Source organism: Lactuca virosa, chromosome 4 (genome assembly GCF_052849685.1).
Source record: "Lactuca virosa cultivar CGN04683 chromosome 4, Lactuca_virosa_CGN04683_v6, whole genome shotgun sequence".
NCBI classification, from domain to species: Eukaryota; Viridiplantae; Streptophyta; class Magnoliopsida; order Asterales; family Asteraceae; genus Lactuca; species Lactuca virosa.
In genome coordinates, this window is record NC_136429.1 from 39,658,481 (window position 1) to 39,730,569 (window position 72,089).

Below are 72,089 nucleotides of genomic sequence, written 5' to 3' on the forward strand. Positions count from 1 at the left end.
ATATGGTTATCAACCATTAACAGGTCCGTCTACTTCAAAAACCAAAAAATATAATAAAAAGTCTTCAAAATATTTCAAGAAAAAGAAATATAATAAAACAGAAAATTATAAGAATTATAAGAAAAATAAATTTTCAACATCAAAAAACCCTTATAAACAATCTAATAAAAAATCTAAAAGAAAATCAAAAGACATTATTATTTGCCATAAATGTGGTCGTAATGGTCATAATGCTAATAATTGTTATGCAAAAACAAAAATTAATGAATTAAATATTTCGGAAGAATTAAAAGAACAAATTAGAAAAATTATGTTAAATTCTGATTCCAATTCTGATTCTAGTTTTTCCGATTTTCAAGAAAATGATTTAAACATTTTAGAGCAAAATAGTTCAAGTTCGGAAGATTCTGATACATGCGAATGTGTTGGAAAATGTAATTGTAATTATTCAATTAATGTCCTTACAAACAATGACAAAGATCTTTTAAAAAATTTAGATTCCATTAAAGATAAAAATATCCAAGAACTGTTAATAAAACAAATGCTTAATAAGAATGAAAATTCTGTTTCAGATAATACAAAAATTTTTAATTTAAAGGACATATATGAACGATTTTCTGAAACAAAACCCATTTCCATGCAAGAACTTCAAGAAGAATTAAAATCAGTTAAACAAGACAAAAAAGAAATTATGTTTAAATTTTGTGAACCTCCGTCTTATTCAACTATTAATATTCTTAATTATAAAACAAAACAAGCAAATTACCTTATCAATGAAATTAATGATTTTCGTATACATAATCAATTACAAGATAAGTATATTCAAGACAAAATTATAGCTTTAAAACAAAAGTTTGAAAATAATGTTTGCTCAAATATTCCAAACGCCTTTTGGAACAGAAAACAACATATTGTCAAATTACCTTATATTAAAACTTTTAATGAAAAAGATATTCCTTCAAAATCAAGAGCTATTCATATGAATAATGAATTAGAATCTCATTGTAAAAAAGAAATTCAAGATTTATTGGACAAAAAATTAATTAGACCTTCTAAATCTCCTTGGTCTTGTTCAGCTTTCTATGTTATGAATGCTGCTGAATTAGAAAGAGGATCACCAAGATTAGTTATCAATTATAAACCTTTAAATAAAGTTTTAGATTGGATTAGATATCCTATTCCTAATAAAAGAGATTTATTGAAAAAACTTTATGATTCAAAAATATTTTCAAAATTCGATATGAAATCTGGTTTTTGGCAAATTCAAATTCATGAAGAAGATAAATACAAAACAGGTTTTAATGTTCCTTTTGGACATTATGAGTGGAACGTTATGCCCTTTGGTTTAAAGAATGCTCCTTCTGAATTTCAAAACGTTATGAATGATATTATCATTCCTATAAATAGTTTTTCAATTGTTTATATTGATGATGTTCTTATTTTTTCAAAATCTATTGATCAACATTTCAAACATTTAAATCAGTTTTATAATTTAATTTATAAAAATGGCTTAGCTGTTTCAGCTAAGAAAATGCATTTATTTCAAAATGAAATTAGATTTTTAGGACATAACATTGTTAATAATACTATTAAACCTATTATAAGAAGTTTAGAATTTTCTAATAAATTTCCTGATGAAATTATAGATAAAAAACAACTTCAACGGTTTCTAGGATGTTTAAATTATATTCATGATTTTTTCAAAGATTTAGGAACTCTTTGCAAACCTCTTTATAATAGATTAAAAAATAATCTAGAACCTTGGACTCAAGAACATACTAATATTGTTAAACTTATAAAACAAAAAATTCCTTCTTTACCTTGTTTAAATTTACCACATCCTCATGCTAATATCATAGTCGAAACTGATGCTAGTGATATTGGATTTGGAGGTATTTTAAAACAAAAATTATCAAATTCCTCTGAAGAACAATTGGTTCGTTTTTATTCAGGTGCTTGGAATAATACTCAAAAGAATTATTCAACTGTTAAAAAGGAGATTTTAAGTATTGTTTTATGTATTACTAAATTTGAAGATGATTTATTTATGAAAAAGTTTTTATTAAGAATTGATTGTCAATCTGCAAAATCAATTTTAGAAAAGGATGTTAAAAATATTATTTCTAAACAAATTTTTGCTAGATGGCAAGCATTGTTGGGCAATTTTGATTTCGATATTGAATTTATAAAAGGAGAAAGCAATTCATTACCAGATTTTCTTTCTCGTGAATTTTTGCAGGGAAAATGAGTTCATTGTCTTCCTCCAAGATTGAAGACAAGAAACCAGTTAATCAAAAGCTTGTTCCTTTCTCAAGTCAAAATCGTTTTTCCCCATTAACTCCAATTGCAAAAAATTCTCAACTTTATTCAAACATGCTACAATCAAAACTAGCTACTCCAAATATTTCTCCAGTTCAATCAATTAGCCCTTTTTCAAAACCTATTCCTTCTGAAACACAAATTTCAACAAATCCTAAACCTACAAATAAAGCCCCTTATGTTCTCAATCCAAATCTCTTGAAAATCCAAATACTTGAAGATTCTCAAATTCTTAAGCTTAATCAAGGTTTTCATGTTCTTACTGAACACCTCTTTGGTCGAGGAAAAACCTTTCATGAAAACTCTTACAAATCTCGAGAATATTATCAAACCATTCTACAAGAATCTGGATCTGTTCAGATTGATCACCGTTCTAATAATAAGGAAGGATCTATTGATTTTAGCAAAGCCCGAATTCTTAAAATCATTTCTCCAGAAAATTGGTCATCCAATCTTTCCTTCGAAAAACCCCTTTATCAATTCCCTGCTTATCTAAGATATTCATATTATGATTACCAAGAAGCTTGGACTAAAGCATTTTTTCTTCGAAACTATTCTCATTCATGGTTCATTTTCTTTGATAAAAATTTCAACTGTGAATACCCCAGATGGTTTGTCAATTGGTATCGTTATATGGGACTTGTTCCTATTTGTTTACCCACTGAAATTCTCAAAGGATTTTCTAAATTCAAAGAACTATTTATTCAACAAATCCCAGAATTTGAATATTTGTTACAGTTCACCATGTTATTCAAAGTTCCATGGATCATGTCCTGGACATTCTCTTATCAAGAAGCAACAGACTTAAATCCCCCTTGGCTCAATAGACAATTTCGTCTAAAATGGTGGGATAAAGTCACAATTTCTCAAGCAAACGAGCAGGCTGTTTTCAATCATTATCAATCAATGTATAATCAAAAGCCAGAAATTGAAGCGAATCTTATCAAGAGTCTATCTTCTCCAGATGCTAATCTTATTAGCAAAATTCGTGCCGCTGCAAATTCTTCCCCTGAAGATCTACAACAAATTACTTCAAGAAATTCGCAATTCTCCAACTAATTCAGAAAATTCTCCCACATCTGTCAAAAATAATTTTCAAGATGCTCAAGATCCTTTTGATGATCCATTTGCAGATTAATTAAATTTTTAATTTTGGTGTTATACCTTCAATGTAAGGTATTCTTTCATTTCGTATTTCACCCTCCACCCTTGGTATCATACCTTTTTAGGTATTTTGCAAAAGTGTTTGTTATTCAAGGGGGGGTAGTACTACGTGTTATCAAATTGTGTTAGTATTTATTCAACTGTTATCAAATTTATACACTGTGTGAGTACATCAATTATCAAAAATATTATCAAATCCTCTGCAGAGATAAGATGTTAAATTATTACAAGAAAACAAACAACTTTTACAAAGATGAAAGAAGATGCTCCATTATCGCAAAAGAAGATTTCCATTATCAAAAAATGACAAAATATGATGCCAATTTGTCAAAAGCTTTACAGTTTTGTCTGCCACATCTACACTCCGACAAAGGCAAGTTGATTCAATAATTCTCAAGATTGATCCGGTAATCCTTCGGTTTCCCGTTTCAAGATATTTCAAGACTCCAAGACTCCTATATATTGAGGAGATATGTTTTAATTAGAATTATCTCTAGGTTCTCTAAAAATTTCTCTCTAATGTTTAGTTCATGTCTAAGAAAAGTGTTCTCCTATCTACTTCTAGATGTTCAAAATCTTTAGATTTTCAAATCATACTTGCTCCAGACGGATGCTCTGATTGTAATTTAAAAGAAGGTAATATATAAAGAATTTTATTCAATTGTTGTATTATCTTTATGGCAATCTCATTTCGAGTTATTCTAACTATTAATTCTACAAAGTTTGAAATTTTTGTTAAAATAATACTCGCATTTAATAATAATCAAGTTAATCAAATTCATGCTTGAAATATTTAAATAACTTTTGTTCTTTTATTATTCATCATGTCTGATTCAAAGATACAAGCTAATCGTCATTATTATTGTAATCAATTAAAAGCTTTACAAGTTCTAATCAGTAATCATAAGTTTATAAGCAAAGATAGAAAACAGTTTTATAAACTAATGTATGATTTTTATCATCAAAAAATATCTGAAACTACTTGTTAATTTGTTCCGCAATTAATGAAACTACTTGTTAATTTGTTCCGCAATAAATGGTATCAGAGCCAGTTCTATTTTTGATAGTTATGTATGATATTTCTGTTTGTTATTTGGTTAATTTTTGTTTGAAGAATTTTAAGAAAATTATGAGTTTTGTTAAGAATGATACAGAGACCAGACCAGTGATTGGTTGGATTAGCGTAAGACGTGCAAGTATGGTAAGTCGCGGAGCCGGACCACAATCATCGTTGGGCCGATGCCCTCTCTGTTCATCCTAAATAGAACAAGTAAGTTTTCTTATAAAATCTTTAAACTAAAATTAATCAAATATGAGTAGATTTTCACGCATATTATCTAAAAAATATGATACTGGTAAAAATATCATGAATAAAGAACAAGATTATGATGATAACCATATAAACTCTATTGAAGAAACTATTGATAATATAGAACAAAATTTAAATGATTGGACTATACCTAAAACAAATATAAATACAATTTATAGAATAGGGACTTTTGATTATTTTCAAAGTTACTCAATTAAAATGACTGAACAAACCCTATCCATTGGTCAAGACCAACAAAATATAAATTTGTTATCATCAAGATCTATTTTTGAACATAGACAAAAATATAAATTTCTTCATTTAGGTCTTGTTCAAATTGCTATCAAACCTCTTTTTAGAATTGGTGTTGATGCTCCTGTTCTCTTAATATTAAGAGATAAAAGACATACAGATTTTCAAAATTCTATTTTAGCTATGGCTGAAACAAATATCGCAAATGGACCAATTTATTTTAATTGTTATCCAAATTTTTCTGTAGGATTATTTGACAAAAATATTTTAGACACTTTGGTTTTAACTGTTGAAACAAAGAATTTAGAATTTAAAAATAACTCTAAACCTTTAGCAATCATTTATCGTGTTTGTTATAAAACCATGACAACTACTTTAGAACCAAAAACCCGTTTGTCAAGTCCAAGAAATGAAACAATTATTTACGAAGCAAATACTAATCATACAAAAGTTCATATGCCTAAACGACTTAAATGGTCAGAAATTACTCAATCATGTAATTGGAATTTACAAAATGTTATTGAACCAAAATCTTTAGATTCTTCAAAACAAATTTCAAATATAATTGAGCATAATGATGGCTCAGTTGATATAAATTTTTCTTCTATAAATTTTTCATCATCTAGATTTTCTACTAATTCTATTCCTGAAATTGGTACTTCTAAATCTTCGTTTTCAAAATCAAAGTCTTTAAATTTAAAAACTGTTGACTATTCTAGTTCTATTCCTAAACCTCTTTATCAAGAAGATCAAACTAGTGATACAAGTTTACCAAGTCCTACTAAATCTGATTTTATTAATGAACTTCAAAATTATAGACAACAATTATGAGTAATAAAGTTCAAATAAATTGTAATTCTTTAAACAGAAATAGAGTTGCTGCTATTAAAAGATTAAGAAATTCAATAAAAATATTTAAAAAACTCTTACAAGAAAAGGTATTAGAATTAAAAAATATAAATTTAATAATTAATGATAAGGAACTATTAGAATTAGAACAAGAAATTAATAACATAAAAGCAGTATTAAAAACCTTTAATATACATCTTGATAATTATTTAACAAATTTATCTAAATATACGTGTTAATGAGTTCTAAAAGACAGATTAGTTGTTGTAATAATAATACTTTTTGGAATAATTTATTAAAGACTAGATGGCAAATTATTGCAAGCGTTTCTAAAGAAATAAATAGAATTAAACAACTTAAAGAAGACGAAGAAATTAAATTATCTAATATTGAAAAGGACACGTATAATTATAATATTCAAAAGGAAATAATATATTATTTATCAAAAATGATTAAAAATAAATATATTGTTATTAGTGCTCAACTTAGTATTATTAAAAATATATCTTTCAGAATAAATCAATCAACTTGTTAAAATGAATATTAATATAGATATTTCTAAAATACCTTCATATGTTAATTTTGATTATTTAAAAGAAGAAGAATATTATAAAGATTATAATAATACAAAAAGAATTTGGCATGAAGAAAACTTTTCATATTATATAAGATTTTTACATTTTGGTCTTTGGGAAGATTATGTTTTATCAAATCAAATTCACTCTCCGTTTTTTCAATGGTTCGAATTGATTTATGTTCCTAAACATAATATAGATTATCCTTTTAAAATGCAAACTGTTTTTCCTGTTTCTTCAAAAACATACAAGGATGTTATTACTAATCAAGAAATTATTTCTGAATATCCGCCAAAAAAGGAAATCATTATTGATAATAATTTTATTGCAACTCCTTTAGTTAAAGTTCCGAGTCAGATAACAAATGAAAAATATTTTCAAAATATTATTTATCAAAATAATTATTCGAATGAAACTCTTTTAACTATTTCAGATCAACTAAATAGGATTGAAGAAAATACTATAAATTTACAGTTATCAAAAGAAAATAAAATTGAAACAAAAAAATTTTATAATAATATAGCAAGCTCTAGTAATGTCAGCTTTATTCCTCATCAAATAAATGGAAATTTTAATCTTGGAAATAAAGATTTAATTGATGAATTAGAAAAAAGACTTACTAATTTTCGTATTTCAAAAAACGTATCTATAAATATGTTAAAAACAAATAATGACTCTTTTGACGAATCTGACGAAAGTAATAATGAAAGTGAATTAAATTTAGACAATCTTACTCAACAATTCATAAATGATAATGATGATATAAATCAGCTTACAAATAATTTTTCAAGATTAAATAAGATTAATTCTTTTGGTAATAATCCAAAACCAACTATTAAAAATTATTGGAATAGACCTTCTCTTCCTGATGTTCAAATTGAAGAAAGAGCTTTTCAATATGATCGTTCAGCTTACGATGGTACCTCTGTTTACGAATGGAATATCGATGGTAACTCTAAACATCAAATTCTTAATATTGTTCAAGAAATGACCATGGCAGCTAATGCTTACAAGTCTCACAATAATACTCAACTTCAAATTGTTAATATTATTATTTCTGGGTTTACTGGTACTCTTAAAGGTTGGTGGGATTTCTATATTACACCAGAAGAAAAGAATTTTATAATGACTGCCAAGAAAACCGTTATAAAACAAGAAAATAATTTACCTATTCAAACTCAAGAAGATGATATGGTTAATACTTTAATTTTTGCTATAATCAAAAACTTTGTAGGAGATCCTACTACTTTTCAAGAAAGAACTTCTGAAATTCTAATGAACTTACATTGTAGAAAATTAACTGATTTCAGATGGTACAAAGATAATTATCTCGTTAAAGTTTTTTCAAGACCTGATTGTAAAGAATCTTATTGGAAAGAACGTTTTATTGCTGGACTTCCAAAACTTTTTGCCGAAAGAATTAGACAAAAATTAAGAGAAAATTTTAATAATACAATTCCTTATTAAAACCTAACTTATGGAGATTTAATTAATTATATTAATAAAGAAGGATTAGCTATTTGTGCTGACCTTAGATTTAAAGAAAAACTTAAAAAGGATAGAATTAATAGTAAAAATGAATTAGGAAATTTTTGTCAACAATATGGTTATCAACCATTAACAGGTCCGTCTACTTCAAAAACCAAAAAATATAATAAAAAGTCTTCAAAATATTTCAAGAAAAAGAAATATAATAAAACAGAAAATTATAAGAATTATAAGAAAAATAAATTTTCAACATCAAAAAACCCTTATAAACAATCTAATAAAAAATCTAAAAGAAAATCAAAAGACATTATTATTTGCCATAAATGTGGTCGTAATGGTCATAATGCTAATAATTGTTATGCAAAAACAAAAATTAATGAATTAAATATTTCGGAAGAATTAAAAGAACAAATTAGAAAAATTATGTTAAATTCTGATTCCAATTCTGATTCTAGTTTTTCCGATTTTCAAGAAAATGATTTAAACATTTTAGAGCAAAATAGTTCAAGTTCGGAAGATTCTGATACATGCGAATGTGTTGGAAAATGTAATTGTAATTATTCAATTAATGTCCTTACAAACAATGACAAAGATCTTTTAAAAAATTTAGATTCCATTAAAGATAAAAATATCCAAGAACTGTTAATAAAACAAATGCTTAATAAGAATGAAAATTATGTTTCAGATAATACAAAAATTTTTAATTTAAAGGACATATATGAACGATTTTCTGAAACAAAACCCATTTCCATGCAAGAACTTCAAGAAGAATTAAAATCAGTTAAACAAGACATAAAAGAAATTAAAGGCAAAATTATAACTCTTGAAAAAGGAAAAAATATTATTAATTCACAAAATAATGATAATAAAGATGAAAAGGTTATCGAAAGAATTATAAATGATCAAATTTCTCAAAAATGGAATACTCAAATAACTTTAGTAAAAGATAATTTTAAAATGGATATTACTGCTCTAATTGATAGTGGTGCTGATATGAACTGTATACAAGAAGGTATATTTCCCACTCAATTTTATGAAAAAACTTCTTCTAGGCTTACTGGAGCTGAAGGAACCAGTTTAAAAATAAATTATAAAGTTTCCGATGTTCATATTTGTAACAATCAAGATTATTGTTATAAAACTCATTTAATTTTAGTAAAAAATCTTACTTCTCCTTTAATTTTAGGAACACCTTTTATTACTAAATTATATCCTTTTATGGTTCAAGATGATTGAATTATTACTAAAGTTTTTGGAAAAGAAATTATGTTTAAATTTTGTGAACCTCCGTCTTATTCAACTATTAATATTCTTAATTATAAAACAAAACAAGCAAATTACCTTATCAATGAAATTAATGATTTTCGTATACATAATCAATTACAAGATAAGTATATTCAAGACAAAATTATAGCTTTAAAACAAAAGTTTGAAAATAATGTTTGCTCAAATATTCCAAACGCCTTTTGGAACAGAAAACAACATATTGTCAAATTACCTTATATTAAAACTTTTAATGAAAAAGATATTCCTTCAAAATCAAGAGCTATTCATATGAATAATGAATTAGAATCTCATTGTAAAAAAGAAATTCAAGATTTATTGGACAAAAAATTAATTAGACCTTCTAAATCTCCTTGGTCTTGTTCAGCTTTCTATGTTATGAATGCTGCTGAATTAGAAAGAGGATCACCAAGATTAGTTATCAATTATAAACCTTTAAATAAAGTTTTAGATTGGATTAGATATCCTATTCCTAATAAAAGAGATTTATTGAAAAAACTTTATGATTCAAAAATATTTTCAAAATTCGATATGAAATCTGGTTTTTGGCAAATTCAAATTCATGAAGAAGATAAATACAAAACAGGTTTTAATGTTCCTTTTGGACATTATGAGTGGAACGTTATGCCCTTTGGTTTAAAGAATGCTCCTTCTGAATTTCAAAACGTTATGAATGATATTATCATTCCTATAAATAGTTTTTCAATTGTTTATATTGATGATGTTCTTATTTTTTCAAAATCTATTGATCAACATTTCAAACATTTAAATCAGTTTTATAATTTAATTTATAAAAATGGCTTAGCTGTTTCAGCTAAGAAAATGCATTTATTTCAAAATGAAATTAGATTTTTAGGACATAACATTGTTAATAATACTATTAAACCTATTATAAGAAGTTTAGAATTTTCTAATAAATTTCCTGATGAAATTATAGATAAAAAACAACTTCAACGGTTTCTAGGATGTTTAAATTATATTCATGATTTTTTCAAAGATTTAGGAACTCTTTGCAAACCTCTTTATAATAGATTAAAAAATAATCCAGAACCTTGGACTCAAGAACATACTAATATTGTTAAACTTATAAAACAAAAAATTCCTTCTTTACCTTGTTTAAATTTACCACATCCTCATGCTAATATCATAGTCGAAACTGATGCTAGTGATATTGGATTTGGAGGTATTTTAAAACAAAAATTATCAAATTCCTCTGAAGAACAATTGGTTCGTTTTTATTCAGGTGCTTGGAATAATACTCAAAAGAATTATTCAACTGTTAAAAAGGAGATTTTAAGTATTGTTTTATGTATTACTAAATTTGAAGATGATTTATTTATGAAAAAGTTTTTATTAAGAATTGATTGTCAATCTGCAAAATCAATTTTAGAAAAGGATGTTAAAAATATTATTTCTAAACAAATTTTTGCTAGATGGCAAGCATTGTTGGGCAATTTTGATTTCGATATTGAATTTATAAAAGGAGAAAGCAATTCATTACCAGATTTTCTTTCTCGTGAATTTTTACAGGGAAAATGAGTTCATCGTCTTCCTCCAAGATTGAAGACAAGAAACCAGTTAATCAAAAGCTTGTTCCTTTCTCAAGTCAAAATCGTTTTTCCCCATTAACTCCAATTGCAAAAAATTCTCAACTTTATTCAAACATGCTACAATCAAAACTAGCTACTCCAAACATTTCTCCAGTTCAATCAATTAGCCCTTTTTCAAAACCTATTCCTTCTGAAACACAAATTTCAACAAATCCTAAACCTACAAATAAAGCCCCTTATGTTCTCAATCCAAATCTCTTGAAAATCCAAATACTTGAAGATTCTCAAATTCTTAAGCTTAATCAAGGTTTTCATGTTCTTACTGAACACCTCTTTGGTCGAGGAAAAACCTTTCATGAAAACTCTTACAAATCTCGAGAATATTATCAAACCATTCTACAAGAATCTGGATCTGTTCAGATTGATCACCGTTCTAATAATAAGGAAGGATCTATTGATTTTAGCAAAGCCCGAATTCTTAAAATCATTTCTCCAGAAAATTGGTCATCCAATCTTTCCTTCGAAAAACCCCTTTATCAATTCCCTGCTTATCCAAGATATTCATATTATGATTACCAAGAAGCTTGGACTAAAGCATTTTTTCTTCGAAACTATTCTCATTCATGGTTCATTTTCTTTGATAAAAATTTCAACTGTGAATACCCCAGATGGTTTGTCAATTGGTATCGTTATATGGGACTTGTTCCTATTTGTTTACCCACTGAAATTCTCAAAGGATTTTCTAAATTCAAAGAACTATTTATTCAACAAATCCCAGAATTTGAATATTTGTTACAGTTCACCATGTTATTCAAAGTTCCATGGATCATGTCCTGGACATTCTCTTATCAAGAAGCAACAGACTTAAATCCCCCTTGGCTCAATAGACAATTTCGTCTAAAATGGTGGGATAAAGTCACAATTTCTCAAGCAAACGAGCAGGCTGTTTTCAATCATTATCAATCAATGTATAATCAAAAGCCAGAAATTGAAGCGAATCTTATCAAGAGTCTATCTTCTCCAGATGCTAATCTTATTAGCAAAATTCGTGCCGCTGCAAATTCTTCCCCTGAAGATCTACAACAATTACTTCAAGAAATTCGCAATTCTCCAACTAATTCAGAAGATTCTCCCACATCTGTCAAAAATAATTTTCAAGATGCTCAAGATCCTTTTGATGATCCATTTGCAGATTAATTAAATTTTTAATTTTGGTGTTATACCTTCAATGTAAGGTATTCTTTCATTTCGTATTTCACCCTCCACCCTTGGTGTCATACCTTTTTAGGTATTTTGCAAAAGTGTTTGTTATTCAAGGGGGGGTAGTACTACGTGTTATCAAATTGTGTTAGTATTTATTCAACTGTTATCAAATTTATACACTGTGTGAGTACATCAATTATCAAAAATATTATCAAATCCTCTGCAGAGATAAGATGTTAAATTATTACAAGAAAACAAACAACTTTTACAAAGATGAAAGAAGATGCTCCATTATCGCAAAAGAAGATTTCCATTATCAAAAAATGACAAAATATGATGCCAATTTGTCAAAAGCTTTACAGTTTTGTCTGCCACATCTACACTCCGACAAAGGCAAGTTGATTCAATAATTCTCAAGATTGATCCGGTAATCCTTCGGTTTCCCGTTTCAAGATATTTCAAGACTCCAAGACTCCTATATATTGAGGAGATATGTTTTAATTAGAATTATCTCTAGGTTCTCTAAAAATTTCTCTCTAATGTTTAGTTCATGTCTAAGAAAAGTGTTCTCCTATCTACTTCTAGATGTTCAAAATCTTTAGATTTTCAAATCATACTTGCTCCAGACGGATGCTCTGATTGTAATTTAAAAGAAGGTAATATATAAAGAATTTTATTCAATTGTTGTATTATCTTTATGGCAATCTCATTTCGAGTTATTCTAACTATTAATTCTACAAAGTTTGAAATTTTTGTTAAAATAATACTCGCATTTAATAATAATCAAGTTAATCAAATTCATGCTTGAAATATTTAAATAACTTTTGTTCTTTTATTATTCATCATGTCTGATTCAAAGATACAAGCTAATCGTCATTATTATTGTAATCAATTAAAAGCTTTACAAGTTCTAATCAGTAATCATAAGTTTATAAGCAAAGATAGAAAACAGTTTTATAAACTAATGTATGATTTTTATCATCAAAAAATATCTGAAACTACTTGTTAATTTGTTCCGCAATTAATGAAACTACTTGTTAATTTGTTCCGCAATAAATGGTATCAGAGCCAGTTCTATTTTTGATAGTTATGTATGATATTTCTGTTTGTTATTTGGTTAATTTTTGTTTGAAGAATTTTAAGAAAATTATGAGTTTTGTTAAGAATGATACAGAGACCAGACCAGTGATTGGTTGGATTAGCGTAAGACGTGCAAGTATGGTAAGTCGCGGAGCCGGACCACAATCATCGTTGGGCCGATGCCCTCTCTGTTCATCCTAAATAGAACAAGTAAGTTTTTTTATAAAATCTTTAAACTAAAATTAATCAAATATGAGTAGATTTTCACGCATATTATCTAAAAAATATGATACTGGTAAAAATATCATGAATAAAGAACAAGATTATGATGATAACCATATAAACTCTATTGAAGAAACTATTGATAATATAGAACAAAATTTAAATGATTGGACTATACCTAAAACAAATATAAATACAATTTATAGAATAGGGACTTTTGATTATTTTCAAAGTTACTCAATTAAAATGACTGAACAAACCCTATCCATTGGTCAAGACCAACAAAATATAAATTTGTTATCATCAAGATCTATTTTTGAACATAGACAAAAATATAAATTTCTTCATTTAGGTCTTGTTCAAATTGCTATCAAACCTCTTTTTAGAATTGGTGTTGATGCTCCTGTTCTCTTAATATTAAGAGATAAAAGACATACAGATTTTCAAAATTCTATTTTAGCTATGGCTGAAACAAATATCGCAAATGGACCAATTTATTTTAATTGTTATCCAAATTTTTCTGTAGGATTATTTGACAAAAATATTTTAGACACTTTGGTTTTAACTGTTGAAACAAAGAATTTAGAATTTAAAAATAACTCTAAACCTTTAGCAATCATTTATCGTGTTTGTTATAAAACCATGACAACTACTTTAGAACCAAAAACCCGTTTGTCAAGTCCAAGAAATGAAACAATTATTTACGAAGCAAATACTAATCATACAAAAGTTCATATGCCTAAACGACTTAAATGGTCAGAAATTACTCAATCATGTAATTGGAATTTACAAAATGTTATTGAACCAAAATCTTTAGATTCTTCAAAACAAATTTCAAATATAATTGAGCATAATGATGGCTCAGTTGATATAAATTTTTCTTCTATAAATTTTTCATCATCTAGATTTTCTACTAATTCTATTCCTGAAATTGGTACTTCTAAATCTTCGTTTTCAAAATCAAAGTCTTTAAATTTAAAAACTGTTGACTATTCTAGTTCTATTCCTAAACCTCTTTATCAAGAAGATCAAACTAGTGATACAAGTTTACCAAGTCCTACTAAATCTGATTTTATTAATGAACTTCAAAATTATAGACAACAATTATGAGTAATAAAGTTCAAATAAATTGTAATTCTTTAAACAGAAATAGAGTTACTGCTATTAAAAGATTAAGAAATTCAATAAAAATATTTAAAAAACTCTTACAAGAAAAGGTATTAGAATTAAAAAATATAAATTTAATAATTAATGATAAGGAACTATTAGAATTAGAACAAGAAATTAATAACATAAAAGCAGTATTAAAAACCTTTAATATACATCTTGATAATTATTTAACAAATTTATCTAAATATACGTGTTAATGAGTTCTAAAAGACAGATTAGTTGTTGTAATAATAATACTTTTTGGAATAATTTATTAAAGACTAGATGGCAAATTATTGCAAGCGTTTCTAAAGAAATAAATAGAATTAAACAACTTAAAGAAGACGAAGAAATTAAATTATCTAATATTGAAAAGGACACGTATAATTATAATATTCAAAAGGAAATAATATATTGTTTATCAAAAATGATTAAAAATAAATATATTGTTATTAGTGCTCAACTTAGTATTATTAAAAATATATCTTTCAGAATAAATCAATCAACTTGTTAAAATGAATATTAATATAGATATTTCTAAAATACCTTCATATGTTAATTTTGATTATTTAAAAGAAGAAGAATATTATAAAGATTATAATAATACAAAAAGAATTTGGCATGAAGAAAACTTTTCATATTATATAAGATTTTTACATTTTGGTCTTTGGGAAGATTATGTTTTATCAAATCAAATTCACTCTCCGTTTTTTCAATGGTTCGAATTGATTTATGTTCCTAAACATAATATAGATTATCCTTTTAAAATGCAAACTGTTTTTCCTGTTTCTTCAAAAACATACAAGGATGTTATTACTAATCAAGAAATTATTTCTGAATATCCGCCAAAAAAGGAAATCATTATTGATAATAATTTTATTGCAACTCCTTTAGTTAAAGTTCCGAGTCAGATAACAAATGAAAAATGTTTTCAAAATATTATTTATCAAAATAATTATTCGAATGAAACTCTTTTAACTATTTCAGATCAACTAAATAGGATTGAAGAAAATACTATAAATTTACAGTTATCAAAAGAAAAAAAAATTGAAACAAAAAAATTTTATAATAATATAGCAAGCTCTAGTAATGTCAGCTTTATTCCTCATCAAATAAATGGAAATTTTAATCTTGGAAATAAAGATTTAATTGATGAATTAGAAAAAAGACTTACTAATTTTCGTATTTCAAAAAACGTATCTATAAATATGTTAAAAACAAATAATGACTCTTTTGACGAATCTGACGAAAGTAATAATGAAAGTGAATTAAATTTAGATAATCTTACTCAACAATTCATAAATGATAATGATGATATAAATCAGCTTACAAATGATTTTTCAAGATTAAATAAGATTAATTCTTTTGGTAATAATCCAAAACCAACTATTAAAAATTATTGGAATAAACCTTCTCTTCCTGATGTTCAAATTGATGAAAGAGCTTTTCAATATGATCGTTCAGCTTACGATGGTACCTCTGTTTACGAATGGAATATCGATGGTAACTCTGAACATCAAATTCTTAATATTGTTCAAGAAATGACCATGGCAGCTAATGCTTACAAGTCTCACAATAATACTCAACTTCAAATTGTTAATATTATTATTTCTGGGTTTACTGGTACTCTTAAAGGTTGGTGGGATTTCTATATTACACCAGAAGAAAAGAATTTTATAATGACTGCCAAGAAAACCGTTATAAAACAAGAAAATAATTTACCTATTCAAACTCAAGAAGATGATATGGTTAATACTTTAATTTTTGCTATAATCAAAAACTTTGTAGGAGATCCTACTACTTTTCAAGAAAGAACTTCTGAAATTCTAATGAACTTACATTGTAGAAAATTAACTGATTTCAGATGGTACAAAGATAATTATCTCGTTAAAGTTTTTTCAAGACCTGATTGTAAAGAATCTTATTGGAAAGAACGTTTTATTGCTGGACTTCCAAAACTTTTTGCCGAAAGAATTAGACAAAAATTAAGAGAAAATTTTAATAATACAATTCCTTATCAAAACCTAACTTATGGAGATTTAATTAATTATATTAATAAAGAAGGATTAGCTATTTGTGCTGACCTTAGATTTAAAGAAAAACTTAAAAAGGATAGAATTAATAGTAAAAATGAATTAGGAAATTTTTGTCAACAATATGGTTATCAACCACTAACAGGTCCGTCTACTTCAAAAACCAAAAAATATAATAAAAAGTCTTCAAAATATTTCAAGAAAAAGAAATATAATAAAACAAAAAATTATAAGAATTATAAGAAAAATAAATTTTCAACATCAAAAAACCCTTATAAACAATCTAATAAAAAATCTAAAAGAAAATCAAAAGACATTATTATTTGCCATAAATGTGGTCGTAATGGTCATAATGCTAATAATTGTTATGCAAAAACAAAAATTAATGAATTAAATATTTCGGAAGAATTAAAAGAACAAATTAGAAAAATTATGTTAAATTCTGATTCCAATTCTGATTCTAGTTTTTCCGATTTTCAAGAAAATGATTTAAACATTTTAGAGCAAAATAGTTCAAGTTCGGAAGATTCTGATACATGCGAATGTGTTGGAAAATGTAATTGTAATTATTCAATTAATGTCCTTACAAACAATGACAAAGATCTTTTAAAAAATTTAGATTCCATTAAAGATAAAAATATCCAAGAACTATTAATAAAACAAATGCTTAATAAGAATGAAAATTATGTTTCAGATAATACAAAAATTTTTAATTTAAAGGACATATATGAACGATTTTCTGAAACAAAACCCATTTCCATGCAAGAACTTCAAGAAGAATTAAAATCAGTTAAACAAGACATAAAAGAAATTAAAGGCAAAATTATAACTCTTGAAAAGGGAAAAAATATTATTAATTCACAAAATAATGATAATAAAGATGAAAAGGTTATCGAAAGAATTATAAATGATCAAATTTCTCAAAAATGGAATACTCAAATAACTTTAGTAAAAGATAATTTTAAAATGGATATTACTGCTCTAATTGATAGTGGTGCTGATATGAACTGTATACAAGAAGGTATATTTCCCACTCAATTTTATGAAAAAACTTCTTCTAGGCTTACTGGAGCTGAAGGAACCAGTTTAAAAATAAATTATAAAGTTTCCGATGTTCATATTTGTAACAATCAAGATTATTGTTATAAAACTCATTTAATTTTAGTAAAAAATCTTACTTCTCCTTTAATTTTAGGAACACCTTTTATTACTAAATTATATCTTTTTATGGTTCAAGATGATGGAATTATTACTAAAGTTTTTGGAAAAGAAATTATGTTTAAATTTTGTGAACCTCCGTCTTATTCAACTATTAATATTCTTAATTATAAAACAAAACAAGCAAATTACCTTATCAATGAAATTAATGATTTTCGTATACATAATCAATTACAAGATAAGTATATTCAAGACAAAATTATAGCTTTAAAACAAAAGTTTGAAAATAATGTTTGCTCAAATATTCCAAACGCCTTTTGGAACAGAAAACAACATATTGTCAAATTACCTTATATTAAAACTTTTAATGAAAAAGATATTCCTTCAAAATCAAGAGCTATTCATATGAATAATGAATTAGAATCTCATTGTAAAAAAGAAATTCAAGATTTATTGGACAAAAAATTAATTAGACCTTCTAAATCTCCTTGGTCTTGTTCAGCTTTCTATGTTATGAATGCTACTGAATTAGAAAGAGGATCACCAAGATTAGTTATCAATTATAAACCTTTAAATAAAGTTTTAGATTGGATTAGATATCCTATTCCTAATAAAAGAGATTTATTGAAAAAACTTTATGATTCAAAAATATTTTCAAAATTCGATATGAAATCTGGTTTTTGGCAAATTCAAATTCATGAAGAAGATAAATACAAAACAGGTTTTAATGTTCCTTTTGGACATTATGAGTGGAACGTTATGCCCTTTGGTTTAAAGAATGCTCCTTCTGAATTTCAAAACGTTATGAATGATATTATCATTCCTATAAATAGTTTTTCAATTGTTTATATTGATGATGTTCTTATTTTTTCAAAATCTATTGATCAACATTTCAAACATTTAAATCAGTTTTATGATTTAATTTATAAAAATGGCTTAGCTGTTTCAGCTAAGAAAATGCATTTATTTCAAAATGAAATTAGATTTTTAGGACATAACATTGTTAATAATACTATTAAACCTATTATAAGAAGTTTAGAATTTTCTAATAAATTTCCTGATGAAATTATAGATAAAAAACAACTTCAACGGTTTCTAGGATGTTTAAATTATATTCATGATTTTTTCAAAGATTTAGGAACTCTTTGCAAACCTCTTTATAATAGATTAAAAAATAATCCAGAACCTTGGACTCAAGAACATACTAATATTGTTAAACTTATAAAACAAAAAATTCCTTCTTTACCTTGTTTAAATTTACCACATCCTCATGCTAATATCATAGTCGAAACTGATGCTAGTGATATTGGATTTGGAGGTATTTTAAAACAAAAATTATCAAATTCCTCTGAAGAACAATTGGTTCGTTTTTATTCAGGTGCTTGGAATAATACTCAAAAGAATTATTCAACTGTTAAAAAGGAGATTTTAAGTATTGTTTTATGTATTACTAAATTTGAAGATGATTTATTTATGAAAAAGTTTTTATTAAGAATTGATTGTCAATCTGCAAAATCAATTTTAGAAAAGGATGTTAAAAATATTATTTCTAAACAAATTTTTGCTAGATGGCAAGCATTGTTGGGCAATTTTGATTTCGATATTGAATTTATAAAAGGAGAAAGCAATTCATTACCAGATTTTCTTTCTCGTGAATTTTTGCAGGGAAAATGAGTTCATCGTCTTCCTCCAAGATTGAAGACAAGAAACCAGTTAATCAAAAGCTTGTTCCTTTCTCAAGTCAAAATCGTTTTTCCCCATTAACTCCAATTGCAAAAAATTCTCAACTTTATTCAAACATGCTACAATCAAAACTAGCTACTCCAAACATTTCTCCAGTTCAATCAATTAGCCCTTTTTCAAAACCTATTCCTTCTGAAACACAAATTTCAACAAATCCTAAACCTACAAATAAAGCCCCTTATGTTCTCAATCCAAATCTCTTGAAAATCCAAATACTTGAAGATTCTCAAATTCTTAAGCTTAATCAAGGTTTTCATGTTCTTACTGAACACCTCTTTGGTCGAGGAAAAACCTTTCATGAAAACTCTTACAAATCTCGAGAATATTATCAAACCATTCTACAAGAATCTGGATCTGTTCAGATTGATCACCGTTCTAATAATAAGGAAGGATCTATTGATTTTAGCAAAGCCCGAATTCTTAAAATCATTTCTCCAGAAAATTGGTCATCCAATCTTTCCTTCGAAAAACCCCTTTATCAATTCCCTGCTTATCCAAGATATTCATATTATGATTACCAAGAAGCTTGGACTAAAGCAGTTTTTCTTCGAAACTATTCTCATTCATGGTTCATTTTCTTTGATAAAAATTTCAACTGTGAATACCCCAGATGGTTTGTCAATTGGTATCGTTATATGGGACTTGTTCCTATTTGTTTACCCACTGAAATTCTCAAAGGATTTTCTAAATTCAAAGAACTATTTATTCAACAAATCCCAGAATTTGAATATTTGTTACAGTTCACCATGTTATTCAAAGTTCCATGGATCATGTCCTGGACATTCTCTTATCAAGAAGCAACAGACTTAAATCCCCCTTGGCTCAATAGACAATTTCGTCTAAAATGGTGGGATAAAGTCACAATTTCTCAAGCAAACGAGCAGGCTGTTTTCAATCATTATCAATCAATGTATAATCAAAAGCCAGAAATTGAAGCGAATCTTATCAAGAGTCTATCTTCTCCAGATGCTAATCTTATTAGCAAAATTCGTGCCGCTGCAAATTCTTCCCCTGAAGATCTACAACAATTACTTCAAGAAATTCGCAATTCTCCAACTAATTCAGAAAATTCTCCCACATCTGTCAAAAATAATTTTCAAGATGCTCAAGATCCTTTTGATGATCCATTTGCAGATTAATTAAATTTTTAATTTTGGTGTTATACCTTCAATGTAAGGTATTCTTTCATTTCGTATTTCACCCTCCACCCTTGGTGTCATACCTTTTTAGGTATTTTGCAAAAGTGTTTGTTATTCAAGGGGGGGTAGTACTACGTGTTATCAAATTGTGTTAGTATTTATTCAACTGTTATCAAATTTATACACTGTGTGAGTACATCAATTATCAAAAATATTATCAAATCCTCTGCAGAGATAAGATGTTAAATTATTACAAGAAAACAAACAACTTTTACAAAGATGAAAGAAGATGCTCCATTATCGCAAAAGAAGATTTCCATTATCAAAAAATGACAAAATATGATGCCAATTTGTCAAAAGCTTTACAGTTTTGTCTGCCACATCTACACTCCGACAAAGGCAAGTTGATTCAATAATTCTCAAGATTGATCCGGTAATCCTTCGGTTTCCCGTTTCAAGATATTTCAAGACTCCAAGACTCCTATATATTGAGGAGATATGTTTTAATTAGAATTATCTCTAGGTTCTCTAAAAATTTCTCTCATTAAATTTCTCTCTAATGTTTAGTTCATGTCTAAGAAAAGTGTTCTCCTATCTACTTCTAGATGTTCAAAATCTTTAGATTTTCAAATCATACTTGCTCCAGACGGATGCTCTGATTGTAATTTAAAAGAAGGTAATATATAAAGAATTTTATTCAATTGTTGTATTATCTTTATGGCAATCTCATTTCGAGTTATTCTAACTATTAATTCTACAAAGTTTGAAATTTTTGTTAAAATAATACTCGCATTTAATAATAATCAAGTTAATCAAATTCATGCTTGAAATATTTAAATAACTTTTGTTCTTTTATTATTCATCATGTCTGATTCAAAGATACAAGCTAATCGTCATTATTATTGTAATCAATTAAAAGCTTTACAAGTTCTAATCAGTAATCATAAGTTTATAAGCAAAGATAGAAAACAGTTTTATACACTAATGTATGATTTTTATCATCAAAAAATATCTGAAACTACTTGTTAATTTGTTCCGCAATTAATGAAACTACTTGTTAATTTGTTCCGCAATAAATGGTATCAGAGCCAGTTCTATTTTTGATAGTTATGTATGATATATATATATATATATATATATATATATATATATATATAACTGCACATTTTATAAAAAAAATGCACTTTTATTTAAAAAAAAATTATAAAACAGCTTTTATTTGTAAAAAACAGTAAATTATAACAAAAATCAGCAAAAAAGAAAAAAATTACCTTTAACTTCATATTCGAAAATCCGAACCCAAAAAAACAAACCGCCAATATGAATGGATCGGAGAGGCTGTTGACACATCGATCAAAAAAATAATAACCTTTTGTTTTCGGTCCAGGAAAAAACATTTTTCCGGGTTCGATCTGGTCCAAACCGATAAAAACAAGCCCAGTTATCTGTATTTCCTGTTAGGTCCCGGTTTTTTTCCAGTCCGGTACGGTTCAACGGGTTATATACTCATCTCTAATATATATTAAGGAGCAGACAGACATCGGCAGTGGCAGAGCTACATGGGACGGTGGGGGTACTACAGAATCCCCCAAAAAATTATTATAATGTCTGAGATAGGAAAACTCTCTCTCTCTCTCTCTATATATATATATATATATATATATATATATATATATATATATATATATATATATAATAATTATTTATAAACATGTTCTATGTTATTGTACCCTAACTAAAGAGATTGTACAATGTTTTTTAATGCCCGAGAGGATAATTATATAAAATATATATTGAAAACCTTTGTATCCCGTATCAAAAATTTTGGCTCCGCCACTGCACACATGAGACCTACAACTGACTCTCAATTTGGGCTCTCAATTAGAATTATATACTATATTTAATTACAATTGAAGGATGAAGAGTATACTTTGCTTCTATATGATTTCTCCACATGTGTTAAAATATTGACAACTTTGGTCCTTTCTCTTTATAGTTGAGATTTTTGCAGATTTAGTCATTTACTTTGTGGGTTTCAAACTTTGGCCATAAGAGCTTTTTATATTGCATTTTTCGTCCTTAGAGGTTTTGAGTTTCAAACTTTGGCAACGAAAATTTTTTATATTTTAGTTTTCATCCTTACACTTTCATATATTGCCATGTTTCGTCCCTACACTTCTATGTTTCATACTTTGGCCACATGACTTTGATATATTTGTAGGTTTGCTCCCTACACTTTCCTAGTTACGCAAATTCTGACCCCTACGAAGTAGGGTAGTAACTTACTAGTTGTAGAACAAAAGTAAATCAATCAAACTCAATTAGAAATAAAGAACAAAATAATTAAAATAGAGTAACATACTCGCATTACATGATATTTATTCTCCTTTTCTATCATAAAAAACTTCCAAAATTTAACAATAAATTAATTTATTATACGGTAAATATCAAATAAAATAATCAAAATTCGTAACCTTATACGGTATGTACCCAAAATCAGCTCCCAAAATGACGATCCAAATTATATAAATTATTATCTCTTGCTACCGAAGTCATTATATGCAATAGTTGAAATGGAGGCCGGGAGTGCACACTAAAGCTAACACTAACAGGAAGAGGTAGCACAAGAGTATACCTCCCCAGATTAAGAAACATACAAATATAGTTATTGGATAAAGTGGCTGAATGTATAATGATGTATGTCCGGATAAAATGTTGTATACAAACAATTTTCACTATATCCATCAATTTTAACAATATTCATCAGGTTTACCATGAGAGCGGTTGGGAAGAAAAAAACAAAGGGAAATAGCTAAACGGTTACTGCCTAAATACATTAAGGGGTTGTTTGATATGCCTCTTACAGGTTGGGTTGGGTTTGACTCGGTCAGATTCAGACTGTTTGATATCACGCTCAGAAGCCTCTGACTCGGTCGACATCTCCAAAATGCCTCTTACTCAGTCAAATTCATGATCATGTCTAACTCGATCAGATTTAGGATGTCTCTGACTCGGTCAGATTCTGTGTCTACTCGGTCATGTGTTGTGTCTACTCGGTCAGACCTTGACTCACCGAGTCATACTCAATCAAAAACCAACAGACAACCCCTAAGCCAGTTTTTTTTAGCACATTGAATCATACTATTTAGATTTAGTCAAAAAGAAACACTCATGTATAGTTTTCCAAAATAAAAGCTTAACCATTAAGCCCGATAACTCAAAAAGAAACCCTTAACTCAAAAAGGAGTGAATATATAAGTTGTAATAGTTAAGTAATAAGTACCTACATTCCCTCAACACCACTGATTCCATTCCAATTCCGATGTCAGCTTTTTGAAGCATTCCGACATCATTAGCTTCATCACTGACGGCTGATGTATGTAGCCTTTCCGATTCCCTCTTTAAAGCATACGCAAGAGATTTTCCATCAATGGTCAAAACATATATCCTCACACTATGAAGCACTCATCTGAGCCATCCCTGCTTATTTCTGCTTTCGAAATCCACAGGGACAAATTCATAATTTGCAATCAATAAACCTTGCGATGAAATCTTTACTTCTTTACTTAAATGTTAAAATGTAAACAATAAATCAACATCAAATTTGATTACCAAAAGTACTGAGGGCCCGTTTGATTTGATGTTGACCGGGTCTGGTCAGAGCGTTTTGTCTGACTCGGTCCGGTCAGCCTGTTTGTTTTGCATCAGATCCAACTATGGGATACCTTGTATTGTTTCTGTGAAGAACTTCATTTTGGTCGATTCTGGAAACAAATAATCAAATCGATTATCTTGATTTTGGAAACTAATTTGAAGATTCAATTGTGTTTCTGTGTCGTTCTGGAAACAAATAATCAAATCGATCAGTTAATGATATTTTTTATTCTGAATAGCTCTAAATGTTTGTAATCAGACGCAAGACGATGTAGTTATGATTTACAATAGTAAATAGAAGCATTAATTGAGTTTAAATTCAACGAAGTTTGGATGGTCAAAATTGGTGTTCCATCATTAACAATGAATCAGAAAGTTACTTATGTACTGATGTTTACGAATTGAAAAAAATGTGATCAAAAGGAAATTCAAAGGCATTCAAAATTGATATGCTTTATTGCTCTCCTTTGGCTTCTCATCAGTTAGTGTCATCTATATCAAAAACAAAAAACAAAAAAACAAAACAAACAGTTAGATATACCAAAAGTTTAGATTCAAACAAATCACAATAATCACTCAATATGGTTAGGATTGTAAATTAGAACTTCCAATTGGTTGTGTTTTATGGTTAAATAATGAGAAATATTCTTAGTGGTTAAACCAAAAAAGGTACCAAATTCCCTTGGTTTTATATAATTTGCCCAAAAGGTTAAAGATTAAAGAGTAAGGACCCAATCTGTAGATTTTGAATAACCATATCACCATATGGACAATTCACCTAGTTTACTACTTTACTCTCGTAGTTATAAAGTCTTCCAAAGTCCTATGGTACTCCCTCAGTCGAAGATTCAAGTCGTGTCTGGGATATAGGTGGAACTAGGAGTAGGTTAGATTTTCCAATAAAAATAAAAAAAGTTATACATTATTTTTTTTTACTGTAGATAGTTTGTTATAGCTAACCCTAACCGGAAATATAATCAAATAATCAAAATCAATGCCATTTGACCTATTTTCGTATGTTATTGGAGATGATAAACCCTAGCGTTGTATGTTGTAGAAGATGAAATTATCGGGTATTTTGGGTATGGAAATGCTAAAGCTACTTTTTCCCTAGAAGCAAACAACCAAAACAAATGGAGAGAAAATGCAATAATTCAAAATTCAATCGTGTTTCCTATCTTTCTTATTTATGAGATTAGAGTCATGTGTTTGGATCCTTCCCGTCTTTCTTCCATAAGCAAATCTGATTCATTCTTTTTTTTTTTTTTTTATTGTCTTTGCAGATTTTTATATGTACCAAAATCAAGGTTGGAGGCTATTGATGCCAATTATACATGAATGCAGACTAGCAAAACAGATTTTTAGAATAGGTAAATTTCATGACACATGTTTAAAGAACCTTAAATTAATAGCAAAAGAGGGGAAAAATTATAGATTAAGAGCCCTGATCCTCAAATCGCAGAAAATTTTCATAAAACCGTAACGAAAATTGTTAATCGCACCCAGGGCCGCTCCAAACATATATGGGGCCCGGGGCAAAAAGAAAAAAAAATTGCCCTTTAAAGACAAATATAATAAAGATTAAAAAAAATATCATTTATTCTTTATTATAGACGTGTTCAATTAGCAATAAAAAGCAATCCAAATTGTTTATCTTCTGAGCTAATTTGAGCTAATTCGAGTTTGAATCAACTTTAGGCTCTAACAATCATTTAGACAATAAATTTTTTTTTATATATACACTATATAGCCCAGAAAATTTGGGCCCCCTACAGACATGGGCCCTAGGCGGTCGCCCGGGTTGCCCACCTTCTGGACCGGCCCTGATCGCACCTCATCTTCACGTAGAGCCATATTAGGTGTCCCTCTCGCAAGAGGGAATCGGTGACCGGTCTCCTGGCAAATCAGTGCGCCTTTCTCGAGGCGACGCTCAAGGAGTGCAATCATGGAATATCTTCAAAAACTCATCGGAATCGAGCACTGACACGTCAGGGCGTTCTTCGGGGAGCTTGGTGTATCCTAACATCTTTAAAGCGTAGACTAGGGCTTCCCAATTAATATTGTAGAACGCTCGGGTCGAATCTTTCTTCCATTACGATGACTTTTTTTACTTAGGATTTTGAGAGGGTAGTTGTTTGTTACTCCCTTCATCTGCGATTTGAGAATGTTGTGGGTTAATAGCATCATCTTCTTGTTCACCTCTACGGTGATGGTGTTTTGATCTTCAATTGTTCGGGGTTTAAATTTTAAAAAAACACCTCAGGTTTGTTTGTATTTACACCCCGTTTGGTTTAAAATTGAGGGGAAGGAATTAAGAATAAAAGTTTTTCTTTTTCTTTTTCCTTTCCATTTTCTTCCTAAAAAACGTAATAACAATAACAGTTTGTAAATGAAACTCAAAAAGACACTTTAATTTCTTTCATTTCCTTCTTCTTCTTAAAAGAAAACTCTAAGAATACAATTTTCCTCTCTTGTGCTTCCCTTTCTTTCCTTAAAAAACTCAAGACATTGTGTAAATGAATAAAAAAAAATCATAGACCAAACTAATCACATACTTATTCGTGTAATGTTCGGGTTCCTGGGTTTTCTTCTTCTTTGTTTTTTCTTTAAATTTTAAAGAATGTGCAGGCATAGGTGGGTTTTTCTAGGTTTTTGGTTGGAATTGTGGTTTTTTTTAGATCATATTGTTTTGATCAGTAAGAAATGTAAGGCTAAGGGGTATGGTCACCACCAACCCACTAGAAAAGTATTGTCAGCTCAGCGTCACGTCAGATCCAGTACATGTTCACTACCAAACCACTAGCCTTTGAAAATGGTTACCACTACACTTTATTTATCGTTTTATTTTTTATTTTTTTGTTGAGTATATTAAATAAAAAACATAATTATTAAACATAAAAAATATTTTATTAACAAAAAGTACATTAAATTAAAAAAAAACATAATTTATAACATTAAATAACATTTATAAATAATGTGGTTACCACTCCTTATTATTTATACTTTTTTTACTTAAATTAAATAAACGAAACATAATTTTTAAAAATAAATAAAAAATTACAAACTGTTTTTAAAATTATATAAATACACATATGTATATACTTAATATTAACAAAACCATTTTAACACACAAAAATATTAGCCCACTAAAAATATGTCTAGCCCATTTGAATTTAATTAACCCCAATATTTGTAATTTAAACCCTATTTCGCCTCTTTTTCTTCTCTTCGGTCGTTGCTTCTTTTCTTCTTCTGTATGGTTTTTGCAGCACCCTTTATTTATGTAATTTTTTTTCCGGCGAGCCTCATTCAAGAATTTTCGGCGCCTTTCTTGGTGAACAACGGTCATTTGACCATTTGGAATAAACGAATCCCATTGGTCGTTTGCAAAGCTATTCTCTCATCGGTTGTCTTTGTCCGTGGAGCCAGTCACGCCACAACACACCCCAGCTTCTTGGTGGCGGTGTTCACGTGTGGACAGAGGTGCCACATCAGCCTTCACGCGTGGTTTCGTCTCCGATACCGGATGGCCTAATTGTTATTATAGTGTTTTATTTTGGTATTAAGTGGAATGTATTTTTGGTTGTTAAAGTATTGATCTTTCCTAGGAATTTTCTAAACTTGTAGTTATTAGTATTACCATAATGTGAGTATTAAGTGGAAAAAAAAAAGGTTTATTTTTCTTTATTTTCTTCTTCTTAAATAAAACTCCAAAACACACTTTAATTTTTTTTCCCTTCCTCTTCTTAAAAAACACTAAAGAATAAAGTTTTTTTTTTCTTTTTTCCCTTCCATTTTCTTCCTTAAAAAACTCAACAACAGTTTGTAAATGAAACTCAAGAAGACACTTTAATTTCTTTCATTTCCTTCCTCTCCATAAAAGAAAACCCAATAACACAATTTTCCTCTCTTGTACTTCCCTTTCTTTCCTTAAAAAACTCAAGACATTGTGTAAATGAATAAAAATCATAGACCAAACTAATCACGTACTTATTTATAGGGTGACAACCGTGTAATGTTCGGGTTCCTGGGTTGTCTTCTTCTTTGTTTTTTTTTTTTTTTAATTTTGAAAAATATGCAGGCGTACGTGGGTTTTTCTAGGTTTTTGGTTGGAATTGTGGTTTTTGTAGACTTTCATATTGTCTTGATCAGTAAGAAATGTAATTATTATTATGGTGCTTTATTTTGGTATTAAGTGGAATGTATTTTTGGTTGTTATGTTAAAGTATTTGATCTTTATTGTATATTGTATATTGTTCCAAACGGCTCTCACTTGTGCTAGGGACAAAGGTCAATTGCACCTACAATGATAAACGTCTAGCAAAACTATGTTTCCCCTAACCAAACACAAATGTTTGTCTCCATAAAGCTTCTATCAACTCTTAATGGTAAATGTCTTGTACTTTTTATATCCCTTTATTCTTATATCGAAACATGGATCGAATCCTTCTCATATAGATTCAATACTGGTTTCTTGATATATGAATATAAATAAGATCATCAATGCTCAAATCTATCTAGTTCGTCAAAGGCCCAATCGACCGATACGATACTCCAAAAATTATAGGAACAAATTTCAATACTGGTTGTATTTGTTCATTACCAAGTTTAATATTGCATCTTATAGTAGTCTTTATGTCTACCTTGTTTAGATTAGTGTTTGACTAGATCAAGACATAATTATACCCTTGCTCAAAAGCCAACATACACCACATGTCTACGGATACTAAAAATCGTCTCGATTTCAAGTTTCACTTAATAACGACACCAATTTATGAATGAACATCCAAAAGGCTGAAATTTTACAACTAAAAATTGTTTTTATTATACAATAAATATCAAATAAAAGAATTACTTTCTATAACCCTGTACATCCACTATCCAAATTTACAATGTACAAACAACAAAATCTAAATCAAAATACATTATGTACCCAAAATCATCTCTCAAGATGTCGATCCAAATTATAAAAGTTATTATCTCTTGCTACCGAACGAGCAGTCAACCCCACAGTCATCCTCGTCCTTATCGACCTTTGTCTAACCATATTACAATACTCAGGATCTTCACCATGACCTTCATGTCTTATCCATTGCACCATTCCATGGTACCCCGGAAAGAACCTCACTTGAATCGCCTTAATACTAAAATACGGTATCAAAGAAGCAATCACTACAAAAAGAGTCACAACCCAATACGAAGGAGAAGGTGCAAGTGTTTCCACAAAGACATCATATGCAGTAGTTGAAATGGAGGCCGGGAGTGCACCATAAGCTAACAGGAAGAGGTACCACAGGAGTACACCTCCCCAAATGAAGATGTGTTGGATTAAGGTGAAGTAACTAACGGCTAGTGCCATCTGGCAGTTGACTACCCATACAATGCATGTGTACAATGTGGCCCCCACAATCTCCATCCCAGCTGTTTTTCCATTTTTGTCGTATGATTCGGGGTTTAAGGCTGTGATGCAGAGGAAAAAGATGATTATGCCACTTATTAGGCCGTTGAGCATCCAGCTGAAGATTCGACGCCATCTGAAGAGTGTGTTTTGTACACCTTCTTGGTATAGCAAAGGGAACTGCAAAAGAATAAATTGATGCTTAATAAAAATATTTAATAAAATCATGCAAAAAGTTAGGACTTAAGGGGGAATTTCCTTAACTTTATGTATTAAGTCGTTCATTTTGTATTAACTCAAAAAGAAACATACAAATGTAGTTTATCGGATAAAGTGGCTGAATTGATAATGATGTCTGTCTGGATAAAGTGTTGTATACCGTATACATACAATATGTTTCTTTTTTAGACCGAATAAACCATTAAACCGTCTTAATGAGACTAAATGACCATTTTACCCTTACAACTATAGTTTATCGGATAAAGTAGCTAAATGGATAATGATGTGGTCTGGATAAAGTGTTGTATACATACAATATGTTTTAGACTGAATAAACCGTTAAACCGTCTGAATGAGACTAAATGACCATTTACCCTTACAAGTATAGTTTATCAGAATATCGGATAAAGTGGCTAAATGGATAATGATGTCCGTCTAGATAAAGTGTTGTATATATACAATATGTTTCTTTTTTAGACTGAATAAACCGTTTAATTTAAATTAAATGACCATTTAACCCTTACATTCTAACAAACAATTTGTTTTAACAATATTCTATCAGTTTTAAAATGAGAGTAGTTGGGAGGAAAAAAGAAAGGCAAATAGCTAAACGGTTAGTGCCTCAATACATTAGGCCATTTTTTTTCTTTTTCTTTTGGTTTAGCCATTAAGTAAAAAAGGAACAAACCCTAATAAGTCTTTGTCTCCATTAATTCCATAAAATTTAAAAAAAATAATAATAAAATAAAATAAAATCAATACCTTGAGACAAAACCGAGAAGAAACATCTTGGTCAAAAACTCCCAATGCAATGACAGGAAGCGATGTGAAGAAGACGTTGTAAAGAGACAAATACCAATCATTATACGCAGGTTGTGCAGAGAATGATGCATAAGCTTCATACAAGAAAATCGTGGTTCCAAATACGATGTTTTTATAGAAAAAATAGCATATCTGCAAAAATTAAACCAAGAAAATCAATCAAATATTCAATATACGACATACCCTTGTGCATCAAATTTGGGGAATTTTTTTTTTACAGAATTCTTACCATTGAAGAAATTCTTCGGTAAGACCAATGTCCATGAACTAATAGCAAACGTTCCAAAAACCGGAATTGAGCAATTGAGATGTCGCTCGACATAACCGCCTGCATTCCCTCAACTCCACTGATTCCGATTCCGATGTCGGCTTCTTGAATCATTCCGACATCGTTAGCTCCATCGCCGATTGCTAATGTCGTCTTTCCGGTTCCCTCTTTAACAAGTCGTGTAACCAATGCCTTTTGTTTTGGTGATGAACGACAACAAATAACAGAAGCACATCCAATTGCAAGTTCTAAAAACTCGTTTTTTGTGTCATCGTTTAAGGCATACGCAAGAGATTTTCCATCAATGATCAAAGCATATGCCTCAGACTTTGAAGCATTCATCTGAGCCTTTCCTTCTGATATCTGTTTCTCAACACTAGCTTTCGAAACCTACAAGGACAAGTTTGTAATTTGCAATCAAGAAACTATCTGGTAAAATCATTAATTCTGTACTTGAATGTTAAATTGTTAACAATGTAAACGAGTAGCAAGCTCATTCACCTTCGCAATGACATTTTTATCCCCGGCTTTTTCTGCTTCTATGATTTCCGGTGACTCCAATGTTATTACTATCTGTTTCATTCCTTGTCTAAGCAAACTACAAGCAAAACTGCAAAAAGAGAAAACAAAATTTGTTATTTAACTTCAAAATTGACAAGATTTATATTCTGATTTTCGATATCTATGTTCAATTGCGTTATGAGTGATGAAAAGTTAAAGTTTTGATGATCAAGAAAACACTAAATCGACATCAAATTTGAATGCTGAAAGTACTAAGTTTGACTTTCGAAAGTTAAGAAACAGAGTATGAATAAAAGTACGAAAAGCTTACCCTATATTAATGGCTGTTTCCATTTTATCACCAGTTAAAACCCATATCTTGATTCCAGCTTGAGCAAGTTTGTCAATGCATTCTGGAACCCCTTTTTGAAGTTTATCCTCAACAGCAGTTGCACCAAGAAGTATTAAATCTTTCTCAATCTCATCTGTCACTTCACTTATCAAATCATCTCTTTCTGCACTAACCGAGTTTTTAGCTTCTGTGAATTTCTCATTGAATTCTTTGTATTCTTTGTCATTAAGTTCACGATATGCAAGTATTAAAGTCCTTAACCCTGCATCTGCATATTCATTCACATGTTCTCTTGTTTTCTCTTCGAATTCTCTCCCGTTTTTTGATAGTCTTTCAAACATCACACTGAAAAAAAAAATATAGAAAATGAATAAGAATAAATGACCATTTTACCCTTACATTCCACAAACAACTTGGATAGTTGTTTACTAACCTGTCAGCACCTTTAGAAAGTAATAATAGCTTTCCTTCATCATCCCTTACAATAACAGACATTCTCTTTCTCGTACTATTAAACTCTAGAACATTCAAAAGTTCATACGATCTGTAAAATAACAAATAATTAAACATAAGTATACTTTAAATTCGATAATAAAAGTTACCCATAATTCAAAAACAAAAAAAGATCAAACCTTTCGACATTTTTCTTCGATTTAGGATCAAACTCCATAAAACAGACACTTGTGTGTGTCCTTTTATAGAATTGAAACCCGAGTTCTCGAGCTGCAATCACAAAAGCTGCTTCATCAGGTGACTCAGCTTCATAAGTCACCTTCCCTGTTTCTTCATCCACATCAGGTATGGCTGTATGACAAATTGCTAATAATCGAAGAAACTTCTGTATCACTTCAGAACGTGGCTCATGAACCCATCTCCCATTTGTAATCCTTTCATCTTCAAAGTTGTATCCTTTCACTGATAAATGAGAAAACGCATCTTTTTCATCTTCAAGAAAACGAAATGGAGACCCTGTTTTTTTAGCCATGGCTCTTTCAACTTCTGTAACTTTACGCCCATAAGCTGTCCCTGCAACTGAGCATTTGATGAACTCCATCGAGTTCATTGTCAAAGTTCCTGTTTTATCTGATAAAATTGTATCAATTTGACCAAGTTCTTCGGTCAAATTTGATGTTCTAGCATGGGCGGGTTTATCAGATTCTTCATCGTACATATCAATGTCATTGTTGATGAAAATCGTCTGCAATACTTTCACCATTTCAATTGAAACATAGAGAGAGATGGGAATTAAGTAGCTGTATAGCATCACTGCTGTGAGGAAGTGATAGATTGCTGCCATGGGAGCTCGTTCAGGATCAAAGAAGATATCAGAATCGTCTGGTCTTAAATACCATCTTTTCATTCGATCACCATCTAAATCGTCTCTAGTTACAATCCCGAAATAGATCGACCCTACAAAAGCCATTAGAAACAAGACGAAGAACAAGAAATAGATGATGTTATCCATTCGTCTCTCGATTCTGCTTCTTTTTGAAGGTGGGTCCGTTGAATTTTGGATGACTTTCGTGTCATGACCAGTGAAGATCACGGCGCCATAGATGTAATCTGTGTTTCGAAGCTTGGAATCTCGTAAAAGAAGCTGTTGAGGTGAAAGTGGATATCGTTGTTCTTGAAACATCATTGTTCCAACGAACGTGTATAAACTTGCGTTTGGATCTTCGCATCTTACTGTAGCTTTGAAGTTGTTAAACTTTGAATCTTCGTTGATTGAAGAAGTTACGTCTAATGATTGTTTTAACTTCAAATTCGTTTCGCCATCTAGATTCATCGTTTCAACGTAACAGATTGCGTCATCGTAGCTTGATGAAAGCAAAAGAAGATCTGCAGGGAAGAATTCGTCTTTTTCTACTTTCACTATATCACCCACTCTTAGTTTCTTCCATTGGCTCGATTCGAAAACTCCACCACCACGATGAACTTTAACTTTTCGATTATTTACTTCATGATCCTGAAAAAAAAGGTTTGAAATTTCCAAATTAAATGAGGTTTAACTTTCTATATCATGAAATTAATCATCAAATATCTAAATTTCAAACTTATGGACATACCTGCTGTTGTCTTTGCCAATCTTCGATCCCTTCTTTCACCATTGTAGCACCAATAACGATAATAAGAGGAAGAACAGCACTAACAGGTGAATAAGGAGCTAATGGTGTAAAAGCTAAGATCCCAGTAACAAGAAAGTAGAAATTAGCGACTCTTCTAAACTGTTCAAACAATGATTTTGGGAGAAATGTTACTGGTGTGTACTTTGTTAACCTCACATAATTATCGGCGTAATTTTGAATCACGCCCTCTGATCCACCATTTTCATTGCAATAGATAACCCTTGAAAACCCAGGCCCTCCAATCTGTGAATGATCCTCTTCGAATGCACCTCTCCTAAATGAGTACATCTTGCTAAGATGCACCTTCTTTTTCCTCCCATGAGCCATGTTTACTGAAAATTCTTTCAGTAGAACTTGTTCTTACAAATACCCAGATGAAGAATCAATCGGAAACAACAAAAGAATGGTATTTTTTACACCTTCGGATTGAAGGGGCTCAAGCAAGAATTCGGCACCCAATAAAACCAAGAAAATATTAGATGAAGACGAACCCGTAAACCCCAGAAAACGAGCTGTGTACACCCGCGAATTGTAATGAAAGTAAATTAAAGGGGACCCGAAATTAAAGCTATGATGTTTATGGAGAAAGAATGAAAGAATGAAATGTTTGGAAACTGTAAACTAGATACCAAGGATATAAATGGGGCATAAAGAAGAAGAAGATAAGAAAACGTGAGTCAATTAGGACTTTTATGACAGACTAGAAGGTTTGAATGAGACTGTTTTGACTTCAAAATTAGGCTCAATAAACGCGCATGTCTGCCGTAAGGAAATTACAGAACTTTCAACAATCACCAACCAAAAACGAAAAAAAAATCAACAAAAAACATTTAAGGTCTTCGTATATCATACAAAGTCAGAAACTATAATTAACCATCTAGAAAACTTATTTTTCTTAACCATCACAAACTATAATTGGAGAGGTTGGAATCTCGGTCCATTTCTTTGTTTGTAACTTTTTTCTCTTGTTCTTTTCTCCTTTTCTGTTTTGTTTTGTACTTCCTCCATGCATCGTCTTGATGTGAGGCGTTATTTTTTATTATATATTTGCCGTTTCTAAAAAAAAAGATTAATATTTCTTCAAATTTTTCGTTTTCACTATTTTTCCGGTAATTAAAAAAAGATAAAATTACAAATATAGCCTAATCTTTTAATTATTTTGTAGAAAATAACCAAAAAAAACTCAAATTACAAATTTAGCCATGAAAATCGAAAATGGATTAAACTCATCTCCGATTTTAGCAATCCATCTGCGAATGTACAAGTCGTTAAAGCACGGCCGTGCTTTAGCGACTTATACGTTCATAGATGGACTAGTCCATCTGCGATTTAAGTAACCCATATGCGAAAGTGCATTTTTCCAGATATAAAAACGTTATTTTTTTTCCTTTATTTTTCACATTTTTTCTTTGAAGAATTCTCTCTCTGGAAGCAATGGATGATTTCGTGAACAATCCCGACAATATGGTAAAATCTTTACCCATTTTGTGTTTTAATCATCATTTATCAATTTTAGGCTTTGTTTATTTACGATTGATTGGGAAAATGTTTGAAAAAAACGAAAATATTACAAGATTTCAGGTGTTTTTCATTCAATTTTTTTAGATCTATGTGTTATATTTGATATTTACTAGATTTCAAAAGTAACATTGAGGTTTTGATAGCATTTAATAATTGGATCCATGATTATACAAGTGCATAATGCAGGTAAATCGTGCATTGTGAGGTTATACATTTGGTACTTTTGTGTTAATATGTTATATAAATGTGTTAATATGTTGTAATAATATGATTTTTTGATATAAAAATGATTATTGCTGCTTCATTATGTTGTACCTTTGCATTTTGAGGTTGTACGTATAGTTTATCAAAAAATATTAATTTAATTTTTGATGTTATAAATATGTTTATATATAGAAATATCGTTATAAATATGCTTATATATAGAAATATCGTTTATATACAATCGGTTTACTTGTCATGGTTTATATACATTCGGTTTATTTCTCAAAAAACATATTATTATATGTTGCAATTTGGATGCCGTTATAAATAGACATTTGATTTGTTTTTTGATCGTAATTGCCGAAGTTGTTTAAATCTAATAGTTTGTAGATTGTAATTGCCGATGTCTTTATAATAATCTGTTTTTTTTGACAGTTTTTTTTATTATTTAGTATAGTTACAAATAACAACTTACTATCTAAATGCTAATGTTTTTTAATCTTCTAACATGTTGTATTTCAGCATGATTCTATAATTTTAAATGTTAAAGCTGTTGTAAATCTAAAAGGATCGGGATGTAACATATGGCAAGTATTTGAAATATTGCATGGTGTGCGACGGGAAATTTTTTGAAGCATCGTGTTTGGTTATTTGTTGGACGTCCTTCAATTACAAGGGGACCTGTTGCTATTTCATAAAATGTTTATTCATCGGTTACGGCTAGACGCAGTAGTATGTCCAGATGGTATAAAGCGGTTGTATTTTAAAGTGGGAGATACTAAAATGGTTTATAGCCCCGAAGAGTTTTGTTTGATAACTGAATTTAATTTTGGAGTTTATCCAAACATGATTGGAAAAAAAAGTGTCAAAAGAAAAAAAAAATTAGTAGTCAAAAAAGATGTTTATTGCGGGAACGTCTCTTTCCGAACCACACAAATAGTTCGGTGAAAATTTGTGATTTGAAAAGTTTCATTTTAAACCAGCTCTTCTTAGCAGCTATCGACGATGATGCAGTTAGATCATGTCTCATGTCTCATATATTTAATTAATCAATTTAAACCTATCATGGATTTATAATTATCTTTTAACTAATCTTATAATTAAATTTTTTATTAAATCCATAAGGATAATTCAATTTAATTAATCTAATAATTAAATATTATATTTCCAAGATTATCTTCTAATATTTAGGGTTTTTATTTTAATAATCTAAGGCATCAAAAATCGGATTTTGACAGATTTAAGAATAGGTAATTACCAAATTTAACCACACAAATCAGATTATGTAGAAAATCCTGAATTTTCGATTTTTACTAATCTCACGTCGTGACAGAGAGCCTGTCACGTCGTGACAAACCAGATTGTTAAAATTTGGTTTTGTTCTATTCATCTCATGTATAAAAAAATGTTAGACACACCGACGCTCTGATACCCCTTATGGGTTTTATAGGTTACAAGAACTATGTTCTTGCGGGATTTCATTTAACACTTTAGGGCACATGAAACCTAAAGGATCTATGTCATACACTTTGAATGCAACATACTATGAACAACAAAACTAACATGAATCCTAATTAAAACCCTAGTATATCATAACACAAGAATTAGGGTTACATACCTTTGATTTGTTGTAGTAAACAAATCACTTCAATCATTCCTTTGAAGAGCTTGGAAAGCTAGAACAAAAAGTATGATACCTCTAATGGTTGACACCCAAACCCTGGAACTAGAAGATAATTGAGGAGAGAGGAGGAGAAGGAAATTTCGTTCATATACTTTTGGGAAAGTGTAACCACGAAATTTTCAAACTAAGGGGTCTTATTTATAGTGTAGGTAAGTTAGGGACAAAACAAGATTTGAATTAATTAAATAATAGATTTAATCTCAGTTCAAATTATTTCCTTATCTACTATCAGGAGGCTTTTAGAAACCCTAAAAGAGTTCCCAAAACCGTCTATATGATGGTAGGTTCTAGAATTATCTTTCCTTGTTCAATTATGAACAATTACAATTCACCCCTTACACCTTTAATTAATTTTAATTAATCCTGAATTAATTCCAAATTAATTCAGATTAATAATTAATAAATTATAATTGATTTCATATTAATTTATTAATCATATAAACTAACAAATCAATTATTTAACAATTGATCTCATATTAATTTATTATTCACATAATAAATTAACAAATCAACTATGTATTTCTAATTAATATATTAATCATATAATATATTAACAAATCATTTATTACAGTTTATTAATCATATAATAAACTAATAAATTTATCCTCTATACAAATGGCAATCTAATCAAGTTCTAGTTATGAGTGCAAACCAAAAAGGACTTTGTTACCGATTATAAGAATATACCAATTTAGTTATGAGCTTAGACACTTTAATCCAACAATTAGAACTGGCATATAACTTTTCAGAGTAATAAGGAGGATTATGCGTCTAAACATAACTAAAACCTCCCATATTATATTATACTCGCCTCTTGGTGCACTGAACGTCTGCTTCGGTGTACAAAACGTCATGATGACGACTCAATGAAGTAAATAAAGAGGCTTACGATAGTGAATGATACCTATTGAAAGATATCGTAAATAATACCTATAGAGTGGTCTCCTACCTTTAGAATATGCAAGATAAATAGTATGTCTAGTACGAGAGGAGTACACTTTCGATTTGGCGGGAAGATTGTTATTTTTGTGTAATCCCTGAAGTCGTCCCATCCTCTGGTGTTTCCACCGTCAACCAAGTTGAAGCAGAATTGCTATTAAAGATACACGTGGAAGAAATCCTAGTATATGGAAATTCGTTGTATATGCCTATATGAACACATCTATATGTGTTAAGTAGCTTTTAGGAGTAGTAACTTGGGGACTACGAGACAATTCTTGGGATGAGTATGACTAGGTGTAAAAAGTAGTAGAGGCCTATACTACCAGAAGCGCAGGACTTGCACTTGGATCAGGAAGAGTCACAAGGTTACCAAGGCACTGATAGTTGAATTCATTTTGTTTATTTTGCATCATTACCTTTGTTTCGGTAACAACTAATAAGATGATTGTTACTCCGAACCTAGTAATCATATCAAATCGAGTCTGACTTGAGAATAAGTCTGTGAAGTAAGTTAACTTGGTTCAAAGGACCATGTTCGATATAACATCTGACTTAAATCAGGAGATTGAAGGAAAATACAATTGAAGTGATGATAGAAGTATCGCAGTCGTCGTTAAGACTAAGCAACCGTTGCTAGAAATGCTACCTGCTATGATGTGATTACTGTTGGATTAGGTGTCTAAGCCATAACTATATTTGGTATGTACTTGACCCGGTTGTAGCATGGTCTTTTTGCTTTGCCTTCACCAAAGCAACTTGATTGGATGAATAATGGAGAAAGAGGTTATTATGGTTTATTAATATATTATGTGAATAATGTATTAAAAGAGAAATCATATTATTTAATTAATATTGGTCAATAATTAATTTAGAATTAATTTTGGGGTCAAAAGAGATTAATTGAATTAAGGGGACTGATATTGTAATTATGTGATAATTGCAATATGGGTTGAGGAACCCTAAAGAAGGGATGGACGAATTCTATGGGGAAGCCCGCGTAGAAATCATCCATATGAGGCCTTCTGGAAGGATCATGCGGACTGCTTAAGGCCTAAGCAATCTAATTAGGGTTTTGACTGAAACCCTAGCAGCTCACCTATATATAGAATCCCTAGGCCTCACAAATTCGGCTACCACAACCCTAGAAGGATTACTAGAGCCGGTTTTGAGCCTCCTCCCTCTCTCTCTTGCATTCTCCAATTGCTTTGGTGTTTGTGATCTACTAGAGGCATCACATTTGAGATGCTAGGTTCTCAAAAGCTCAAGATCTTCAAGCTTCAATTGAAAGGTAACATTCTTACTAGTTATTTATGTTGATTTCGATTTTTGTTGTATGCTAGTTTAGGGTTTGTAAGATTTGGATAATTATTGCATGTACAAATAGAAAAACTAGATCCAAAGCTTTAGGGTTTGCATGTGCACCATAGGATTGATGTTTTGCTCATAACCCAACATTGGTATCAGAGCCTAAGTCGTTTTTTCTTTTGTATTTGATGCATTGCTAATTTGTTCAATGCTGAAAAATCGAAAAATCTTGCATCTGACTGATGAACTCGTCGAGTCACCTGATGAACTCAACGAGTCACCTGATGAACTCAACGAGTCAGGGCAACTCGACGAGTCCAATCAGTGACTCGGCGAGTCGGGTCGTCTAGTGGCTGATTTTTCAGGATTTTGACTGAAATTGAATTAGGATAATTACCAAAAACGTTTTTTACCAATAAAATTCGATTTTTTCAATAAGATATTGATTATCCTAATGCAATTCAAAGATAATTGTCATAAATAAGATAATTACTTGTTTTATATGATAAAGATTGAGTATTTGTATTTTGATTTGAATTATTTTGTCAAGAAAATAGATTATGTCAAATTATCTGATAAAGATTAATAATATGATTAACTAATTATTTTTCAAATTTGATCTAAAAGATGTTTTGAAAAGTTTTAAAACTTGCCCTCAAGTTTTGGAATTTAAATTTTTGATTAATAGTTTTAATTTTGAAATATTTAAATTCTAAACCCTAGAGTTTTAAAAGTTAAAATTCAACCCTTATATTATTATAATATAAAAAGATTAATAATTATATATATATATATATATATATATATATATATGTATAAGATAAGCTAGTCTTACCGTTAGTAGGCCTCATTCACGAAGCCGATCTATAAGGGGGGTATAAGGTTACTGCCTATAAAATGGTGGTTTAATGGGTGTCAACTATCACCCACCGCTTCCTTGATTGGTGGAGGGTCGTTAGCCGAACGGGTAGGATAGGGCGACCAATTCCTCATTAATAAGTATAAATGATTATATAAAGTAACTAAGGGGTTGTTTGATATTGCCTCTAACTGGGTCCAATAGATGACTCGGTCCGAAAAAGATCAATTAGCATGTTTGATTTCGTTTTAAAATCAAGGACTCGGTCCATGTTGTGGACTCAGTCCAAGAAAAATGGTTGATTCGGTCCTTCACTTTCAATTGATGGATTGGGACAAAAACGTGAGTTGCCCTTGCCATTTCCGATATTGCCCTACGCATTGTGACAACCTCCACAGAAAAAAAAAGGCAGCAATGTTAGGTGACCAGGTCTTCTTCCTTGATTGCCCTTTTAGTTTACATTGACGCTTTCTCTTTTCCCTCCATCATCACACCTCTAGGCTCCAACGATGCTTCTTCTCTATCGACCCAACAACGACATGTGTGCCGACTCCTCCCACCTCCGACCTACGCCTTGGGTCGCCTCCATCTGGCACCGCTTCGCCTGAGTTCTGGCCCCCTTCCAGAGGTAGGAAAATCCTTTTTCCCCCTTTTTGCTTACGCCACTGAATGATTTCATCCAAGCATATTTCAATTGAGTTTTATTTTGAGTGTTTCTTGTTATTGATCAATTTTATTGTTTTATTATGAAGTTGAGAATTATTTAGTTTAGTTTATAATTCACATATTCGTTAAAGTTTTCTTTGTTTCGTCTCCTAATAACTATGATTTTGGAATTGCAGATAGTCGATGTTGTGTTAATTCAGTGTGAATGTTTGCCCGTAAACCGTTTGATGAAAGTCCTAAGAGAAGCAAATTGGTCAAAATTGACAGAAGAAAGACATATTTGTTTAGTATTTTTCATTCAACCTTTATAAGGTTTGAATATTTCATAGCCTAGTCTTCAAAAGAATACAAACACACAACAATAAATTACCCTTGTATATACATATTACTGTAATGTATTTATGCTTGTGTGTTTGAGGTAATGTATCAAAGAGATTTACATGTTAGTGAATTCAATTCTCATTCACATAATCATATCATGCTATTTTGTATTGACAGCTTATGAAAGCAATCAGGGAAAAGAACATAATATTTGTTTGGATCAATTTTGACATTATCCTTAACTTTCAATGTCAATTTTGACATTTTCTGGTTAATAAAATGGTTTTCAATTACAAAGATTGGGGTTATCTTTTATCTCTAATGAATCAAACAAAAGGGTTAAATCGTAAGGATTGTTGCTTTGTTGTTGTTATTGTGCACTTTGTTTTCCACTAAAAGCTTGATAATTTGGTGTATAATAAGCTTAAGAATTTCGTTTTAAGAATGCCAAAGCTCTCATGAACTAGAAAAAGTCAAACACTATACATTCATGGATTGAATATTTGAATTTATTCATGTATATTACTTTTTTAACGAAATAAAAACCGTGTTTGTGGAGCACGTGAGCAAAAGCAAACAGGAGCCAAAAGAATGCTCCTCCAAGTGTTGAATCAAGCTTTTAGCTAAAAGAATGTAATTTTAATGTTAATTCCTTTAATTGTTAATTAGTATTTAATAGTATTAAATGTTTATATAAAAAATGTAATGTTATAAATTAAATGGCACATCATAAACGATTGTTATAAAAATATTGTTTGAGGATAATATAGTCATTTGCCACAGTCAGTCAGATGCACAATCAAACAAAAAGTTTCAGTCAGAAGTTAACTCAGTCAGAAATTCTAACCCAATCAGCTTCTAACCCAGTCAGCTCTTACCCAGTTAGCAACTATCAAACAACCCCTAAATGTTTTTATAAATTCCCAATCTTAGTTACTTTAGGAAAAATGTGAAAATGTATGCTATTCCATGAAATTACACTTTGCACCTTGCCAAGTCGTTAGTGGAGCGTGTGTGGTTAACCGGCACACTAATTTAGGACTAGCAAAGGTGGCAAACGGTAACTTGATATTTATCATAGATCAATGGAGCGTGTGTGGATAACCGGCACATTGATTAGGTGGTAAATGACATCGAGAGTACCAAGTACATTTGCATGGTTATTCACACCTTGTTTGTGATCCTAGGTATCCCAGTCACAAACTTGAAGGGCATAATCGAGATTTAAACATGCCATTGAAAAGTTCAATGAATCTCAAAAGAATCTAGGATTTTTAGTTCATTTAAAACTTAAATCCTTTTCGTTTTTCATGGTGGAAATTGGTAAATCGTCATTTACCTACCTTCATATTATTTGCAATTAGATTACGGCATCCCTCTTCTGAATTGTAAATAATTATGTTGGGTCCTAGCCCTAATTTCTCATTTGGGTGTTTAATTGGGGATTATTAGCTAATCTAAACTTTGTTCCTTTTCTATTTCAGATGTCTACTCAAAACAACAACGCTTCTGGCTCATTCTCACTCATGAACTTGTGTGGGAGGGTGATATTTGATGGAACCAATTTCAATGATTGGATCCGCAACATACGCATGGTCACCCGCTACGAGGACAAATAGTATGTTCTCGACAAGGAACTGAAGGAGGTCAACGTGAACACTGCTACTGAAGAAATTGCTGCCTACAAAACTCGTGAGCGAGATGCTATGAAGGTTCATTGCATCATGCTCGCAACAATGACTATTGAACTCGAAAAGTCCTACGAGGACTACTATCCATACGAGATGCACCAAGATTTGATGGAAAGTTACCATCAAAGTGCCAGGAAGGAGAGGTATGAGATCATTGCTTCGATGATCACTACCAAAATGAAGGATGGAGAATCCATCATTCTACAATCGTTGCCTCCTTGTTACGACCATTTTCGTATGACCTATCATATGAACAAGGAGGAGATCACTATGAGCAAGCTTCAAGGCCTGCTAAGGACTGCTGAGAGTAGTCTAAAAGGCAAATCTACTGCATCTGCTCCTACTACTGCTGCCCCTGTCTTGGCTATTGGGCAAGGGAAAGGAAAGAAGAGGAAGGCTCCTTCTAAGAGCCACAAGGGTAAACCCCATGATGGATCCTCTTCTAGTGGGACCAAAGTTGGTTCTGCTACCCCCTCTTCCAACCCAAAAGAAGCAGAGTGCTTCTACTGTCACGACAAATGGCATTGGAAACGAAGTTGCCCGAAGTATCTGCAGGACATCAAGGATGGGAAGATAAAGCCATCCTTCGCAGTTATTTATACTATTCAATCTAACAACTCATCACATGCTATTTCTTGGGTCCTTGATACAGGATGTGGTTTTCACATTTGTTCTGATTTGTAGGGTCTAAGAAGAAGTAGGGATGTGGAGCATGGGAAGATGAACCTGATCATGGGGAATAGAAAAGTGTCGCTTGTCACCAAGATTGGAGTTTACTCTTTAGTGCTTAGTAGTGGGTTAGGTTTATATTTAAATGATTGTTGCTACTCGTCAGAAATGGCGAGAAACATTATTTCTTTTCATGGTTTGTACAGAAAAGGTTTTAGATTTTCGTTTAATAATGAAATTGGTTCTATTAATGCTTTCTTGAATGGAGTATATAAAACTGTGAATGTTGTAGATAACTTAGGAAATAATGTGTTGCATATTGATTCGTCCAATGGTTTGGACAAAGCATGATTGTGGCGTTGTCGTCTTGGATATGTCAACAAGAAGCGCATAGCCCAACTCCAAAAGGATGAAGTGTTGGAGTCATTCGACCTCAAGTCGGATGACACATGCAAATTTTGTTTACTTAGAAAGATGACCAAGTCACCCTTCACTGGTATTTGTGAAAGGGATGAGGGTTTATTGGATCTCATACATACGGATGTATGTGGACCCTTTAGATCCACCACAAGGGATGCAAACCACTTCTATGTGACTTTTACCGATGATTATAGCAGTTATAGGTATATCTACTTAATCAAGCACAAGTCAGAAACCTTTGAAAAGTTCAAGGAGTTTAAGAAAGAAGTGGAGAATCAGCTGGGCAGGAAAATTAAGATGCTCCGATCCGATCGAGGAGGTGAGTACCTTAGTATTGAATTACACGACTACCTCAAGGAATGCGGAATCGTTTCGCAATTGACGCCACCTAGGATAGTGCAGTTGAATGGTGTGGCTGAAAGGCGCAATCGAACCTTGTTGGACATGGTTCGTTCCATGATGAGTTGAGCTTCGTTACCTATCTCATTCTAGGGGTATGCCTTAGAGACTGCCGCCCACATCCTTAATCTAGTCCCAACTAAGAAGGTTGCCAAAACACCTCAGGAGATGTGGACAGGGAAGGTTCCCTCGTTGGCACATATCAAGGTTTGGGGTTGCGAGGCTTTCATAAGACGAGAGACTCACGACAAGCTCGAGCCTCGTAGTGAGCGGTGTATTTTCATCGGCTATCCACAAAACTCCTTTGGATATCTCTTCTATAGACCGAGTGACAATGTTGTCTTCATTACGAGGAGAGGGGTTTTCCGAGAGCGTGAACTCATATGCCAAGAGGACAGTGTGAGGCAAATTGATCTTGAAGAGCTTCAAGAATTAAGCGATGAAGGAACCTCAACACTGGCGCTCAACCCGAGGAGGAAACTCCTGTTGAACCGATTGACGAGTCCCTACCTCATAGACGTTCCAGTAGAGTTAGTGTTCCACCCATATTATATGGTTTCCATATAACTGCTGAGGGTGATACGTTTATTAGTGATAGTACACTAGTAAATTTGGATGAACCTAACAACTACAAGGAGGCCATGGCAGGCCCGGAGTCTGCGAAATGGAAAGAGGCTATGGACAACGAGATTCAGTCCATATATGACAATCAAGTTTGGAACTTGGTTGACAATGTGCCAGGTCGTAAGACGGTCGGGTGCAAATGGATCTTCAAGAAGAAGACCAACATGGATGGGAAAGTACACACGTACAAGGCGTGATTGGTTGCGAAGGGCTTTACTCAAACTCCTGGAGTTGACTATGATGAGACCTTCTCACCAGTAGCGAAGATTAAATCTATAAGGGTTATGCTAGCCATAGCTGCGTTTCATGATTATGAAATATGGCAGATGGATGTCAAAACCGCTTTCCTAAATGGGAAGTTGGCTAAAGATGTTTACATGAGTCAGCTAGAGGGTTTTGTCGATGCGAAGCACCCTAATAGAGTGTGTAAGCTTGAGAAATCCATCTATGGATTGAAACAAGCGTCTCGCAGATGGAATCTTTGTTTCGATGAGAAACTCAAAGATTTTGGTTTCTCAAGAAGCAAGGATGAGTCCTGTGTATATGTCAAGGCCAGTGGGAGTATAGTTAGCTTTCTCGTTTTGTATGCGGATGACATATTGCTTCTAGGAAATGACGTCCCAACCCTGCAGGAGGTTAAGTCCTGGCTTAGGAACTGTTTCGCTATGAAGGACCTCGAAGAAGCTGCATATATTCTTGGGATAAGGACATTGAGAAATAGGAGTAAGAGGCTAATAGGACTTAGTCAAAGTACTTACTTGGATAAAGTGTTGAAACGTTTAAGCATGGAAAATTCCAAGAAAGGGGAGTTACCAATCCAAAGCAATACCAAGTTAAGTAAGACTCAAAGCCCGAGTACTGATGTCCAAATAGCAGAGATGAGCAGAGTACCTTATGCTTTCGTAGTTGGCTCAATCATGTATGCTATGACATGTACTCGTCTTGATGTGGCCTTCTCTTTGAGCATGGTCAGCAGATATCAAGGGAATCCTGGTAGAGCTCATTGGACTGCGGTAAAGAACATTCATAAGTACTTGCGAAGGACTAAGGATTGGGCTCTTGTCCTCGGTGGGAATGATGACTTGAGAGTGTGAGGGTATAGTGATGCTAGTTTTTAGACTGACCAGGATAATTTCCGATCTCAGTCGGGCTGGGTCTTTACCTTGAATGGAGGAGCAGTGACATGGAAAAGTTCCAAGCAGGAGACCGTAGTTGATTCAACATGCGAATCAGAGTACATAGCAGTGAGCGAAGCGTCGAAGGAGGCAATATGGCTAAAGAACTTCATCGGAGACCTTGGAGTCGTACCTGCCATAAAGGAGCCTATGGAGATTTTCTGCGATAACGAAGGTGTGGTCGCCTTAACCAAGGAACCGAGGGATCATGGCAGATCCAGGCATATCGACAGAAAATATCATTTCATTAGACATCGGGTAGAAGAGGGACTCATCGTAGTAAAGAGGGTATTGTCAGAGGATAACCCAGTAGATCCTCTTACGAAGGGACTGAGCAGGGTTAAGCACTTGCAGCACGCTAGGAGCATTGGGCTGAAGGACGATATTAGTTTTAGTGATTAGATAGATTTTAGAAACTTGTAGTAGATAAATTGTAATTAACATTTGATGATTAAATAAAGGAGTTTTAATTATAAGTAAAGTTATTGTCTTGTGTTAATTATTTAATATTGTTTCACTTTGCATGTTTTGACTTCCTAAATAAAAAGATTATTTAAACTATCCACAGTCGATCATACGTTGGAAATAAGTATGAAAGAAGACTGTCATGAATTAGCTTGTAGATTGTCTAAGCGTTTAGACATAGCAAAAGTTTGTTGCAACGTTCATGAGTGCTTCTGAAATAAGATTTGAGTATTGGATTAAACCCGCGCTCACATGAATCACTTCATGGAATTAATCCAGCAGATCCTCGTAGTAAAGGGGGTATCGTCAGAGGATAACCCAGCAGATCCTCTTACGAAGGGACTGAGTAAGGTTAAGCACTTGCAGCACGCTAGGAGCATTGGGCTGAAAGACGATATTAGTTTTAGTGATTAGATAGATTTAAGAAACTTGTAATAGATAAATTGTAATTAACATTTGATGATTAAATAAAGGAGTTTTATTTATAAGTAAAGTCACTGTCTTGTGTTAATTATTTACTATTGTTTCACTTTGCATGTTTTGACTTCCTAAATAAAAAGATTATTTAAACTATCCATAGTCGATCATACGTTGGAAGTAAGTATGAAAGAAGACTGTCATGAATTGGCTTGTAAATTGTCTCAGCGTTTAGACATAGTAAAAGTTTGTTGCAACGTTCATGAGTGCTTTTGAAATAAGATTTGAGTATTGGATTAAACTCGCGCTCACATGAATCACTTCATGGAATTAATCACGAGTGATTGTGAGACGATAATATCATATAGTCTTTAAACCTAGATATATGAGTTGTTGTTTGCAAATCGGTTGTGCATTGATATTGTGTAAATGCATCAGTAACTTGATGTTATAAAACACATTGTTGTGTATAATTTGATGAGTAAATAGTACAAGCATATAAGTTGAATTTATATGTTCCTTTTATCCTACGAGGCTAAAAGCGATATCTTGGGCCCCTCGATGATTTTGTTTTGACTTATGTGTCGGGTGTAACATCCCGAGATTTTGCAGGTATTCCAAACCCTCTTCTATCATTACTTTTTCATTTATAGTCCTTGGGGTTGGAAGTGAAGAGCGAAGATAAGTTTAAGGGCCAAGTTTGCAAACTTGGGCCAAGAAGGAGTACACTGCGCGTACATAAGAGTACGCTAAGTGTACTATGGTCCGCCTTAGTACGCTAGGCGTACACTTGTGTACGCTGGGCATACTAATGTCAGGGTGAAACCCTAATATTTAGGGTTTGGGGCCTATATAAGCAACATTATAAACACCAACCCTTCCCTTACCTCAGCCTCCACTGATTATAGTCGTCTTCCCTAAACCCTAGCCTTTCCTTTGTGTGTTTGAGCTTATTGATTGTTTTCTTGAGTGCTTTAAGAGGAAGGTATTGCATCAAAGAGTTGGAGAAGAAGATCAAGCTTGTAGATATGAAGTTAGCTTGTGCCCTAGAAGCTCCAGAAGGTATAAAGCTCCAAACTTTATGCATATATGTATAGATCTTTCCATTTTGCTTTAAAAGAACCATTTCTTGTCCCAAAAAGCCATAAGGTGGTGTATGATGTGATTTGGACGAAAAGGACTGTCCTTCTAGACTCTTGAAGGGACCTTGAGTGATAAAAATGAGGTCCCGTTAGCTGAATGTGTCCCATGCATGGAAAAAGAAGGTCTTAATGGATTAAGACCAAGTATTAAGAGCTTTTTGGATGTCCAAAGTGATAAAGTTCATGACTTTATGGGTCCTAGGCATGTTAGGTCACTGGATCTGAAGTTTGGGCTTAAGTGCTTAAGCCATTAAGCACTTAATAAGGTTTTGGCAAACCGTTGAGTACGCCCAACGTAAATCCAGTACGCCCCGCGTACTGGGTCAACCACCCCGATGGTGGTCAATATCTGGACGAGTACGCCCCGCGTACCAGAGGAGTACGCCCCGCGTACGTCCTCTGTTGGGCCTTTGACAAATGTGCTTCGGGTTTTGGGCTGTTTATAGACTAATTAGATGTAGGCTTTTGCTGGACTTTATGAATAAGATATTTTGGGCCAAGTAGTGATAATGGATCATGGGATTAGGCCCAATTAGGAAGTTGGGCCCAATTTCGTAAATTGGGCCAATAATGGGCTTTATATAGATGGACCTTCAAGTTAAGGAATTGGTATTGGGCCTTGGCCCAATAAAGAGAATGGATTTAATAAGATGTGTGGACACTTAGTCAAGAAGGTTATTTTGGGTATTAACTTGATATTTATTATGTGATAGTTCCGGATTTTCGGTGAGACAACGATCAGAGGTTTTTGGTACTTCGGCACTACTTGCGAGGAAAGTTACCTCACTGTTCTAAGGGGTCTAAGGCACCAAGTCCGGCCCATTGGATATGATATCCTAGCAGTGGTAGTATGTTGAGTATGAGTTAGGTTGCATGCTAGTTGTTGTGCCAATTAGGTAGATCTGTAGGACTACCTGTAGTATTATGTGATCATTTGTATGTGCATTAGTTGTGTTATATGTCGACATATTATGTGGGATGGGTTGAGGTGATACTGCTCCGTGTGGTAACCAACAAACCCGAGAGCATTCCAGATACGAGCTGAGGGCCAGGTGGGGCATGCCAAACTCGTACTGTGGGCTCGGGAGCATTCCAGATACGAGCTGAGGGAGACTTGTATTGTAGGCTCGATGGCAATCCAGATGTGAGCTGTGGACCCGGAAGGCAATCCAGACTCATACTATGGGCCCAAGGGTAATCCAGTATGTAAAGCTGTGGACCCAGTACATGTTGTTATTTTGTATATGTGTTATGTGTAGTGTATAAGTATTTTGGGGAAACTCACTAAGCCTCGAGCTTACAGTTTGAGTTTATTGTTTCAGTTTATCGTACAGCTCCTCATATTTATGTTTATGTTTCTGGGATACTCTGATATTATACATTTTGAAAACAAGTTTTGTAATGATTAATGGATTTTGAAATGAATTTAAAAGTTTAAATTTGGCATGATTTTATGGGTGTTACAAGTTGGTATCAAAGCATTGGTTTGAGTGAATTGAAGGAACACTTGTTTGAATCCAGTCTCAAACCAAGGAAAAGATTTTCAAAATGATTTTCATAAAGGTTTTCAAAATATCAAAGGAGGATGCAGGGTGTACGATCAGCCAGAGCCAGTAAGTAGATCCCAAAATACCATATAGTTATTTGATATTGTGATATGTTAGAACAGCATGCTAGTACTAGGCTAGGGATCTTCAGGAATTGCATGATAGAATTGTCTGACTACATGATGCATGCTAGCCTAGGGTTTTCTCTATATGGAATTGACATCATTACTGTAGTTGCTTAGTGAATGCATCACGGTCGTATATAACTAAGATCTTATAGCCTGAGAATGTTTGGTTTGGCCTTATTTCCTGTTCTTGTTTGATGAAGGGCTTAGGGTAGGCTTAGGTATTCGAAAGTCTATAGGGACCAGCGTTATGTATGATTAGCATACACTAGTGTTGTAGGGTTGGTGGAAGTTTCATGGATGGGTGGGTCGTGCGAGGCTGGGAGGCCAGTTGTGAGATATTAAGCATTCCTCTATGAGTGAGGATTGAGTGCTCGCTATGTTATATATATATATATATATATATATATATATATATATATATATATATATATATATATATATATATATATAGGTTTAGGTTCTATGGAAAACAAAAAACCCTAAAAAAACCCTAAAAATTATAAAAATGCATAAAAAAAATACTTAGAGATCACAAAACTTTTTTTTGAATTTTTTTTATAAAAAATCGCAGCTTTTTATTAAAATTCGCTGAAAAAAAAATAAAAAATCAGTTTTTTTTATTTATATATTTTTTTTAATAAAAATAAAAATTTTCAAAATTTTTTTCAGCGAATTTCTTTAAAAACCTGCGATTTTTTCATAAAAAATGTCAAAAAAAAGTTTTGTGATCTCTAGGTATTTTTTATGCATTTTTATGATTGTTAGGGTTTTTTTTAGGGTTTTTTTGTTTTCCAAATAACCCTTCCCTATATATATATATATATATATATATATATATATATATATATATATATATATATATATATATATATATATATATATATATATATATATATGGTTAGGGTGTTGTGGTGATACTTAAAGACAAATATGGGTAGGTGTAGAAGGTAGTATGGGCCCGTACTACTGAAAGCACAGGACCCATACGCGTAGCAAGGAAGTCACAACCCCTAGGGTTTAGTTGGAAGTTGGTCCCCTGATATTGTGTGGCTTATCTGATATCTTCTTGGTATGTTTTCAGAATGGTGGTTATGAGACGCTTTGTGACTGGATCCGGGTCAGGATCAGGATCAGGAGACGAAGGCCAGGAGGGGCCAACAGCACCCGAGACTGTGGTGCAGATTGGACAGAGGAGCTAGATGCCAGGATTCAAGAGATCCTGCATGATGAGGTTGCCGCTATGTTCCGGGTACAACTACCAGAGATGTTTGGGTCTATTAAGACCACCATGGTCGAGTACTTCGATGAGCGTTACGCAGCCCTTCCAGAGATGGCTGCCGCTGCAGCTACATCGGCTGTAACAGCGGCAGGAGGAGGAGGAGCCAGTCGGGCTTTTCAGTACAGGGACTTCGATAACACGAAGCCCCCTACTTTTGATGGGACTCAGGACCCTATCAAAGTCATGAGGTGGATTTCTGATGTGGAGGGGTGTTTCTTTACTTTCTCGTGTCCTACTGACCAGAGGATCAGATGTGCCCTGAACCTGCAGAGGCTAGGGGCCAAGGACTGGTGGAGTTTGACGACAGGGTCGTACACTGATGATCAGAGAGCTGCTGTTACTTGGGAGCAGTTCTGGGATATGTTCCGCGCTCGCTACATTCCACGGGTCGAGCGCGAGCGGTTGTCACAGGAGTTTTTGAGTTTGAGACAGGATGGGGAGTCGGTGACGGAGATCACCCGCATGTTCACTGAGAGGGCGATGTTCTGCTCGGAGTTTGCTTCTGAGCAGGCCCAGATGACACGTTATCTGAGCATGCTCAAGACTGACATTTGTCAGTTTGTTGCCACACAACGATGTGATACTCTACTGGATTTACAGAAATCCGCTAGGCTGCGTGGGTTGGAGATTGAGTTGCAGTTGAGGGAGCAGCGACAGGCCTCGGTGCAGTCACAGCCGGCGCCGAAGCGGTCAAAGACCGCTGATTCTAGGACCGGGGGTCAGCAGATCCACACTTGTGGAAAGTGCGGCAAGGGTCATTCTGGGGCTTGTCGAGCTGGTAGTTGGTGCCACAGGTGTGGCAAGGAGGGGCATTATGCGAAGGATTGTCGCCAGCCCGCCACGGTTCCGAGTATGAGGTTATGTTATCACTGTGATCAGGTTGGCCACTTGAAGGCCAACTGTTCGTTGCTTGCCGCTAAGCCGGCACAGGCTCCCGCTCCAGCTACATTGAGGATTATGGACGGGAGGTCAGGTAGAGTAGAGCCCCCAAAGGCTCAGGGGCGCGCCTTTCAGCTCACCGCAGAGGAGGCCAGGGCAACACCAGATGTGGTTTCTGGTATGTTTCTATCCCTTATCTTACTGATCTTATATGTTTTATGCTTATTTGTTTATACCTGTGTTTAGGTACGTTTTTAGTGGAGTCCTTGCCTGCATTGGTTTTATTTGACTCGGGGTCGAGTCGGTCATTTGTATCACAAACATTTAGTAGGGAGTTCAGTGTGCCAGAAGGTGAGCTAGAGTGTCCGTTACGAGTCTCTATCACCAACGAACAAAGGGGTTTCTGCTTCTTCGGTCTACCAAGGATGTGAGATGGAGATCTTTGGGGTATCTTTCCCGATAGACTTGATTCCGATTCCCATGAGGGATGTGTGCGTGATTGTGGGGATGGACTGGCTCAGTCGATTCGGTGGCATGATTGATTTCGAGGGTCAGAGGGTAGTGGTTCGAACCCCAAGTAGGGGGAGAACTGATTGTATATGGAGAGGGCACCAGAGTGGGATCAGGGTTTTGCTCAGCTGCCAGGGCTCGGCAGTATATTCAGCACGGGTGTGCGGGTTATCTAGCGTATGTAGTGGATACGCGGGTCAGGGATCAGACTCCAGTTTCAGAGGTTCCAGTGGTGAGGAGCTACCAGGGATACCTCCAGAGAGGCAGGTCAAGTTAAGGATCGATCTGGTGTCGGGTGCGGCCCCTATCGCCAAGGCTCCGTAACGACTGGCGACACCCGAGATGCAGGAGCTGTCATCACAGCTGCAGGAACTGCTGGGCAAGCAGTTCATTCGACCGAGCAGTTCTCCATGGGGAGCATCGATCCTCTTCGTCAGGAAGAAGGATGGTTCACACCGGATGTGCATCGATTATAGGGAGTTGAACAAGTTGACAGTGAAGAACCGTTATCCACTCCCGAGGATAGATGACCTCTTTGATTAGTTGCAGGGCGCATCTTGGTTTTCCAAGATAGACTTGAGGTCTGGGTATCATCAGGTCCGGGTCAGAGAGGAGGACGTGGAGAAGACCGCGTTTCGGACTCGTTATGGACATTACGAGTTCGTGGTGATGTTGTTTGGGCTCACCAACGCGCCAGTAGTATTTATGGACCTGATGAATCGGGTTTGCAGACCGATGCTTGACCACTCGGTCATCGTGTTTATAGATGATATCTTGGTATATTCCAAGACCCGAGAGCAACATGAGGAGCACCTCAGGGAGTTATTGGGAGTTCTGAGACGAGAACGACTGTATGCCAAGTTCTCGAAGTGTGAGTTTTGGTTACGAGAGGTCCAGTTCATCGGACATATCGTTAACCAGGAGGGGATTTTGGTCGACCCGGCCAAAATCGAGGCAGTCATGCAGTGGGAGGTGTCGAGATCTCCTTCAGACATTAGGAGTTTTCTGGGATTAGCAGGGTACTACCGGAGATTCATATGGGATTTCTCCAAGATTGTAGTACCCCTCACTCGTCTGACGAAGAAGGGGGTGGATTTTCGTTGGGGCCCTGAGCAGCAGAGGGCGTTTGAGACCCTCAGACAGCGGTTGTGCGTGGCTCCAGCATTGACTCTTCCAGAGGGAGTCGACGATTTTGTGGTGTTCTGTGATGCAACCATCACAGGACTGGGGGCGGTCCTCATGCAGAGAGGACGGGTAATAGCCTACGCATCGCGACAGCTGAAGCCGCATGAGACGAGATACCATACACATGATTTGGAATTACGAGCGGTGGTATTCGCTCTCAAGATTTGGAGACATTACCTCTATGGGGTCCGTTGTACCATATACACGGATCACAAGAGCCTGAGACACATCATGGATCAGCCGAACTTGAACATAAGGCAACGCAAGTAGCTGGATGTAGTCAAGGACTACGATTGTGAGATCCTTTACCACCCCGGTAAAGCGAATGTGGTGGCGGACGCTCTGAGCCGCAAGTCAGCTAGGTCTTCCACCCCAGAGGTATGTATGAGGATAACGGTGGATTCCCCGCTTGTGAGTTTGATCAGATATGCTTAGGTTGAGGGCATGCGACCGGAGAACTGGAAACTGGAGAGGATCAGGGGCGAGAACACCCGGTTTGTGCAGGATAGCCGGGGATTGTTGACCCGATGCGGTCGGGTATGGGTTCCGATGTCTGGTGGGGTCAGACAGACAGCTATGGAGGAGGCTCACAAGTCTCACTTTTCTATTCATTCGGGGGCCACCAAGATGTACCGGGACTTGAGTTTGAGTTACTGGTGGCCGTGCATGAAGCGAGAAATCGCTTGGTACGTCGAGATGTGCTTGACCTGTAGGATGGTCAAGGCCGAGCATCAGAGGCGGCATGGCAAGCTGCAGCCCCTGGAGATTCCCATGTGGAAATGGGAACAGATCACGATGGACTTTATTACCAAGCTGCCGAGGACGACGAAGGGGTTTGATGCTATATGGGTCATCGTGGATCGATTGACCAAGAGTGCCCATTTCTTGGCCATACGGGAGAGTTTATCGGCCAAGAAGTTGGCCGACGTGTATGTCCGCGAGATCTTTGCTCGCCACGGAGTTCCAGTCTCCATTGTCTCCGATCGAGATGTTAGATTTACCTCCCGTTTCTGGCAGAAGTTCCACGAGGAACTGGGCACGCGGCTGCACTTTAGCACAACATATCATCCGCAGAACGACGGTCAGAGCGAGCGGACCATACAGACCCTCGAGGACATGTTGAGGGCTTGTGTCATCGATTTTGGTGGGAGCTGGGATTCCCACCTACCTCTTGCAGAGATCGCCTACAACAACATCTACCATTCCAGCATTGGCGCCCCGCCTTTTGAGCTGTTGTACGGGTGGAGATGACGCACCCCGGTTTTTTGGGGTGAGGTTGGTCACAGAGTGATGGGACGGACATAGGTAGTTTTACAAACTACCGAGAAGATTCAGCAGATTAGACAGCGAATGCAGACCGCTCAGAGTCGGCAGAAGAGTTACGCCGACAGGCGCCGATCTGAGTTGGAGTTCCAGGTAGGTTACATGCTGTTACTGAAGGTTTCACCATGGAAGGGTGTGATTCGCTTCAGAAAGAGGGGAAAGTTGGGTCCCCGATACATTGGACCATTTCGGGTTATCGCCAGGGTTGGCAAGGTTGCATACAGATTGGATCAGGAGGCAGTAGTATCGTTGGATGATATTCAAGTCGATGAGCTCTTGAATTATGTAGAGAGGCCCGTGGCCATTCTGGAGAGGAAGATGAAGGTTCTATGGACCAAGGAGATACCTTTGGTAAAGGTACAGTGGGAGTATCGGAGAGGATCCGAGTGGACTTGGGAGCCCGAGTCCTAGATGCGGGAGCATTACCCGGATCTATTTGCCGCAGCAGACTTCGAGGACGAAGTCTAGGTCAAGTGGGGGAGAATTATAACATCCCGATATTTTGCAGGTATTCCAAACCCTCTTCTATCATAACATTGTCATTTATAGTCCTTGGGGATGGAAGTGAAGAGCCACGATAAGTTTAAGGGCCAAGTTTGCAAACTTGGGCCAAGAAGGAGTACGCTGCGCGTACATAAGAGTACGCTAAGCGTAATATGGTCCTCCTTAGTACGCTGGGCGTACTAATGTCAGGGTGAAACCCTAATATTTAGGGTTTGGGGCCTATATAAGCAACATTATGAGCACCAAACCTTCCCTTACCTCAGCCTCCACAGATTATAGTCGTCTTCCCCAAACCCTAGCCTTTCCTTTGTGTGTTTGAGCTTATTGAGTGTTTTCTTGAGTGCATTAAGAGGAAGGTATTGCATCAAAGAGTTGGAGAAGAAGATCAAGCTTGTAGATCTGAAGTTAGCTTGTGCCCTAGAAGCTCCAGAAGGTATAAAGCTCCAAACTTTATGCATATGTGTATAGATCTTTCCATTTTGCTTTAAAAGAACAATTTCTTGTCCCAAAAAGCCATAAGGTGGTGCATGATGTGATTTGGACGAAAAGGATTGTCCTTCTAGACTCTTGTAGGACCTTGAGTGATAAGAATGAGGTCCCATTAGCTGAATGTGTCCCATGCATGGAAAAAGAAGGTCTTAATGGATTAAGACCAAGTATTAAGAGCTTTATGGACGTCAGGATCTGAAGTTTGGGCTTAAGTGCTTAAGCCATTAAGCACTTAATAAGGTTTTGGCAAACCGTCGAGTACGCCCAGCGTAAATCCAGTACGCCCAGCGTATTGGGTCAACCACCCCGATGGTGGTCAATATATGGACGAGTACGCCCCACGTACGTCCTCTGTTGGGCCTTTGACAAATGGGCTTCGGGTTTTGGGCTGTTTATGGACTAATTGATGTTTATGGACTAATTGGATGTGGGCTTTTGTTGGACTTTATGAATAAGATATTTTGGGCCAAGTAGTGATAATGGATCATGGGATTAGGCCCAATTAGGAAGTTGGGTCCAATTTAGTAAATTGGGCCAATAATGGGCTTTATATATATGGACCTTCAAGTTAAGGACTTGGTATTGGGCCTTGGCCCAATAAAGAGAATGGATTTAATGAGTTGTGTGGACACTTAGTCAAGAAGGTTATTTTGGGTATTAACTTGATATTTATTATGTGATAGTTCGGATTTCCAATGAGACTGCGATCAGAGGTTTTCGTTACTTCGACACTACTTGCGAGGTGAGTTACCTCACTATACTAAGGTGTAACGTCGTGATTTTTACCATATTTTTTTTTTCTTTTTAAAACATTTATTTAACAGAATACGTTAGCGGAAGACTTAGTTTTTTTTAAATCAAAACAATTTCAAAACCACAACGTTACTTCGAAAACTCAAACATAATTCCAAACCATTAAACTGTAAACAAAAGTATTTTTAAAGTAAATAATCAAAAACGTGTCCAAGAGTGGTATCGTTAATACAAATCTACTACCCATAAGAACCCCTCTCACCAAGACCAATCTTCTAAACTGCCTGTACCAATCATGAGACACAAAAGAGAAAAGATACAAGTGTCAGCCCCTGCTGAGTGAGTTCATAAAGTTGTATATAATACATACAAACCCCAAATGGGTCAATCATTCATTTTATGATGAAGCATAAAAATGATAGACAAATACCACTTAGAAAACAACTGCATATCATAATTATTCAACCGCATACACGCATATATGTTTAATCACAATTCTACCACATAACATATATGATCAACCAAATACCACATAAGCAACCGCATAGCATATAATTAATCACATTTCATATATAAGCAACCTTTAAATGTTCAACCTTTTATTAATAAGCAACCTTTGATATATATTCAACCTTTTAATATGCAACCAACCTTTTATTAATAACCAACCTTTGTTATATATTCAACCTTTTAATATGCAACCAACCGTTTGTTACGTGTTCAACCTTTTATTATATCTATCCAACCGATTGATAGAAAAGTGTCTCTTAGTGCTACCTAACCCAAGAGAAACACCCCGTTCACTACTTGTGTGCACGGCCAGCCGAATGCTCTAAGTGGCTCATGACTTCCACCCGAAACACCAACCCCGTGACTTCCACTTTCGCTACTCCGACTTTGCAAAGTACAAGTACCCCGCGGTGTCGTTCAGGATCGGTACAAACGGTGCCAATTCCAACGATACACCTCCTGATTCCCACGTGATGTTTGCGCTGGCCGCGAACGAGGGACCAACATCACTCCAGCCCACGAACACCGAAGTGCCCGCAAACCATGTGTCACACGGTCATCTAGAAAGACCGGCAACTAATCACCGTTGTGGCTATAGCTCTTCCTATAGGTACTCTTTCAACCTAGTAGGCACCCTCAATGATCCGGATAAGGTTTTAAGCAAAGGTCATCAAACTACCCAAACCCACTACGCATAACTCCGCAATGTCGTTTATATATTAATTAAAGCATGTAATGCATACCATATAGATGTGTATTAAACATGCAATATATTCATAACTAACACATCAAAACATAACCATACATCATATTTCAAGCAACTTAAGCTAGCATGTCGTATTCATCAAGTACATCAAAGTGTAAGCAACATAGCAATTAGGTCATATCATGGCATTAGCACAAAGCGTATATTAGCATCACAAATATCATATCATCATCAAGCACAAGTAATGACATGGTCATCCTAAAGTGAATCAAATCACCATCTACGGATTGCACGTTTCAATAATGCAACCTTAGTGAGTTAAAACTATGAACTCACCTTTAGCCTTGATGAAATCTTCCTTCTATTCCAAGTCTTGAACTTACTTGAAGTTATCAAGGCTCCACCTAAACACCACACATAACATTCAATTAACAAATAAAATATATGTTTCAAAAATACAACTTGATTCTAACTTTTATATTAATTTTCATATTTTCACTGCCCGACCCCCGTTCAGTGTTTTAAGAATAAAACCTAATCTACAGCTCCATTTGGGATGACATCGGACATTCTGAAAACTAGACTCGATTTCCTAGAATTTCATGAGACATGAGCATCTTCCAATTCTGCCCAGATTAGCAGCTATAGCTCTCGCAAGATGGGGAAAAGTTGCTGTGCAGAATTCTAACATTCACCAAAAATCACTATATGATTCAAGACTTTAGGTAAATGATTATAGTTGCTCAATTTTACACACAAGATGATTGAATGATAGTATTAAGACATAAATTGTGTACTTTATGAGAATATCAAACAGATGACACAAAAATGTTGAGAGTAGAATGCCTAAACATGTAAACGAACGTTTAGAACAAAGTTCTAGAGTTTGACCCGTAACAGCCACCTGTTCAAAGCCATTTTAACACAACCAAGGACTGAAAATTATACAATATTTTTGTATATTCCAGTAGTTTATACTTTTAGCTTTTCATAAAGTACTTTTAAAAGTCCAAACGATTTTTCTACAATTTTATATGATTTTTACAAAACAGTCTATCCGTACATCTAATTTCCGACCAGTCAGTGAAAAAGGCGATTTTCACCTAAGTTGGAGGAAACAACAGGTCTTGGAAAAAATCATGGACAAACTAGACTCAAAATGAAAACTTGGAGAGTTTACGGATCACTGATACGACTTCTGATGATTTTTCTATGTTTTTTTCAAAACAGGGGCAGAATGGGAAATTTTCAGAATTTCCCAGCAATGCATTCTTAGGGTTAATTGACAACTTAACCCATTAAGCCACCACCAAAATCAACTATAAAGTTGTAAATCGAGTTCTTAAAAGTAGCAACATTTCAAGAAGTTAAAATAACAATTTCAACCTCAAGTCATGATTCAAAGTACATTGCTTATATGAGAAAAATAAGGTACTTTGCTAAAAGAGAAAACATCACTAGGGCTTGAGTTTTCTCCACCATTAAGCCTCACATTAAGACCTTTTAGGGACTGTTTTGAGGACCTTTTGGATGGTTCAAAATAAGGTCTTAGAAGAAGGAAATTAATCACGCGAATCCAAAAGAATGAAGATAACAAAAACATGAACTTGAACAAGGAAATCATTTAAGGTGTTCATAAGAAATTTTGGCAGCAATTAAGCCATCAAAAACACCCAACACCAATGGAATTAAACCATATGAACTTTCAAAGGTTTCTAGGAAGAAGAAGATGAGATTGTAGTAATCAATTAGGAATAGAATTGGCAACAACAATCATTAATTGACATGAGATTTGATATATAAACACAACAAAAGAGATTAGAAGAGAATTTTTTTACCAATTGTTGGCCAAAATCGCAGCCCTCTTTCTTCTCTCTAAGATCAATCAAGCAAGGTTTCTTTCCTCCCTCCTCCTCCTCCTTTGGTTCGTGATGTCTTCTTCCCTTTCAAGTCGTTTTTTTCTTCCCTTGCAGCTTGCGTCGCACGATCATACACACAAGGAATTGTTTTTTTTTTCTTGTTTCCCCAATCGACACACACACCAGAAAATAAGATATTGCCGTTTTCTTTTTTTTTGGACGTGAATAGGGAATGGAGGCCAATGAGAAGGATCGATCCTTCTCCTTGAGGAGTTATGCCATAATTTACCTAATGCCCCCCTCAATTGTTAAATTTAAACCCTTTCCAACCTAACCCTAGAGTCTTGACAATTAAAGTTTCCTTTTATGACATTTGAGTCCCTCAACCCCAGTTACCCCATTAAACGAATCATATTTTACCCTAATAAGTCAATTTAATTAAATTACACACCTTTTATTTTTTTTAATTCTTTTAGATATTAAATAATACTACTTTTAGTTAATTAATTTCGTTTTAACCTCAAAAAGCTAAAATACTTTGCATAAATAGTTCTTCGAGTAACGGAACAAATAACGTTGTTTACGATAGGATTTTCGGGTCGTTACATAAGGGGTCTAGGGCACCAAGGCCGGCCCATTGGATATGATATCCTAGCAGTGGTAGTATGTTGAGTATGAGTTAGGTTGCATGCTAGATGCTATGCCAGTTAGATAGATCTATAGGACTACCTGTAGTATTATGTGATCATCTGTATGTACATTAGTTGTGTTATATGTCGACATATTATATGGGATGGGTTGAGGTGATACTGCTCCGTGCGGTAACCAACAAACCCGGGAGCATTCCAGATACGAGCTGAGGGCCAGGTGAGGCATGCCAGACTCGTACTGTGGGCTCGGGAGCATTCCAAATACGAGCTGACGGAGACTCGTATTGTGGGCTCGGTGGCAATACAGATGTGAGTTGTGGGCCCGGAAGGCAATCCATACTCACAATGTGGGCCCAAGGGTAATCCAGTCTGTAAAGCTGTGGACCCAGTACATGTTGTTATTTTGTATATGTGTTATGTGCAGTGTATCGGTATTTTGGGGGAACTCACTAAGCCTCAGACTTACAATTTCAGTTTATTATTTCAGGTACATCAGGGGATCGCGGCAAGGCAAAGGCTTGATCATACAGCTCCTCATATTTATGTTTATGTTTCTGGGATACTCTGATATTATACATTTTGAAAACAAGTTTTGTAATGATTAATGGACTTTGAAATGAATTTAAAAGTTTAAATTTGGCATGATTTTATGGGTGTTACACCGGGCCTGGTCAGGACTGAATTGATGTGTTCAATTAAGTTCTATGTCAGATAAATCAGAGATCGAGAAACAAACTGCTGGACAATAAGTATGACTATGTTCCATGTGATTGTCCACACGATATCTTGAGAACGGAGGATTATACGATCCCTTATCTATAGGACGTGTCAGAGTTCGACAACAGCTTTTGAGAGCTACGATTGCTAATCGGATTTTGAAGTCGTACTTGCATTTATAGTTATTAGACTTATCCAAGTGGGAGACTGTTGGATTAGGTGTGTAAGCCATAACTATATTTGGTATGTACTTGACCCGGTTGTAGCATGGTCCTTTTGGGTTGCCTTCACCAAAGCAACTTGACTGGATGAATAATGGAGAAAGAGGTTATTATGGTTTATTAATATATTATGTGAATAATGTATTAAAAGAGAAATCATATTATTTAATTAATATTGGTCAATAATTAATTTAGAATTAATTTTGGGGTCAAAAGAGATTAATTGAATTAAGGGGACTAATATTGTAATTATGTGATAATTGCAATATGGGTTGAGGAATCTAAAGAAGGGATGGACGAATTCTATGGGGAAGCCCGCATAGAAATCATCTATAGGAGGCCTTCTGGAAGGATCATGTGGACTGCTTAAGGCCTAAGCAATCTAATTAGGGTTTTGACTGAAACCCTAGCAGCTCACCTATATATAGAACCCCTAGGCCTCACAAATTCGGCTACCACAACCCTAGAAGGATTACTAGAGCCGATTTTGAGCCTCCTCCCTCTCTCTCGTGCATTCTCCAATTGCTTTGGTGTTTGTGATCTACTAGAGGCATCACATTTGAGGTGTTAGGTTCTCAAAAGCTCAAGATCTTCAAGCTTCAATTGAAAGGTAACATTCTTACTAGTTATTTATGTTGATTTCGATTTTTGTTGTATGCTAGTTTAGGGTTTGTAAGCTTTGGATAATTATTGCATGTACAAATAGAAAAACTAGATCCAAAGCTTTAGGGTTTGCATGTGCACCATAGGATTGATGTTTTGCTCATAACCCAACAATTACAACACATTAGAACATGATGGAAGGTGTCTTCCATGTTGGAATCTGACTCAAAGATACCTGATTCTAGCCATTGCATCATGTGATGGAAGGTCATTAGAATATGAGCATTTGGTCTATTACGGTAGTCGAAGTAAAGACCTTATCTTAGGATAAATCTATTCTAGAAGGAACAAGAGTCTCCGATGAAGATCAAATTTAAAATGAAGAGCAAGTGCAAGATTTAGCATCGCCATCAGTCAAGAAGTCCAAAAGTTAGAAACTCATTCGAAAAACATAAGAGTTGCGTTTACTACCGAGGATGGAAAGGTAACATGTATAGTCATTATACAAACATAATTTTGCTGATCATTTCGGTACGTAATCATCCTAAGGGGGGGGGGGTAATTGTAACGCCCGCAAGATAGATCTAGATAATTAAAGAATAATAGGATAAATAATTGTCAAACAGATAAATAGATATTATCAATGAAGGATTATTTAGGGAAAATAATCTAAATAAAAGTCATAGTAGTCGTAAAACAAGGGGCATGCATATATAGAACGCCTAAATCTGACTTAATGAGAGGAAGTTATGATTTTTCGAAGTTTCAGTGTAGCAGTATACGACTTAGAAACCGAAATAAAAATTGACCGATTGTTAGGAAAAACAATCTAAACGAGATTTGAAGATCTCTTTAATACCTATCCGTCGATAAAGACAGTCGAGAACAGACATCAGACAAGAGAGTTATGAATTTTTAACGGACTTTAACAGTCTAAGCCTGTTAAAATTTATATAACTTTAAAAATAAAGTCAAAACTAGCAGACGAACTCTAAATAACAATTGTAGATCTCGTCGATAGTTATGCGTGGATATAAAGAACGTTAAAAATGGAGTTCATATGAAGAAGTTACGAATTGTTAAAGTTTCCCGAGTGTACCTCGCGCAATAGAGGCACGACGCGCATCTTTTAGAAGCTGCCACGTGGCACCAGCCAAAAGCCGCCATGTGTCACGCTCTGAGAGGAAGGAGTGCCGACCAAGCTTGGGCGCAACGTGCACTTGGTCGGGCGTGGTGCACACTTGTCCCATAAATACCTCAGATTCCCCATTTGATCTACCACACCTCTCATTAATTTCTCTCTTGATTTCTTTCAATTCTAGCCCAAAATTTCCTTAGTTTTTAAGATTCTGGTGAAGCCCTGAGGTCTTTGAGAGCCCGACATATAGTAGAGCAGACCGGAGTTCTGACAGTACAATTTTCGGACCATTTGTCAGGACATCTATGTAAGTTAAGCTACACTCAATATTATTTTTAGTGTAACTTATATTTATATTCATACTCTTTGTTATAAATTTATAAATACGATTTATCAGTAATCCAAGTCATTATAATGATTGATCTACTTACGGCGATGATATCTAGGCTGGATTTAGTGAGGCGTTTAAAGTCGGATTTCCAAACAATATAGTCTGTATACCATAAGGACCTTACCTCCTATATGATCCTACCTGGTTGTTCCTTACTTGATAGATCTTGATGTAGACATTATGATTAGTGAGGAATCTAGCCTATCAGTAGTCGCCAAGAATATAAGACTAAGACTTAGTGAAATTCGAACCTAGGTCACGTCAGAGGAAAAGCTAAAGTACCAAGGCGAAGTTCTGCCCAAATTTTGAGGCCTACACTTTTATCAAGTGAGTGCATAGTTACTTTCATTTTACACATAGATATGAAGTATTTAGATAATTAAATGTTAAGTGTTCCTATCAACTATGTGTTGGATGAACCTATATGATATGATTTTACTCGATTTAATTATATAAGTATTTTCGTACTTATTATATATATATATATATATATATATATATATATATATACATATATATATTTAGGCTTAGGTTATTCTATTCAAAGTAATTATTGTGTTATTATATGCATAAATATGGGTCAATCAATTTTACTTATTTTAAGAAAGTGATTAATATATATTATTGAATTAATTATAATTGAAAAATATCATCTAAATTAATTACAAGGGTATTTTAGTCAATTAATATAGATTTAATAAAGGAAAATTGCATATTTTATGGGATCATAGATTCTATTAATTTTAAAAATCTGATTTTACGAATTATAATTCTTTTAATTCAGACATTCTGATAGAATATGTTTTTGAGTATATTCAAAAATAAAAATATTCTTGAACCATAAATAATAAAAATATTCTTGAACCTATTTCTTGATCATGACTTTAAAAACTTCTTGTAGAATAACAAATTCTTGAACAATCAATTGAAAAATAAAAACAAAAAATACATTATTTCTTATAGAATACGGGTAACAATTGTTAAGAATTACATTTATTGTTAAAGAATAAAACTAAAAAAACTTTCAAAACGGGAAAGAAAACATCAAAATCTAACAACGACACTAATACATTCTAAAAGAATAATGTTGCTTAGAATCACTTTCAATTTTGTGGTCCGTTCTTCAAGCATCAACTTCTGTGAAAACAAAACCAAATTTTAGTTTAGATTCCAATAACGCATTAGCAAATGAAAAATAAAAAACTAAATTCCTTTGGAAAAATATGTGGACTTGTGAATTGCACCAAAACCAATAACCAAGAATTGTAGAACATGCATAAATCAGTGAGAAAATATCCATACTCCATTCCAACAGAATTAGAATTCATGATTCCATTCCAACATAATTGGAATTCGTGATTCCATTCCAATAGAATTGGAATCTCACCAATATCATCCATTGAATCATCTACAGAAACAAATTGATTTTTATCATATAAGAAGAAGTAAATTTGATATGAAAATGGTGACAAACTACCTTCACTTTCAAAATAGTCAAAATAGTGGTCAGATTTATAAAGTCTTTTAAAGATATAAAAAGTTGCCAAGAAGTAAAATGCATTTATAGTGTATACCTCTAGCCTTTTTCTTAACTTTTCATGCCCTTTTAATAGCAAATGCACAGGAATATAACATGATAGGAAGATTATCCATCCTAATGTCAGAACAAGAACCCTGAGATATGAACAAAAATTAAGCAAAGAAACCAAATGTTCAATTTCTCATTATGCAGATTTACATACAACAAACATTTACCTTCCAGGGAAAAGAATTCCATATCTAACTACAACTCCCAAACACCACAAAGGGAATAAATATATATATTCCAGTTCCAAGGCTCTGGAGGATTTGATTTGAAGCATCGTGTGAAAGAATCCTGCTCATGCAGATGGAATTTGGTTTGACACAACTAAAATCATGAATCCTCATCATTAGGGAAGGAAAAAAACGAATTCACAGTGCAGAAAGCACACTAGACACAATTGTAACAGTGTTTTTCAGATGATAAAACATCTAGTAGATCGAATGAGTCAATTCGCACGAAAAAAAGAAGAAACATCAAAAATCGAGGCAAAATTAGAAAGGAGGATAAGAGGAAAACGACACTTACATCGACAATGGCACCAGCCGCCTCCATTAACGTCGGGGAGATGTCCAGCAAATCGCACCTACACAAAAATATGCAATCAATCGATCAAGATTTCCAAATAAGAATATACACATATAGATTGATAAAATAGATTGATGGATGATTGAATGGTTACAATGGTTAATTTGGGTTGGGTCGGAATGATTGAGCAATTGTTCTTGCAGGTCAAAAGAAATTGAAAAGGTCTCGAAATCGTAACTCATACCTGTAATCGGAATCGAGCATGTGTTTGGAAGTGTGATGTTCAGGGCAATGGAATCGTGATTGGGATTCTGGGTACTTCAAATGGTTAATTTGGGTTGGGTCGGAATGATTGAGCAGTTGTTCTTGCAGGTCAAAAGAAAAGTCAAAATTGATGATTTGTGGATGCCAAAGTGCGAATGAACGAAACTAGGCTCGCACTCTGACCCACGAACATTCGTTGACTGTGATTCACAAGTGAACCTATGCTTGGGTTTGGGGTATAATCGACGGCCTTGGAACGAACCTGGAAATGACGGTGGTGGCGATATTCTGTTTTGGAGCTAGGGTTAGGGAGGATCGAATGGGATAAAATACAGTATTGTTGATTGTTTTAAAAAGGGATAAAAGTAGGTCAAAGTAATTACCATAATTATAGGAGTGTATTTGTAGAAATTATTTATCAAATTACTAAATTACCCTTATTTGTTTGTTTGATTATTTATTTATTTTTTAAATTTTGATTGGCCCACATTTATGCATACAATAACACAATAATTACTTTAAACACCTGAACCTATCTTTCTCTCTCTCTCTCTCTCTCTCTCTCTCTATATATATATATATATATATATATATATATATATATATATATATATCGGGTAGTGATGGGCGATGAGAGATGGGAGATGAGAGATGAAAAATGATTAAGAGAGGTCCTTAACAATATAGGAGATGACATGACCTTTACTTCTGATGGCTGTGATTAGGGGTGAGCAAAAACCAAACCGCAAACCAAAAAAACCGAAAAAACCACATAAACCGAAACCGAAAAACCGAAACCGAAATGAAAACCGACGGTGAGGTTTTTAGTTTTTCAAAAACCAAAAATGTTCGGTGCGGTGCGGTTTATAGTCTTGCAAAAACCGTAAAGAAACCGAACCGCACCGGATATATATATATATATATATATATATATATATATATATATATATATATATATATATATATATTGTTGATATTTGTAAGAACGAAGAACTCATGACAATTAAAATTTCTGTCAATATAAAGATCTATCTTATCAGATGATGATTTTATATTTTTAAACATACATATAGTGATATTTACAAGAACAAATAATGTTTATTATATTTGTTAACATTTTAATATTAAGAGTACTAGTGATGATAGTATCATTTTTATGAATACATTAATTGATATTATCGTATGTACCTGTGAAACAAATATTATATTTGATTCGTATTATATTTAAGCATTAGAAGCATATTGGATGAGTGATTATGTCATTTGATTTCAAACCAAAATGTGGTGGTATCGGTTCATCTCCAAGATATCATTTGAGATTTAATTTTGTCAACCTTATAAGAGTATCCCCCATCATATTTGTTATAAAACCTTCACCATTCTCACCTTTCATATAAGAATGTCAAGTCTATGGCTTTTAACCCACATCTTTGAGGAGTCGAACATTGCTGAGGATGAAAAATTTGGCGCTCCTCATCTCTACATAAAGTTTCTCAAAAAATGGTTAACACTTCTCATCCGAGTCAAAGTAACTCGTTGAGTTACCTGAGTTTTATTAAAAAGGCAAAACAAAAACCAAATAAAAAACTGACAAAAAACTGCAAAGAAAAAACCAAACCGCAAAAAAACCGAAAAAAAACCCGCAAAAACCGAACCTCATAAAAACCGAACGGTGCGGTTTCTAAACTTCAAAAAACCGAAGTTGCGGTTTTCGGTTCAGTTTTGGCCAAAACCGCACCGAACCGTATCATGCTCACCCCTAGCTGTGATGTTTGTGATGTAGTCATTTAACAAATTATAGATGACGGCCACAGACTAATCTAAACAGTATAGTGGAACACTAGCAGGTTCGCAACCTGTAGGTGATGAATTACGAGTTCAGATGATGTACAAATCGTGTATTCATGCGATGTACTCTACCAATATGTACTACATAGGAAACCCCCAAAATAATATTGTCAATGCGATGATAGGCGATGAACACTAGGAGAAGTCCTTAGCGATGAAAATATAAAATGTGATGATTAGGAGATGAACACTAGGAGAATTCCTTATCGATGAAATTATACAAAAACGCAAAATGGGGATGGGTAATTGGGTTAACTTTTTAAAAATTAAACATATTAAATTATATTATTGTGGGTTGAAAACCCTATTTACTCACTAGGTTTCCCAACTTGACCCACTCAGCTTCTTTGTATCACAGGTAGAAGTACAAAGGTACATGAATGATAAGATTCCAAGAGATGTAGATCGATAGTCTAAGATATTGTAAGGCATGTTTATGCTTATGTTTTGTATCAGTTATGACATCCCAGACTTTTATAAATCAATGAAAAACATTTCTTCGGAAATACTTTTACGGGAACAAATTCGACATTTATAAATAAACTATGTTTTAAATAAGCATAAATAAAAAGTTTTTAAATGGCTGAAAAAATGGGTATGTCACAGGTAACTTGCATATAAATCCGGATTTGAACAATTAAATATTTGATTTGATCCCCAGTTCAAATCATTTCCTTATCAATAACCATGAGGCTTCCAGAAATCATAGAAACTCCTCTAAAACTTTCTATGATCATGGATGGTTCCAGAATTGCACATTTTGTTCGACTTTTAAACAATTACAATTCACCCATTGCACCATTAATTAATTCCATTTAGTTCCAAATTAATTCCAGATTAATTCTGATTAATAATTAATTAATTTCAGCTATTTCTAATTAACTCAAAATTAATTATTAACAATTTTTAATTAATATATTAATCATATAATACATTAAAAAAATCATTTTATCTATCTCCTAATATCAATTCTAACTATTTATGGTTATGAGGGCAACCCAAAAAGGACTTTACTTTTATTCACTTTACTTTTATTCACTAAGATTATACCAATTTAGTTAAGACCTTAGACACCTTAATCCAACAGTTTCCCACTTGGATAAGTTATCTAGTACAATTACAAGTATAGACTTTGAATAACTAGTAAATAGTGTTTTCCAAAGCCACTGTCGAAATCTAATAAAATCAAACGTTGGCCCTAAGATAAAAGATCAACTATTCCTTCATTCTTAAAGATATCATATGGATATGATACATGGATACAAATCAATCTCATAGTCCAAGATTCTGTTTATTGATTTCCAATTTATGAAGACTGAATTCAGACTACTAATTGAACATGTCAACTTAGTACGGGCTCGACCAAACACTTCAGATGTCGGCAATAAATCATCGAGGGACCCAAAGATACTGCTTTTCCTATTAAGGAAAAATAAACGAATAAACTTTGACAATATAATCACACCTTTTACTTATCATGTGATGCATGGAATGACACTTTATGAGATCTTGTTATGGATGCATTGATGCAAAACCAATGTACAACAGACTGGAAAACTATGACTTATATATATATATATATATATATATATATATATATATATATATATATATATATATTCAATAATAGAAGATATTGTCGTCTTAAAATTAATCGTGATTAAATCAATAAATTAATCTCTAAGCGCGAGTTTAACCAATACTTAAAATACATATTTTCCAAGTACTCATGAATATTGCAGCAATCCTTATGCAATGTCTGATCACCATGAACAATGTACAAATATTCCATGACAGTCTTAAATGAATACCTACTCTAAGAAGTATGAATGTGGCATTTCGAATAAATTAATATTTGGGAGGTAACACGCAAAATGAAACACAATAATAAACTAACTGTCTATGGTATCATAATCTTTGAATATAAATAATTCCCTATTATCTAATCACCACACAATTACATATATATTGATTGGATAAATGTTTCGAGGTAATCGAATTAATAACTGAACTTGTCAACATTTCTCATGCCAATTCTCTTAACATGCATATCATGTTTTTCTTTGGTCATCACTATTGTGAATGAATCATCGAAAATATATTCACTTCACAACTAGATCTCCATCCTCAACACTTTTCTTGGATGTAGTGGATTTTCCTCCTTCTATGCATTGATCTCAAGAATCATTAGTCAACACGACCACACTTTCACATAATATCTCTAATGACAATTTGTTACTCAAAACAACTCCAAGGTAAACCATGAAGTTTTTCTAGTCCAGGTACGCTCCTTAGATGCTTCACTTGCAGTAATGTAATCTGACCTAAAATATCGAGTCTACCACCATCTCCTACATGAAACTGTTCATCTTATTGCACTACAATTTAAAATGAATATCCATTTAGACTATGACTCATAGTCATTTGTAATACATAGCTTTTCTTAATATTGTTCTCTACTGTCTACAAGCAACCATCCCTTGGTATCTTTCAATATCTCAGAATGTTCTTGACAGTTGTCTAGCGATTCAGTCGAGCAAAATTTTGATACAATCTCATGATTTTTAAAACATCTAATACATCAAAATAAGCACAAGTCATATCATTCATGATCGATCCTATATTCGAAGCATATGGGACTCGAATCATCCTATCAATGTCGCTTCTGCATGTCCATCATAGCAAAAACAATTCCCAACCTTTTACACCTTGCAAATTTAAGACAATGTCTCCTATGAGTAATATTGTCATAAACATGTAATACCAAGAAGACAATGACACTCCCACTAGCTTTGACATGTACTCAGAACCCATATGGACTTCTAGAAAACAACATTCTTTGACTTTCTCATGGAAAAACAGATTCCTGCTACGCGATGCATGTCTAAATTTACGAATGGATTTCTCAATATTATACACCTTATTTGGATACTTTTATATTTAAATCCTTTCAGGATGTGTCATATATCCTCTGAAAGTTTCTTGTTAACGAAATTTGTTTAAACATTCAACTTAACATATCTTAAATCAAAGAAGGCAACAATGGTAACCAATAACCAAATAGACCCTTTTTCATCTATTAATGATAATATTTCCTCATAATCAATTCCTTAAGTTTGAGTGAAACCCATTTCTACCATACTAGCTTTGAATGTGTATACATTCCAATCCATGTTACTCTGCATATTGAAAATCTAATTGCAACCCACTATCATAAGACTAGGCTTTGGATCAACTAATCTCATACTTGGTTATCCATCATGGACTTAATTTCGCTATCCTTAAGCTCTTATCATTTTCAGCCTTAGGGCCCACCATTACTTCCAATTAGCTATTAGGCTTATCCAAATTGATTACTGTTTTATCACTAATCAACGTATCTCCTTCCATAGTTATATGAAACTTATAAAACTTGGGAGGTGCTCTAACTCTACTATATCTTGCAAAGAGATAAGGTAATGTCGTTTGACTCAACTGGTATTTCAACCTCAAAGTTGAGAGCTAGTGCAAACTATAGGTTCATTTTTGGTCATATCTCAAATTTTTTCAAGGTCAATATGACTCCCACAGACTTCTTGATATGTATATATTCTTTTTCTCAAGGAACGCTCCTTTTGAGATACAAGCACCACAAAAATCAAAAGTATTTAGTGAATACCCGACAATGTAACACTTCTTGGATCTCGGTTCAAGTTGGTTATTGGTTTCTCGTCTAACAAAAGACCTCACAACACCAAGTGTAAATGTGAGGGAACTTTCCAACTTCATATTTCATGAGGTGTATTCAAAATCTACTTAGTTGGTTACAAGGTTCAAAATTCTCTATTATTTTAAATGTATATTCCCCAAAAACGTAATTGGTAGCGAAGCACGATTCATCATAGATTGAACCATATATCATCGGATTTTCCTTTTGGAAACATCATTACATTATGGTGTTCTTGGAGAAGCCAATTATGGAAACCATTCCACAATCATCTATGATGATCATTCAACACGATACTAAGGCATTCTCCTTTCCTTTCGGATTGAAAACCATTTATCTTCATGCCTAATCAATTCCTTACTTTGTACTAATATTATTTGAAACCTTTTCAAGGTGCCAGATTTATGC

At 33.4% G+C, this 72,089-nt stretch overlaps 1 protein-coding gene across 1 annotated transcript; it reads right to left on the reverse strand.

The window, feature by feature from the left end:
- Nucleotides 1–28,942: 28,942 nt before the first annotated feature.
- LOC145103910 (putative phospholipid-transporting ATPase 9) lies at nucleotides 28,943–34,479 on the reverse strand. Its single transcript, XM_079041181.1, has 8 exons — nucleotides 33,798–34,479; nucleotides 32,364–33,697; nucleotides 32,165–32,275; nucleotides 31,711–32,076; nucleotides 31,380–31,488; nucleotides 30,840–31,268; nucleotides 30,551–30,742; nucleotides 28,943–29,749 (listed from the first exon to the last, which is right to left on the reverse strand). The coding sequence occupies exons 1-8, from the start codon at nucleotides 34,182–34,184 to the stop codon at nucleotides 29,111–29,113; spliced, it is 3,567 nt and encodes a 1,188-aa protein (XP_078897307.1). The 5' UTR covers nucleotides 34,185–34,479; the 3' UTR covers nucleotides 28,943–29,110.
- Between the last annotated feature and the right edge of the window lie 37,610 nt (nucleotides 34,480–72,089).

Excerpts from the sequence above, each read along its gene's own strand:
- LOC145103910 (XM_079041181.1), bottom strand. The coding sequence starts at position 34,184 with ATGGCTCATGGGAGGAAAAAGAAGGTGCATCTTAGCAAGATGTACTCA. Across the intron at positions 32,276-32,363 it reads TCGAAGAAAAATGTCGAAAG|ATCGTATGAACTTTTGAATG; the intron begins GTTTGATCTTTT and ends GTTATTTTACAG. Across the intron at positions 29,750-30,550 it reads CTTCTCGGTTTTGTCTCAAG|TTCCCTTTGCTATACCAAGA; the intron begins GTATTGATTTTA and ends ATTCTTTTGCAG.